The sequence below is a fragment of the Nannobrachium achirus genome, assembly GCF_963921795.1.
Source record: "Nannobrachium achirus genome assembly, chromosome: 14".
Lineage (NCBI taxonomy): Eukaryota > Metazoa > Chordata > Actinopteri > Myctophiformes > Myctophidae > Nannobrachium > Nannobrachium achirus.
In genome coordinates, this window is record NC_137821.1 from 42,026,830 (window position 1) to 42,087,777 (window position 60,948).

The 60,948-nt window shown below is 41.7% G+C and overlaps 4 protein-coding genes across 4 annotated transcripts; all 4 read right to left on the bottom strand.

Annotated features, from left to right (window-relative positions):
* Positions 1-9,929: 9,929 nt before the first annotated feature.
* On the bottom strand, positions 9,930-11,721 carry LOC308298351 (protein S100-P-like; the record flags this gene model as incomplete). Its single annotated transcript, XM_080741935.1, has 2 exons — positions 9,930-10,070; positions 11,584-11,721. 2 exons carry the CDS (start codon positions 11,719-11,721, stop codon positions 9,930-9,932), a joined length of 279 nt encoding a protein of 92 aa, XP_080598061.1.
* A 5,770-nt stretch (positions 11,722-17,491) lies between these two features.
* Positions 17,492-22,333, bottom strand: LOC308298199 (uncharacterized protein). Its single transcript, XM_080741755.1, has 4 exons — positions 22,034-22,333; positions 21,541-21,666; positions 20,586-20,713; positions 17,492-18,774 (listed from the first exon to the last, which is right to left on the bottom strand). The coding sequence occupies exons 1-4, from the start codon at positions 22,293-22,295 to the stop codon at positions 18,649-18,651; spliced, it is 642 nt and encodes a 213-aa protein (XP_080597881.1). The 5' UTR covers positions 22,296-22,333; the 3' UTR covers positions 17,492-18,648.
* Positions 22,334-44,195: 21,862 nt separating this feature from the next.
* Positions 44,196-45,350, bottom strand: LOC308298062 (general transcription factor IIE subunit 1-like; the record flags this gene model as incomplete). Its single annotated transcript, XM_080741625.1, has 1 exon — positions 44,196-45,350. The coding sequence occupies one exon, from the start codon at positions 45,348-45,350 to the stop codon at positions 44,196-44,198; it is 1,155 nt and encodes a 384-aa protein (XP_080597751.1).
* A 9,677-nt stretch (positions 45,351-55,027) lies between these two features.
* LOC308298063 (protein NLRC3-like) lies at positions 55,028-60,169 on the bottom strand (the record flags this gene model as incomplete). Its single annotated transcript, XM_080741626.1, has 3 exons — positions 55,028-55,085; positions 56,365-56,541; positions 58,467-60,169. 3 exons carry the CDS (start codon positions 60,167-60,169, stop codon positions 55,028-55,030), a joined length of 1,938 nt encoding a protein of 645 aa, XP_080597752.1.
* Between the last annotated feature and the right edge of the window lie 779 nt (positions 60,170-60,948).

Below are 60,948 nucleotides of genomic sequence, written 5' to 3' on the forward strand. Positions count from 1 at the left end.
TGCCAACACTAAAACTAACCCTAACCCTAAACCTAACCTCAGTAACCGTGACGAGTAAGTAACTAACCTGTCGACGCTACTCGGAAGTCGGAACAACGGACCGGCGGAACAATGAGCGGACCCCTAAGCAGAGAACAGATTTTCACAGCGTTAGATAAAAAAATCTGAATCTAATCTCCTCCCTTTATTGTCAAACAACACAAGAGTGAGGGTGAGCTGGAAAAGTGGCATTTGGCATATGGCATTCCCAAAACGGCATAGGCCTATGCAGTTCTGAAAAGTGGCATTTGGCAAAATAAATTGAAATTAAAATTAAATTGTCTAGAAAGGTGTTATATAAATAAAGTTATTATTATTATTATCTAATTGGGTTCAATATTTTACAATCAAAACGTTCAGAACAAATCATAACATAGTCATAATGTAAATTTTTTAAATAAAGTTATTCTAAAAGCAAAATGTATGCATGTAAACAAAAGTGGAGAGTCTGGTGAGCCAAGCACTATGTGCCCGTCGTCCCACCAGATTCCCATAAACTACCAAAACAAATCAAAGAAGCTAAACTAACCAGAAAAGAAAAACACCAAAACAATACTCATCATATCCATCATATCTGAACTGGAAACAAAAACTAAGGCATGGGGTCTTCAACAAATCTTTGCGTGATAGGATTTCTTTTTTTTCCCTCAATGGAAGAGAGAGATCATTATCAGCACCAAAAATAGAATAATTATTTGAAACTACTGAGATTCGTGGATAATTAGGAGACCTCTGAATGTCATTGTGCGCCCAGCGCATCTCACTCCAGAGTCCATGTATTCCTTTCATTGTCAGCGTCACTCGCTCTCTACAAAACGAAGTGGCATAGCAGGTGGCATAGCGGGAGGTTTTATCATCCGAAATCCGCTTTCCTAAATCTGTTATAGGGAAATAGCAACAACACGCCCACAGACACACCTTCATGCGCAAATAAAGGAGTCGGCATAATGGGTCGCGGGTATAGCGTCTTAACCTTTTTCCCTGCTTTCTTTTGCTTTTCCCCAATTGGCCACTTTATTGCTGCTTGCAGCTATATTTAAAGAATTGTTATTTTGATCAACGTTGCCTGTGATCTCCTATGGTACCACATCAATACAGCATGGAATTGTGGACAAAACAAAATCTTGGCTCTGAGAGGCTAAATCTCATCAAATGGTGGTCCGTGGCTCAAATGGTGGTCCGTGGCTCAAATGCAGAATAATTAATTGACCTCATTGTGTGAGGGGGAGATAGATAGAGATGCCTTGCCTGATGTGTATGTGGGTCAGGCTGGGTACACATTTTAGTGTATGGGAGGGGCTTACAGTACATGTACAGTATGTATCAACATATTTGTTTTTGTAGGCTAATTTCTGATTTGGGCCTAACTATAGGTTAGGCCTAAATGGGTTAATAAAACGTGAGAATGACACAACTGTCCTTTTTTATGATCCCATTTATTTTTATTACAGTTTTTATAGGTGTTTCTGCAGGCTTTGTATAACATAGTGGTTCTAAGTATGTACATCAGTGCAGGAGGTTTAAAATTTAAAATAAGGAATGTGCTCTTAGGGTGCCCTCACACCAAAATACCTAGAGTGGAATCCGCCGATGCATTTCAATGAGAATGGAGCGTTTTTTTTTTGTTTTTTTTGTTTTTTGCAGAAATCCTCTACTGGCAAAAAGCACTCCATTCTCATTGAAATGCATTGGCGGATTCCACTCTAGGTATTTTGGTGTGAGGGCACCCTCACTCTTACTTTTACTTTAAGTACATTTAAAAGCATGTACTCTTGAATACTTACATTTAAAAGCAAGTACTTTTTTTTACTATTACTCAAGTAACATTTTGACTGAGCTACTTTTACTTGTATAGTGTAAAGTATCTGTACTCTTACTCAAGTACTGGGGTTGAGTACTCTGTCCATCCCTGGTGTCCTGTAACTGTTAGGCCTATAGCCAATCAACTGTGTCCTATTAGACTTATAGCCAATCACGTGTTAATTGTCCACGGTGTTCACCTGTGTCCTGTTAGAGGGTCTATTTATACTCCAGTGTGTTTGCTCACCCCTGGCACAGTCTGAGCCAAATGGTTGCAGTGTGAAGATGTGTGTTATTATAAGGGAAGGTCGCCGACCGATGGCCTGTATAGGTCCGGAACAGCAGCCTTTTATCAATTCATTTTCTAGGTATTAGGGCAAGGATGACAGACAGAGACCAGATGAAGTTAGGCTTGGTCCAATCTGCCTAATAAAGGTGGTTGAGCAACCCAGCCCATGTGAACAAACAAGACAGATTCCCCAGTTTTGGTCCAATTCACGTTTCTATGTTTCTCTTTATTTTCCTGTGTAGCCTACTGAGGTGATTTCTGTGTTTGACTACCCCAGGTCACACTGAGTTCTTGACAGCTGATTCAGATCTGTTGAGCAAAAGGACCTCCGCAGAGCTGAAGTAGAGGCAGTTTATTCTGAACAGAGTACTCGGGGGCAACCAAGCCCCCAGAACCCAGGGCTAGACTTGAAGCAACGGCTACGTGCTAGCATGTAGCTAATCCAGGTGCATTCTGGGGGTTTGGCCCCACTACTCCTGTGAGCGGAGAGCAGTGTGACGTCATTTGTGGTCTCGAATAGTGGCCAATTTCCCCCAGAATGCACCTGGATTAGCTACATGCTAGCACGTAGCCGTTGCTTCAAAACGCCACTGAGCACTTGCATTGAAATGATAGTGGGGGCGGGGCTCGTCCGCTCTCTATTTTATATATACTCTATGGGGGCAACACACAGATCGAGAGCACTGCTGATGAGAGTCAAGAGATATATGATGATTAAGAGTCAAATAAAGATTAAAGAAGATTTCAAGATTTATTTCCCCAGAGTTGATGTGGCCAATGAGTTCTCACAGCATTTGACATAGCATGGTGCTAATGTCTGTACAACATAAAGAACACCTTGTGTGTGTCAGAAGATTTAAAGATGTATTTCCCCAGAGTTGATGTGGCCAATGAGTTCTCATGGCATTTGGCATTCAATAAATGCCTGCATGTACAACCTAAAGAACACCTTGTTTGCGTATAGGCCTATATCAACTGGAGGAAAGACCTCAAAGTTGAAACACAAACAAGCATCAAAAACGTTTCTAACAAGCACTGAATATTAGGATCTGACAGTGTTATACACAAAGGTTAAATTAAATATCTAAAGAACAAAAACTGTACTTAAGTACAGTACTGGTAATAATGGTATTAAGTTGACTAAAATTAGTGACTATCTAAAAGCTCACAACATGTTGTGATGTGTTGTGAGCTCGTACAGTAGATTTGATGTTTTCCAAACAGTCCCAAATGTGGAGTAGTTTTGAAACATTTTTAACAACATAAGTTAACCAATCAATGTCATACGAAGTGATTGCAGTGTTTTAGGCTTTGTAAACAATGAGTCAGCTTGTGGTTGGGCTGTGTCCTTTATTTTTTCAAACATTTAAAATGTTTAAATTCTAAATACCATAAATAGGCATACAAGATGGTAAAAAGAGCATGGACAATGCTGGGTAATGATGATGGAAATATGACATTTCTGTTCCTCTACATGACATGACAAATAAATCAATGCAAAAACAAGGCATTGTGTCAAATGCGGGAACATGTCTCCATTCAGACATATCTCCATTCCGACAGTGACTTCTTATTGTCGGAGTGGCGACACTCCCATGGGCCTAAGGTTTAGGGTTAGGGTTAGAGATAGGGTTAGTGTCTGAATGGAGACATGTCGGAAAGGAGACATGTCTGAATGGAGACATAACCGTCAAATGCAAACACCCTACATTCTATGCCTTCTCCACTCCAAAGTCAAACATATACGGTTTTGAGGGCAGATGCTTTATCCAGGTCTGAATATCTGAATGACTACCTTCTGTGAATGAGTCACATCCACAAGAGTGTTTGTTTGTCTGCAGCCAAACTGAGCTGCGTTTCATAAGTAAGCAAGCTGAAGCCAATACTGACAATTGGCACTAATTGCAACTCTGTGTCTAGTGCTAAACATAAAAAGTCCAGCAGGTGGTGCAGTGCAAGAAAATAAATGGGTATTTAAGTCTTACATATATGAAAAGAGAGAAGGAAACAAACCACATCACTTACTTCGATGGACGCACACTGGAAGCTGTTGCAGCAACTCAAGCTGATGTTCTCTGCTCAAAGAATGGAAAGAATGACATCCTGACAAACATTGTCCTAGTACAGGTGCAAGAAATCACTAATCAAATTAATAACAGCCGGTGTAACAAACACAGGTCTGGCCTCGGATCGCTTCCAATTTCTGGCTTTTGATCCAGTCGGGAGCGTCAGTGCATTCCAAAACCAGTTTCCACTGTGCTGATGGATGCTTCAAGAACATTTTCAAAAGCTTCGTACTTCTTGGAATGGCCAGGGATACGGAGGGTCTGGAAACACGCCCTGGACGTCGGGGACTGCCCACACTTGACCTCCAATATGAGCTCCCCAGAGAGGACCTCCCATCCAGTCCAAAACTTCAGAAGGTCAACAAGAGAGTCTGCTGGAGCTGTTTCAATGAACTGCCTAAGGTAAGTTCCAAACCTTGCTCTGGTTTCTATTGTATAGTCCTCGTCATCCTCCAATGCTGTTGGCCAGATGATGTGATCAATCATGACCTGGGGACTGCACTTCACGTCTCTGGGGAAGACGGCTTCAGCACACATCCCTTCGCCCCGACAATATTGGCCACACATCCGTTTCTTTGAGGCCCTTTCTCAGCTGTCTTATTTGAGGCGTTGTTCTGCCCAGAACCTTCTAGCATACAGATGAGGTGGGCAGCCCATTTAGTTCGCTTTTGCTTATAGAAGGAGAAGACCGAAGATTCTATGGCTGTTAAATCAGAGTGGAGATCCATTGACACGATCTGGCTCCTCCCGTCATTTTCCAGTCTACGTCATTTTGTAGTCCTAGAGTCCTAGACGGACTACACTTTAGTCGGAACTACCAAACCGGAAACAGTTTTAACCCAAAACAATTCCCCCCTGCTCAAGGACATAATTTCAGGACCTACCCAATAAAACCCTTGATGCAGCTTAGTTTTGCTTCTTTTTTAAGTTTGTTTGATATCCATCTATTAGTCCAGCTCGTAGCGACTGGCAAGACTGCACTTCTCTAGCATTTAAATAGGGATTAGGGAAACAAACAGGGGGGCCCGAAAAAAAACGATGCAGCTTCATCAGCATGTTTCATGGCCTAAACTGGACCGGATCAAACGGCCCGTTGTCTGGGTGTTGTTAGCTTGTTGTTAGTCTACTGCCTCTGTCTGTCTGTCTGTCTGTCTCTCTCTCTCTCTCTCTCTCTCTCTCTCTCTCTCTCTCTCTCTCTCTCTCTCTCTCTCTCTCTCTCTCTCTCTCTCTGTGATGTGAACAGCACAGGTGCTAGATTAATGAACCACTAGCTATCCTAGTAGTAGTTTATTTATTCAACTCAACTGTTTTATTTTCAAGGACCCCCTCTACTCTAAGGGTGTACAAATGGACCTGTATTTGTAGACTCTCATTTGTACACCTCTTATGGTAATTCAGGGCAAGCTCTTTACGCGTTTCTGCTAATATTATTGTCCAATCATTCTTTATTGTGGCAAAACATTTATTTTGACAAAGATGTGCCAGCATGGCGATGACCTCTGAATCCTACAATTATTTCTGGGTTATTTAAGAACCCCATATAAAATGTACCTGAGTTGCATCATGTACTCGGTGCAATTCTATTTTCTCGATCTCCACCAAATCTCTAGTCCCACATATTGGATCATTGGAACAATTTTTTTTCCCAAAAGGTCTCAATTTTGGACACACAAGGTTTCCACCTGACAGATTGGGGATGTGTGTGAACACCACAGCTGTTAATGCACGATGACCAATCAAATGATGCCTGCTGTGAAGACGCCCTCCTCATGTAGGGCAGATAAAAGCACACACACACATCCTCCATAGACCCCGAGCCAACATCCAGTGACACAGGGACCACCTCAGGCTGACATGATGCTGCTTGCTCAACTCCTATGCTTGCTGGGCCTGGCACTACTAGGTAATGGAAAATAATGCTTCTTAAGCTATTCTTCTTAGTTTAAAACATCAAATGATTCAATATGGCAGTGATTTTCAAAAAAACTATTTTATTTCAAGGACCACCGCTTTGATATACATTGATTATATCTGGAAACACTGTAAAATCCTCAGTGTTAATTTAACTCTGAGGGTGTACAAATGTTACCGAATGGAGTACAGTTGGTTCCATTTGTACGCTCTCAGAGTTTCAGAACTGTAAAGGGTCCATTTGGTTCCTAACGATAAAGATTGGTTAGGGAGAATTTGGTGCGACACCCCTGCCCTAAACAGTGGATTGTCTGATTCAGCACACTGACTTGTACTCTATGTGGTTCTCCATAATAAAAGTACATTAAATATATCCTTGTGTGTTCAATCATTTTCTCCATTTTATTCATGTACAACTCTGTTAGCAGCGCTGGACAAAGTACTCAACTGCATACTTGAGTCAAAGTAATATCTATACTCAAATATTACTCAATTAAAAGGTGAAGTCGAATCTGCACTTGAGCTTGTCTTAAATAATACCTAAAGAAATGTAATTCTGATATATAAAATAAATAAATGTAATACTGATATAAATAAATGTGTAATAGGCAAAAAAAACTAATAATACTGATGTATAAAATAGATCACATTATCAGAATACAAAGGGAGGATTCCCCACATCATGAATATGAACAGCAAACTAGAAAATATTGTTCCTTTCACAACAGCTTACAAAACACCCAGGAGAGAGGGGGGGAGAGAGAGAGAGAGAGAGAGCACACACTGACAGTTGAACATCGCTGTAATACAACTTTGAGAGCTGTTTTCATGGGAAGTCCTCAAAATGCACACAGTCAACACTAAAGTGATTTCCATTCATTTGGATGGTTCACATAGGCCATGCACCTTTGGTCTAGTGTGGAGGGAAAGGGGAGATGACGTCTGCCAGATGACCACTAGAGGGCAGCATACACACTGAGTATAGATTGAGTGTGTCCTAAGCTCAGGAAAGTGTGCCACTTGAACAGTGCTCCCTGGTGGGTGGACGTGGTGGTGCAGCTGATTTAGCAGGCAAAGGCCCAAGGGTAATCCCTATCTGAGTGGATTAGATCCAGACAGACTGTGTGTAGTTCAAAAGCAAAGAAAAAGATTTGGGCCCACTTTGATATCCTATCTGTGCTCATAGGGGGGTTATCAGTGAGAACCAGTCACAAAACAGGGCTAGCATACAGGAGCATATTGATAATGCTTTGAAATGGCTGGGAAGGTTCAGATGCCCCTGCCCTATGGCTACACACAACTCTTGAGCCTGATTGTGACATTTGGTATAGGGTGGTTTGAAGACACCACGTTTGGTGTAACATCCTACCATAGGTGGCTCCACAGGGGGGCATTGGGGGGGCAATGCCCACCCAGATTAGACTTTGTGCCTCCCAGTCCAGATTGGCCAGTAGTACCCTACCCCACCACTAGTTTAATGTTTTACAGGTGTTGTTGTTATTGTTTTGTTCTTTGTGACTATTATATACAAACAATGCAATAATGAAAGGTATCCTACACTGGCGCTGCACTGAGTTGAAGTCTATTCCTGTGTTGTTGTGCATGCAGCACAGGAAATTCTAATCTTTTCAGTGAGAACACGTGTAATGGACATTACTAGTTTGTCTCAAAACGCCGCAAAAATCGACTTGCTATATATAGGGGTGTGTTGAAAAGGCCCCCCCCTGCAGATTATTCCCTGGAGCCGCCACTGCATCTTACAATGGTCAGTCACAGCTGTTAGTACATGGTACATGTTTTGTCATCCAAACAGCAAAGGAAGCCAGGCAGACACTCTGAAATATTGTTTTCTATGGCAGAGCTCTGGGGTTGGTCACAATTGGTTATCTCTATGCTTTGCATAAAGCAAATAAGCCATAATGTTTTGTCCCTTGTTTCTTTTTCTTGTTGAGATTTCAAACTCCGACCCAAGTTAGCTTTAGATGTGACACATGCACCTCTGGCTCTTGCTGATTTGTACTTATTTGCACTCTGATGTTGCATTCTGTAAATAGCAGATAAGCTTGTTACGACCGAAGGTCGCAGTTTACCATGAGAAATGTCACAGCTTGTACGCGTCCGTGTAGACGCGTATGTACACATTTTTACAGTCTATGGGTTTGTTTCCTTGACACATCACTGTGACATCACAGGTGATATCACCTATGTAAAAGGCCATACATGGGTATTCCCCAGATTACCTTTTATGCCCATATATGAAGATCCCTGATGTCATCGATATATATCACTGGCCAGATGGCCAAGATATGGCCCATATCTGTGTGGCTGGTTCAGATAGGGATCTCCATGTATAGGCTTAAAAGATATTGTATGTTGTGATGTCATGGGAACCACTCTAACAGAATCCCTTTTATGCCCATATATGGATATCCCTGATATCATCAATATTAAGCCCATATCTAACCAGACTTCATAAGGGAATGCCATATGGAGAAAGACAACCCATATATGTGTGGCTGGTTCAGGGATCTCCATGTATGGGCATAAAAGGGATGTACTATATACAGTACACAGATCTCCATATATGGGTAACTGGTCCGATATACATCACGATATACATCATTGGCCAGATGGCCTTTAGGGCGAGGTCGCATGTTGCCCTGAGGCATCTTACTACAGTATATATCTGCTATTTACTGAGCATGACAAAGGCACGCAACTAAGTATAAATCAGGCTTTACGGAGCCACGGTATTTGCTGTGGCTGAAAATGTTCCATCTGATGCATTGACACAGGCTCTGCTCTGACCACATGCACACCACATGCACATACAGGTGGGTGGCTTTGAGTAGTTGCAACACCACCAGAGGAGTGAGATTTTCAGTCAGTACAGAACATGCACGTTTTCAACATTATAACCACTTAAACCCTGTAGCATCTCTGTTCTGAGGCGAAAATAGCAGATCTACAAGGCTCACAATGTGTTGCAATGTGACACATGAACATTTTCATACACTTTGAAAACTTGTGATATGGGACATTTTGCATTACCTTCTACTGTTGGTACTGTGTACATTGTGACACCTATACTTTTGTACTTTTACTCAATGAACATTTTCAATTCCTGACTTGCACTTGTAACAGATCGGGTATTGATACTTTTACTTAAGTAAAACATTTGAGTATTGATAGTGAAGAAACAGATCTAGACCTATCAAGTTGCTCTTTGTGTGCACCTTCACCTTGATTTACCGGTATGTGCGAACAATGCAAAGTGCACTGTGCATCATTCCTTTGTTAGGAAATACAGCATGTGCCATACATGTTTCCAAATGCCCCCAAATATGCATTTTAGATATACTCAAAGTTTGTGAAAGTAAATGCTATGGTCCAAATCATATAGCCTCGTAAACCAGTCTCTTCCCGAACAGAAGATGGGAGGAGTCAGTTTACTAGGCTACAAATCATACATTATAGATTACAAAAAAAATGTATAGGTAGACAGACAGAGAGACAGATAGATAGACAGACTGACTGACAGACAGACAGACAAGCAGGCAGGTATGGCAGGCAGTTAGATAAATAGTTCTGATGTACTGTAATCTGTATGATCCATAATTTAGTGAATATACCCTCTGTACAAATATATGTAGATATTTTTCAACCAAACTTCCCACAGACAATTAGAATCACAGTACACAACACAGTAGGAGATTTTCAGATTTTACTTCTAAGGTCTTTTATTTTTTTAATTTTGTATTCACTAACATCAAACTATAGACAAAATTGTGAACAAGCTAGTAGGTAGGGTGACAGGGGACGAATCACTTCTTGGAGCAGCGGCCATGGCACGCACAGCACAGAACAGACACCAGGACCACAAACTCCTGGAAGTCCACGGTGGCATCCCCGTTGTGGTCGAGTGACTTCATGAGTTTGTCCATATCCCCTGCGTTCTTACATGCCTGCATAAGGGAAACAAAAAACATATCCACTCATAAGGGCAGTGTTGCGCTATTTGTAAAAAACCCTTCAGTCCAACAGCAGAGAATGACTGATGAATGGTTATATTGCATAATAATAAAGACAATTTCCTGTGTGTGTGTGTGTGTGTGTGTGTGTGTGTGTGTGTGTGTGTGTGTGTGTGTGTGTGTGTGTGTGTGTGTGTGTGTGTGTGTGTGTGTGTGTGTGTGTGTGTGTGTGTGTGTGTGTGTGTGTGTGTGTCAGTTATAATTCAAGCTTCACAACTCTGGAAATGTGCAGAGAAAGGTGCAGTGGGATTTGCCGTGCACTTACTAGCAGTTATAATTATAGTGTACATTACACTGTCAAACAGGCCTCTAAAGAGTTTAGCTTTGCACCTAACTGCCACGTCCCGGGTTCGAGTGTGGCTCACCTCTTTCCATACTGTCTGTATACTATATTACAGACAGTACAGGGATATTGCTATCTCATTTCAGATAGTGCTTTCTTGTGTTTCAATCCTATTAGTATCCTAATCCTATTGTATCTGAACTGTACTGGTGTGTGCTTTTCTTATGCAAACTGCTAATAATGTATTCAATCAATCAATCAATGCTATTTGTATTCACATTTTATCACTATTATATACTATTATTATTATTATTACACCTTTACCATGACTATGAAAAATATTAATACATAATATTTGAATTGGGTTTTTATTTCATGAAAGAAAATGGGAATGTTTTTTGATAAAATATAGAATTGTAATAATTAAAAAAGGAAATGGTAAATGGTGCATTTATATTGCGCCTTTATCCAAGGCGCTTTACAATGTGCATTACATTGACCCATTCACACACATTCATACACCGGTGGCGGTGGAAATTATGCAAGGCACCAACCAGCTCACCAGGAGCAACTAGGGGCTCAGTGTCTTGCCCAAGGACACTTCAACATGTAGACAGGAGGAGCCGGGATTTGGCCAACCTGCTCTACCTCCTGAGCTACAGCCACCCCAAAATGTAGGAAAGAAAAAACAAAGGGACCCACAAAGGGACCCAGTGTTTGGGAACCAGTGATGAATATTTGGAATTTATTTGGACACTTGAAAAAATATTTAGTATCATTTTAAACTTGAAGTACAAAGTTATTTTCAGTCAGTTCTAGCCAAAATGTCTATTATCTCAACGTTTTCCTCGCAACATAATCACTAAAATATCGTCACTGGGCAGAAACTTTCCAAGTTCCAAGTTGTATTTCCAAGTTACAAGGCTGCCGCACAAAACTAGTGAAAACAGCCGATCTACAAGGCGTTGTGCTTGTAGATCTGCTGTTTTCACTAGTTTAGTACCCATATGGGTAGATGATAAATACAAAACGAACAACGACGATATGCTATAAATTTAAGGCGCTGGGAGTGAGAATTATAATGTAGGGGTGCCTCGGATTTAAAAAAGATATTTATGGGGTGCCCTGAGACAAAAAAGTCTGGGAACCAGTGGTGTACAGTACCTTCATGAGGCCGGGCAGTTCCTTCTCCATCAGTGTCTTCACCTCAGCCTTGCTCAGGGTGTCTTTGCCGCCCTCTGCAGAAGCATACTGATCAAAGGTCTTGATGAGGATGGCCATGGCGGTCTCTAGGCTGGTCATGATGGCTGGTTGCTTGGAGATGTCAGTCAAAACGACACAGAAAAGCCTCTGGTTAAACCTCTGAGAAGAAGTGAATGCGAGTCAGACGGAGCTGAGTCTCCTTTTTATACATGCCCAACAATGGGAAAAAGGCCTGTCTGTGATGAAGCAAAAAAAAAAAAAAAAAAAAAGCCCGCCATTAGAGCTATTACAGCATAAGTGTGTGGCTAAGGGCGCGGTAATAACAGAGTGTTTGTTTTGGGGAGGCGGCTACGATTATGCCAACAAAGCCTCAATCCCACAACGCCCAATGTACACTCCACATCACACACATCGCTTTATCGAGTATCAGTCATGTGCTTATTAATGCTCTCTCTCTGATCTCTTTCTTTAGAAAATGTATTTATCTAAGAGGAGGTCCAGGTCCACTGTCTAACCCAACCAGACATACTGGTTTAGATTCTGTTATTTGTTTAGTTTTGCCCTTAAAAAGGGTTAGGGTTAGGGTTAGGGTGACAAAGACTGACAAAGATGCAATATGTGGAAGACAGCGTTGGTTAGGTTCAAGATCAAGAGGTGTGCACAAAGCACTTGTGGACGTCAGTGCTCTGCACATAACAGAGATGGGGTCTTATAATACTACGGTACGCTACATCTTTGAGCATGGTTCTCGTTAGCAAGAATGTACGTAATATCTGAAAAACCGTAAGCATGTGCACCGTTGTCTGCTATGACCTCTCGACTACCCATACTGGGTCTCCTGAACTCGCCATGCACTTCTCCAGTTGCAATCTCCCTCTGTGTGTGCAGCTGCAACCTATTCCAGAATGAATGGCCCTATGAATACACTAAGCCCTGCTACTTCCACTTATATATCGTCACTGTTGGGTAGAAACCTTGTATCTCCAAGTTTCAAATGTTTACATTTTTTCGCAAAGTAAAGCCCTGCTTCATCAGACAAGGCCGTCGCACAAAAGTAGTGAAAACAGCTGATTCTTTTTTTAAGATTTTCTTTTGGGCTTTTTCTGCCTTTATTGATAGTTTACAGTAGACTGCAGGGAGGGGGATTGACACGTTGTCGGGAACGGGAGTAGAACCCGCAACACGCCTGGACTGCTAAGCCAGCAGTCCACGGGTCCAGGTCTGCTACTTCCACTTCTGCCAGTTCTAAGGGCCTCTCACCATCTGCTCTGACCCAGGTTTCTTGCCTCCAGTCCTTTGCCTCATCAGCCGGGCTTCGCTGTCCTGGAAACCTGCTCAATTCCACTTCCTGTGACCTGGCTCTGGACTCCTGCATGGCCACCCTGCCCTAACAGCTCCAGCCCCAGACCCAGCCTCCACCCTGGGCTCCTCGTCTGAGTCTGCGCTTGGGTTCACCTGCTATATGACCCATGTAACAGCACAGCGTAGTTTCTCAATCCTGGAATCTTAGTGGGTGACTTTTGTGTAATTTGTAGCTCACTGGGAGGTTAGGTATGGACGCATTGGGTATGCATGAACATGTGTGTGCATGCAAACGTCAGTCTGTGCGTGATTAGTCCCCAGTGAGTTGCGCTTTCGTTTTTAATCTGGTTGCATAATCATTTCCAGTGCTGGGTGGAAGACACCCAACTATGGTAGTACAGTAGTTTATTGCGACCTGACTGAAAACCTCCACCGGCTGTCCCTCCATCAGTCAATCCCTCTGTCTGTCCGTCACGTCACGTCACGTCACGTCACGTCACGTCACGTCACGTCACGTCACGTCACATCACACTTTGCACACACACTCCTTGGCTAGCAAAACCACAACCTCCACCCCTGATTTCTCACATGCTCCTGTTCTAGCGCCACCATGAGGCTGCATACATACATTCTTTCCCTAAGCAGTTCATCATGGGGAAGCAGCAAAAGATGATGGCTTCACTTGACAAATGTCTCCGTGTTCATGGTTGAAGCCCCACAATGAACACTCTAGCATCCCTATTCTGGGCATGGGTGAACGTTTGGCAAAAACAGTCAAACAATAAGTGAAAATAGGCGAACATTAGGTGAACAATATGTGAAAATAGATTATCTACAAGCCCACGATGCATTGTGAGCTTGTAGATCAGCTACTATGTTTTCTATTACAAACACTAGCCCTTACCCGTTCAAAGATATGAGCTCCGAAAAGATGTGCAGTGTGTGGGTTATGGGATGTGCACTGTGCACACACTATATGAGGGATGGAAAGTAACTTTAACTGGTGCTTGCATGATGTAGGAGCATCAATGTAAGAAATACCTGTTTCGTTTAATGGCTACAGAGATACTGTGTAACCCCCCACCCGCCTGCACGCACGCACGCACGCACGCACGCACGCACACACACACACACACACACACACACACACAGAGCTGGTTAAACATGTTGCCTCATGCTAGATGCAGAATAGATATGCCTCATGCTAGATGCAGAATATATAGTAGATACACCATAAAAATGCTAATATACAGCATATGATTTGTGAAAGTGACAAACGGGCTTCACAGTTATGTCAGGTGTGTTCATACGCTAATGGTGATGCGATTTCAGATCAATTGCTCCAGCCACTGAGGAGAAACGCTGTGACTGACAGACAGACACTCACTCAGACAGACAGACATTCGGAAAATTATATGTTTGAGAGTACAAACATGTGTACAGGTGTGTTGTAAGTTTGTTGCATACATATTTTTCAACCCACAGTGTGTAGATTAGGGGTAGGCAACCTTAGGCACGGGTGCCAACATTGGCACAGGGGAGGGTGATCACTGGCACACAGGTGTGTGAGAGAGGATTTTTATGTTAAATCAAATATTGTTTTAAACGTGGTCAATTAAATTAAGTCACCTAATTTGCAGCAAATGATATTCTGCACATAATTCTACATTCATTAAAATTCTTAACTTTTACATGGGGAGAGAATCGGGGAGATAGGTGGGTTATTGCTAGTCTAATGATTATTATAACAATGTCCTGACAATCAAAATATGTCTGAATTTGTATTGAGGTGCCATTCAAATGTATGTTGACAATGACATGGCACACTTAATGTCTATCTAGAAAATAAAAACATGTCACTTCATTTCAAAAAGGTTGCTGACCCCGCCCTTGTGTAGAATATCTCAACGGATTTTATATGCAGAAAAAGAGAGAGAGTTATGAGAAAGTTTGACAGAGTGTGAGAAAACAACAGCAGGATGCATGGTGGTTAACACTTCTTTTTTTTCTTTTGTTGTTGTAGCCAGAGGACATAACACAGTGAAATCGTGAGTTTGAACAAATCAACTCTGAGAGAACTTTTCATTGAACTGGGGACCCCCCCCACTGGCCCACACACACACACACACACACACACACACACACACACACACACACACACACACACACACACACACACACACACACACACACACACACACACACACACACACACACACACACCCTGACAAGCTCTTGGAATGTACAGTAGGCATTCAATTTAGTTCGACTCGGTTCCACATGATAAATATTGTGAAAATAGCAGATTGTAGATCGGCTATTTTCACAATAATAATTTTGCCTCTTTCTTATTTGACAATTTGACCATTGCTTTTAAATATTGTTTGTTGATTACTTTTTATTTTATTTCTCCCCATGGGGGGGGGGGGGGGGGGGTCCTTAAATTGTCACTTCACTGTCATCTGGGGACCCCCCAAGAATCATGTGGGGACACCTATGGTGTATGAGAACAGTGAAGAAAGAGCGAACGTTTAGCGGTGACTTTGCATAACCTACTGTAAGCCAACATACTGTGGGTGTGTCTTTCAGCTTTGTACAGTCTTACAAGTGTCTGACTCACCTGGTCCAGAGATTATGAGTTTGGAATTTCTTGCGACAACCATTTATATCAGAGAGTACAACTGTTATCAAAGGGTCCATTTCGATAGTTACGAATGGATAAATGAACACTGGGGATTCTTACGGTGTGTGTGTTTGGCCGTTAAGCGGCAGAGTATGTGTGCTTTTTTAATGTTCAAGTTTGGACACAGCTGCTGCAGGATACGTGAGGTTTATTTCATCACCGCTATGTGGAAACCTAATCTCTGCATGACAGATGCGAATGTCAAAGTTCTCCATATGAAATGTCAGCAGTCACTTATATTTTCATTGGCAGGAATTGTGCGAGTAACTGCCAATCCATATATCGGTACCTGAATTGTGGGCAATTGGGAATGGGTTTATTTGAATATCGGTCCGGTAGTCATATTCTGTGTGTGTGTGTGTGTGTGTGTGTGTGTGTGTGTGTGTGTGTGTGTGTGTGTGTGTGTGTGTGTGTGTGTGTGTGTGTGTGTGTGTGTGTGTGTGTGTGTGTGTGTGTGTGTGTGTGTGTGTGTGTGTGTGTGTGTGTGTGTGTGTGTGTGTGTGTGTGTGTGTGTGTGAGTGCGTGCGTGCATGTTTGCTTGTGTGCATAGGTTTGTGTGTAAACGCACGTACACGCAAGTGAGTGGATACAGTGCATTTGCATGTATGTGCATCGTTCATGTTAATGTGGGTATGTGCATGCACATCTAAGTGTGCATATACAGCATGCGTTTGTACCGTATGTGCACTGTATCCATGAGGTGGGGTGTGTGTGTGTTCATGTGCGTTGTGTTGGAGTTTACATGTCAGATTCACACGTTATAGGGGGCCAAATGCAGAGGATGTGCAAACAATCGGAGACGTTGTTTCCATTTCCGGCTGTCACTGACCTCAGGCCTGCTGTAGGTCAATGACAGGAAATGGAAACGACGTCTCTCTAGGTCTCGGCTTGTCGCGTAGAGCCCCCCGCTGCCGCGCTTTCCACCCAGCCACAGTTCCATCCTCGTTACAGTCATACCAGTCATTGTGAAACCTCGGCTTTGCTGTTGCACAATCTAGATCAGGGGTCAGCAACCTTTTTGAAATTAAGTGCCATGTTTTTATTTTCTAGATAGTCAGTGTGCCATGACAAAAAAGAAATATCTAAATTTATTTTGATTTTAACTACACCAAATGTATCAAAATGAACTGCGAAAATACTGCTGCCACAAATGTACAGTATCAATGTGTTTTGTATTATGAAAATGCAATAAAATACACAAGCACCCCTATAGTCACCAAGAAATCAGTCCTTTTTTATCACTATATATGCTGGTGCATATAGTGTGTAGCATGCAGCTGGGGTCCCAATGACAGGTCAGGTACAGTATGAGATATATTATATATAAGGCATGGTATAAATAGGACCCGTGAAGGAACATATACTAGCACATCTAAAACACATCACTGTACCAAATAATATTACCCAATTAATTTTGTTTTTAATGAAATGTAAAGTCTCTCAACTTTGTAGTGCAGTATTTTGATACATACATGGATATGTGTGACCCTACAACACCATCAAATATGAAGTATAAAGTCATATGTTGTATGTAAAAATATGGAAATTACTGCCATGTGTGCAACATTGTCATTGGTGCTAGAACCTAACCCAATCCATTGATCCATTGAAATTGTCTTTATTTATATTTTGAAAACTGGGCAGGATTTTCTCAAAATGTCACCAAATGCATCATTCCATTTCATGAAAATTGTACTTCTACTTGTATTGCTTGGTTTTCTCATCTCTCTCTCTGTCTCATGGGCACAGACTCTACAGTAGTGCACGTGTCTGGCTCATACACATGCACATACAGTATACTTCTTGAAGAAATAAGTACACGCCATAACACTGGATAATACTGAGACTTTATAGAAAGATATGTACATTGCTTTTCAGTCATTTACAAATGCATACATGTAGAAAAATAAAAATAAATACCATATACTGTCCACTCAGGCTTGAGTTTGGTTCAATACCTGGGTCATGTGTGAACTGTGAAGTGCTCTATCGGATGCAACTCGCACAGTGTTGATTCAACAGTACGGAACCAGAGTAACTGGAGGAGCCGGATCCAACATTGAGCCGGAATCGGTTCCATGACATATGAAACCGGTTTCATCACACTGTCAGAGCTGTTATGTGGACTTCACGCCCGCTATAAACAATTACAATACTGGTGGCTCTCAAACTTTTGGATTTCCACCATAAGAGTGTGAGGTTCCATTTGTACTCTCTCAGGGTTACTGACCTGTAAGGGTCCATTTGGAGCAAGCAACCCAGAGGGTCCCTGGACCTAACTGCTATAATAATGTGTACACTGTATAATTGAATTTGTGATTTGATTATCAAAAAAATGAATGAGAGCCAACATTCTATATTATATTATGATAATTGTTTATTTTTATTTTTATATAGGAATTGTTAAAGGGAACCATTAAGGAATCAGACTTAAGAGGCAATCGTTAAGGAACTGGAATCGTTAGAATCTTAACGGAGTGGTTCTCAAAGTGGATTCCAGGGATTCTCTAGGGGTAAGATGTCATTAGGTCGATCACCCTTTGGATCGACCACCAAACTCTAACCCAAACCCTAATCTTAACCTCAGTAAAACTAAGCCTAACTCTAACCCTAAACCTAACCTCAGTAACCGTGACGCGGGTGATTATCTAACCTGCCGACGCTCGCGGGTGATTATCTAACCTGCTGACGCTGTTCGACCCAACGGGAGTTCGACCTATGGGGCCGTCCCCTTCTCTACTCTAGGTCTCAAATGGACCCTAAACTTGACACTTGCATTTGTATACTGTCAGAGTTAAAGAGAAGACCTTGCAATGTAAAAGTTTAAGAAACACTGTCCTAACAGATTCCAACCCTACGCACCGCTCGGTGCAGGCACCTGATTGCCTGGCAGCTCGCTCACCTATAGGGCTCAAGCTGAACACCTTGCAAATTGACTTTTTTTCCTCTATTGTGTGAAAGAGATGCACAGACAATAATGTGGGGAAATGTATGTACAGTTGCCTACATGCAGTTGAATTGCTAACAGCAAATACTGTGAGTTAAGAAGAGTCCACTGTGCTGGAGGTAGGGCGAGTGCCTGTGCTGGGCTGCTCCTCATCCATTCCACTGTCTTTGTCCTCCACACGTTCAAAGTAGTCAATGGACTCGTACACCGTCACCTGACACTGTGGGAGCAAACGAGAGAGAGAGAGAGAGAGAGAGAGAGAGAGAGAGAGAGAGAGAGAGAGAGAGAGAGAGAGAGAGAGAGAGAGAGAGAGAGAGAGAGAGAGAGAGAGAGAGAGAGAGAGAGAGAGAGAGAGAGAAAACCCATCATATGAGTGAATATCTTAACTATGAATTTACCGAATGTCTGTTCGTCTGCCGTCTGACCGTCTGTCTGCATGCTGACATCATTGATACTACACAGTGTTGCCATCATGGTAATAGCTGCATGCTGAAACAATGTCCAAATGTGGAGATGAGCAGGGTGACATCCACCATGGTAACAGCCGCAAGCTGAAACGATGCCCAAATTTGGAGATGATGTCCGCAATCTGTCTGCATGCTGATAACAAACGGTGTTGCCACCATGGTAACAGTGGCATGCTGAAACAATGCCTACATCACAGACAGGTATTGCACAACTGGACGTCAATGGACCATATTCACATGGTGGCCATGTTTGAAATTTGCATTGAAAACTGTACTATAGGGTGGCAACTAGGGTGGCATTTCATTGACTTATATGGCAAGATGGCTGCCGTGTGAATATTGTCAATGGTGACTGTTCTGCCCAACAGGCACCGGTCTGGGTTCTCCAACATTACTTCTGAGACTCCTACATTCAATCGCTCATATACTGTGCACACCCCCTGGGCACAGGTCTATTTATTAATGACTTATCCACCGCACCACAACGTTGTGAGCTTGTATATCTGCTATTTAAAAATAAAAGTCTAATTCCCTCCTGTCTGTAATGAGATATCCAAAATTGAGATACCAAATAGAGACACATTGGCATGCAGATCTGAATAGGTGGGCATTTATGGGGGTGCTGAAAGTATCACTGTCCTTGCTTGACCTTTGTGAGTGCTTGCAGTGCGGGGCTAAGTGGGTGTGAGCGTTGGGCACAATTAGTCAGAGATGTACTGTATGGGTGGTTGGTTGCATCAGACTGGGTTTCACAATGCTCTGTCAACACTGGATTTGTTCTGGGCGTCATCAAACATGGATGGATGGATGGATGGATATGTTACAGCAGACTTCAAAGATGTATTTATTTATTGTTTTAAACTTTATTGCATAGAGTGTAATGATCTGTTGTTTCAGATAATTTGGATCGCCTTGTGCACAATTTCACATAGTGATGCACAGTGCTTATACTGTACATCCCTGACACACCAAACATTCTGAAAAAGTCACTTGCATGTCCCCACATGGTGACTGGCAGTAGCTGTCATTAATTGCGGACAATATTCTTGTTATAAATGGCTCAAAATAGCAACATTAGGCAGGAACCGTTTTCCATTTGTCTTTATTTCCTTCCCCTTTTCACAATCTTAACAAATCTTATCTAAAAAAAACAGTAAGAGGGATATTTATCAGCCCTGAATATATTCACTATCTGAGCCAAAATAGAAAACGGTCCAATCCCAACTTTGTCGTACCCTGACGTGCCCAGTTCGATATTTATTTATTTATCTTTTATGTATGTATATGTATTTATTTATTAATTTAATTTGCTGCTTCAATAGGTCAGTGTAGGGAGACAAGGTCAGTGTAGAGAGACATAGATACTAGGTGGGAGAGAGAGCAGGGGAGTAACTGGTCCGGCTGGCGGGGGAATTAAACCTGCGATTCACTGTCAAACATTGGTGCCTTGCTTACAGTATGTGGTATAAGCTACCGGTGGTCACCCAGGTCTACCTTTAACATCTACCTTTATTGTGCCCAGCTATTGTGAGAGGTGACCTTGTTGTCTGAATACTGTACTCACCCAATGCGAGGAGCCACGGGAGGAGGTGGTGCTGTTTCCATCCACCTGTTCCCCCAAATCTGCCATCTCCACCTCTGTAGAGTCACGGTGGTCATGGGGCACCTCGTAGATCACCCTGGCTGCTTTACCTGACACACAGACACGCACGGACACACACACACACGCGCAAGCACGCACACACACACACACACACACGCACGCACGCACGCGCACGCACGCACACACGCACACACACACACACACGTGTCTGCTATTAAAATGACAATAAAGTGACAATAAAGTTGAAGTTGACAAAAGTTAACCCAGGATTTGATTTTTTGTTTTTAAATTTACTTTTATCATCCCACAGGGGAAATTCAGTGTTGAGCTTCACCAAGCTGAGTGCTGCCCACAGAAGAGCATGGAGGGGGGAGCAGTTAAGGGTTAAGTGTCTTGCTCATGGACATTTCGACACATTGATAGGGCTGGAATTGAACCTGGACCTCCGGACCTCCGAAGTGAACCCAGGGCCATTAGAGCCCAGCAATAAAGTTAACATATTCAAGTGTGAAAAAACTTTTGCACAAACATTTGTGAATTATTGACCAAGTAATGACTGACTAAATTATTAGTTATTAGTTAGTATTTTCTTTTAGTATTTTTCAACCATAACTGCGGTGTCAAGCGGCACCTATGCGTGTGTGCGGGCCATGTGCTCCAAAATCGCAGCTACACAGCAGCGCTCTGGAAAAGGTGTGAAATCAGTGTGTGAAATCTAAATCTAAATTACTGGCACGTATTGACAATGATATGGTCCATTAACCAAATGAACCCTATAACATCCCTATCCTGGGCATATAGGTGAACATTCACAGAAAAATTGCAGATCTACAAGCTGCACAATGAGATTTGGGGAAAAGGATAGGTCACCGACGTATGCAGGTTTGAGTGGATAATAGAATGTTTTGTTCTGTACCTTGTCTATTCCACAGACAACAGAAGCAGATGAAGGTGATGAAGAGCAGTGGAGACACGATAGCCAAGGAAATGATGACAGGCAGCGGCAGAGACCATTCAGCATTGTTAAAACCAGAGGGAGAATCTTTAAATTAAACACAGAAAGAAAGACTTAATCATCAGAAAACTGCCAATTAGATATTAAGCATCAGAAAACTATTAGATACACAACTGTTAACATTGCTGGTGGTCATACAGTTTCAATCTGGTCCAGAAACATAATGTACATATTTGCTCTTTTGTGTATTTTCAGTCAACCTTGCTGGTTGCGTTCCGCACAATAAACATATAATATGGACTGCACTGGAAAGAAGCCCTTTTTCAATCTTGAGGAGGGGCCATTCGCAAAATAAAAGCGAATGTAACGATTGTGATATTTAGTTTTTGTTTATGTTTCCTTCAATGTAACACTGTTTTATAAACCACTGGTGAACCCGTGGTGCATTACTCACCATTGCTTGTGTTGTGTCTGGCTGTGACAGTGATCATAGTTCCATTCCCTTTATCCTGATAGAAGACTGGTAATATTATAGTGACTTTACAGATATATGTGGCTGAATCATTTATTGATATATTTGACAAAGTCAACGTTGAACAGTTACAGGCAACTGTAACTGTTCTAAACTCTGTTTGATTTTTCAGCCAGTCAACTGCGACTCTCTTGAAGTCTCTGTTCGACCAGCAGCAGTGGATGTGGACAGTCTCTCCCTCCATGACTGTGACATCAGGAGTCTGGGTCACAGAAAACTCATTTCCAGATGAAACACCTTAAAAAAAGAAAAATAATCATCATAATCTATCACTGTTTATACGTAACATATTATTACAGTTCCATACATTATAGATTAACACTTAAATCGTGCATGATACAGTTCATCAGATCATCATAAAATAATGTACTTTTTGCCATTGTAGAAATGGAGTCAAAAGTAGGTCTACAATATTTGTCTTAAAAGTGATGCCGTGAGATAGCGTTTAAGTGATAAGTATCCAAAATAAATACTAAAGTAAAGTACAGATTCTAAAACATTTACTTAAGTACAGTGCTACAGTCAAGTATTAGTTTGTTATTGTCGTGTCCACCACTGCATTATTTATGTTGGAAATGAAATAACTGCTGCATTTTATATGCTGTATGTATGTATTGTTTTTACCTACCCCAAGAGGATATAGAGCAGAGAGAGGAGAGGAGCAGACTTCTCAGGAGAAGCTTCATCATTCTAAACACTTCAAACTTTACTTTACCTCTGATTTCTTTCCAGCTAACCCCCTCCCACAATACAGTCACACACACGTAAAACAAATCACACACACACACACACACACACACACACACACACACACACACACACACACACACACACACACACACACACACACACACACACACACACACACACACACACACACACACACACACACACACACACACACACACACACACACACACACACACACACACACACAAGTGTACTGTCACAATGCTTTTGAACACTGTCACTTTGCAAACGGAAGTAGTGTTAGCAACATGTTAACCACAACCTCTGCTGGGAGGTCACATCTCAAAGCGCAGCGCTCAAACCGCATGAGCAGAGATGTACGGACATCTTGAGGAAAGTACATCTTCGCATTGCTCTGACTCACTTTCTGTGAGAAACTTCACTTGACATCAGGACAAATAGTACAGTAGCTATTATGACAAGGACCCCCTGCTGCATGACTGCAAGGTGACAGCAAATAACTGAGAAGAATGGTGGTGTAAAAGGTTATTCTTCAGTTCTTGTGCGCAGGGCCAGGGTCAAGTCATACTACAGTAAATGCCTTAAATCTGAAATATAAATAACATAAACATGCACTTTAAAAGGTAGATTATTCATTTGATCCAAGCTGCGACCATGCAACACTGAACTTCTTCAGAAAAACGTTCAATGGTGATGCAATACCCCTCAAAACAAACAAACAAACAAAGAGAAGAAATATAAACTTTTATTGTGAAATGTTTATCATTATTTTTCCTCAAAATGTCTGCAGAATTCCTAATCAGTTAGGCCTACAGGTGCATCTACATTGAATATCTTACAACACCTGGCCTAACTGGCCTTGATGTAGCCTACCAAGGTAATGGAGGGCTATTATGACTGGTGTTAGCATAATTCTGTGTTGTGGTTGTTGATGTTGTTTGTATGGAGTAAAGAGCGTTGGGGTTAGGTGATGTTTGTCACACAGGACAAGGGCTGCACTCAAAACCAGAGTAGTGTGAGTGGGTTTGTTTGTGCTGCATGCAACAACAGGCTGAGCCAGTGCACCCGGGGACATGAGTTGTCTTCAGTTCTTGTGCGCAGGGCCAGGGTCAAGTCATACTACAGTAAATGCCTTAAATCTGAAATATAAATAACATAAACATGCACTTTAAAAGGTAGATTATTCATTTGATCCAAGCTGCGACCATGCAACACTGAACTTCTTCAGAAAAACGTTCAATGGTGATGCAATACCCCTCAAAACAAACAAACAAACAAAGAGAAGAAATATAAACTTTTATTGTGAAATGTTTATCATTATTTTTCCTCAAAATGTCTGCAGAATTCCTAATCAGTTAGGCCTACAGGTGCATCTACATTGAATATCTTACAACACCTGGCCTAACTGGCCTTGATGTAGCCTACCAAGGTAATGGAGGGCTATTATGACTGGTGTTAGCATAATTCTGTGTTGTGGTTGTTGATGTTGTTTGTATGGAGTAAAGAGCGTTGGGGTTAGGTGATGTTTGTCACACAGGACAAGGGCTGCACTCAAAACCAGAGTAGTGTGAGTGGGTTTGTTTGTGCTGCATGCAACAACAGGCTGAGCCAGTGCACCCGGGGACATGAGTTTAAAAATGTACACGTATGTAGTAAATCAATTGTTATAGGGACAGGACATTCATAATTGTATCTCAATGGTTTTCAAAGTGGGGTCTGGGGACCCCCAGGGGTCATTGAGGGGGTGCCAGGTGGTCCCTACCTTCATAGTTAGGATCCAAATGACCCCTTACAGATTTATGGGGGCCTGTGGCCTGACTAATGCATACCAAACTAGGGATCCTTGACATTAAAAAAAAGTATATGCTGCCATATAGTAATGGTGTTCTACTCTTGTTTCTGTACAATGTTTTTCCTGAGTTCTCCTGCTAGAGTAAATGAACAGGAAGTCACACACTGGTCTCAGGCTGTCCTGGGTGGGATGTCTCCTCTTTGGACTGCACTTTAAGGTATAGAACAGAATGGTTTGACAAAATGAGTAGAGAAACAGTCAATGGTGAGTCAGCTCACTGTGATGTTTGAATGCATTCAACAACGTGAAGAATCAGGAGTTTCACCTCTGAGTCTGTTTATCTTCCGTTTGTAGTAACAGCCCACGGCCCCCAGGATCACAGCTGAGATCAGGCATCTCACAGGGAAGGCCACCAGCATAGAGTTATCTGAGTTCTCTGTGGGGCATACACCATCTAACCAACAGAAAGTGTTCAGAGTTAAATTAACATTCCAGATTTTACTGTATACTGTAGAAAATACACAAACGAGTATGAACACCGATAGATATGGATACTGCGTACAGTAGGCTATGTGCAGTAGGCTACAATATTCACATCCTCATGAAGCTAAGCCGATGGTATCTGAGAGGCAGACTGATTCATTTACTATGTAGTGCCGTCATTGTCAACTCTTGTTACTCACCAGTGCATGTGACCTGTCTGGCTGTGACTGTGATTACCGTTCCATTCCCTTTAGTCTGATAGAATACTGGTATGTCTATATAGACTTTACAGATATATGTGGCTGAATAATTTCTTGTTATATTTGTAAAATTCAACGTTGAACAATTACAGGAAATCTTATCCTGATCAATACATTGTTTTTTGCCAACAATAAAAGTCTTAATCTTCGTTTCATTTTTCAGCCAGTTAACTGTTACTCTCTTGAAATCTCCACTCCAGCAGCAGTGGATGTGGACAGTCTCTCCCTCCATGACTGTGACATCAGGGGTCTGGGTCACAGTAAACTCATTTACTGTTGAAACACCTTAGAAAAAAAAAAGAAAAAAAAAAAACTAAGAAAAGAAAAACATATCAGTATCATTGTTTATAAATAATTTCAGTATTTCTTGCAATGGATGATGGAGCTATTTGAATAAATGCTGTATTCAAAGGATACATAACTTGCGGTTGGAAACAAAAAAAAATCATTTTCATTATTATTTAAAGAATAGTGAAAATAGCTAAAACTACGATGCGAGGTTGTAGATCTGTTATTTTCACAACTTTTGTCCAACACTCTTGTATTCTGGTATTCAACTGTAGACTCAGAAAAGAGAGGAAATGTTTTCCACACATAAATCTGTATACAAAACAGAATATTTAACAAACCTGACATAATACATAGAGTCAATTTACTGTACATTTTACTTAAAATGTACAATTAACACAATTTACAATTCGTTGTGGACGGCTTACTTTATACTGTAGCCCACTTTTCCAGATATATAGTTTAACTGCAGGGGCCAACACCTTTCTCCATAGTTATTTGTCTTAACTTAATTTAAAAGGAAATGCACTGACTGAACCAGAAAAGAAAGATTTGGATATGGATTAATTTGAGGTGCCAACTGAGTTTAGGACAATATAGGGTTACGATTATATTAAGTGTTGATTTAACTATTAAGACGGTATACGACTATGTCATCTGCAGCAGTTTAGACTGTCTTATGAGTCTCCTCCAGTCATGGATGCAAGTGGTTCTAAGGCCAGTGTAAATACAACCGATCAGTAGATCTGGACGTGCTGTACTCAAACATGGCGTGTTCAGCCTCGATTAGTCAGTGGATACACTTGCAAGTTGCAACCCATTTCATATAATGTTTACCAAAACAATTTGGTAAAGGACAGTAGCCATCTCATTGTTATCGTGATTCAAGGATCAAGAGTTTATTTGCAACTCACTGGTATGTACGAGCAGCTAACACATTTATTGAGTACCCGGTATCAATAAGCTTTGGGCTTGTCGAGCCTGTTGTTATCGAGCATAACAAATTGCCATCTTCATTTAATTTCAGATGGTGGTCAGCCACAAACTCACAGTCACACACAACACAACTGGGCTGGCCAGTAAAAAAGATACCAGTACTGTTCAGAATTTGTCAATTAATTCATGTGCTGGTTCAAATGAGATCCAATCACGATAATGATCTTCAGAGCTGTCAGAACTTACCCTTGGATGAGAAGTAAGAGGAGAAGAGAATAAAACCAAATAATAGAGAGATTATGCATGTTTCAGTGTAATGCCGCTCGGCTGTAATGATAAAACAAAATGAAACTTAATTGTGTGGTACCCGCTGAAAAAGAAGGAATTCACACATATCTGTGTGCAGTCACACAGAGGAGGAAGTGGGCCTCTGCACGGATGTCCGTAGCACCACAATATGTAGCAGGGGGGATTTTCCAAGGGAGAATAATAATACAATATAAAATGCCTACTAGACAACGCCACCTTTTTCTAGAGGGAAGGTCCTCTTTAACAATACAATATACAATGCACAGGTTCGTGTAACCAAGTATGAGCATGGAAATAAGACAAAGAATAGGTACAAAAAGGCTTTTTATTCTTTTGCCTTCAGCATTCATTTAGCATTTTAAAAGCAATACACATTTAAATACATTCTAGTCTAAAACCCATCAATAATATCCAACATACCATTTCTAGCCCATATACAGGCTGTCGTGACAGAGGAGGAGAAGGAGCACCAGCATGGAATAAGGACATAACTCTTACCATTAGTCACCAGGCGGCCAATATGCCGACACATTTGATAAGCTATGCATTGCAGCTCTTGTCCTCCTCAGATACCCCAACTAACAGCAGCTAGGGGATTCCCTGAATGAAAGTCGCACAGTCCTTTTAAACCCTCTGCCAATAAACCCCACCCTTAATTGAAACAAGGAGCACCTGGCTGGTGCTGCCATAGTAACAGGTCTACCTGGTTACATGTAGTTATGGATGACGACCATGCAGATTGCAGAGAAACCAGTCATTTGTTCTAGTGCTATTGTTTCTTAGGCTTGTTCTTTCTTGACCCCAAGATCGACCTAGATAGCATGTTATTTAGACAGATGCTACAGTAGGTTCATTGTTAACTTTCCTATAGTTCAATGTACAGATAGTTATTGTTTTGATATTGTTTAGACTGATGCTTGGATCTTTGGTTTACCTGTGATCCTAGTTTACAGAGGCACTACACACTGTCTGTGCTGTATATGCAAATTATGTCTAAATTGTAATTGTATGGCTGCACAGGGTCCTCTTTGAGTCTGCATGGACATACTGTATAGTGGGACCTAGGATTCTCCAAAAGACCTCAACATTGATGGAGATGCAAATCATGGAATTCCTTAAGTCGATGATGAACTCCTTGGCCCTTTTAGTGAGGTTGTGTTGTTCTCATTACACCACCCTCCTCCAACGTGTGCTCTAAGCAGATTTCAAACGTTGTTGTTAATCCATGGTCTCAGGTTTAGGTTACACACACTGATTTACACACCGGTTTATTCATAGTGAATTTATTCAATCAGTGCACTCATAGCAGGCCTTGAGCTGTAATGCATAGTATAGGATGTTCATACTAGTCATTAATACTACCTTGAGTTCAAGTTTCACACAGAAGACAGATCTACAATATGTGCATTTGCACAGACCTCTCTATAACCTTGATATTATCAATGTAACAAACATACTTAGACATTGTGGGATCGCTGAAAGCAGACACATATGTTCTCCTCAATCTTTATCTATCAGAGTAAGTTTATTCTCCTCAAAACTTTGGCACATAGCCCTAGAATGGCTGGGAATGTATGTATGTATGTGTCCCCCTACAGCCAATGAGGGACCAGCATTCCTTGTAATGACACTGGTGATGTCAGCAGAGTTTGGTATATAAGAACGTTCTAGGTAATGTATCATTAACAGCCAATGAGGCCAGCAGGGCACACCTCGTGGCGCGCTCTGCTTGCGCACAAGTAGGCCATGTGTGGCCTGCTTGAGTGTGAGGTGCAAGTTGGCACCTGCTTGTCTGCATTGTAGTTCCATTACCATTTTACGTCAGTAAAATGAAAGAGAGCATTGCCTGGGACCATGACACTTTTATACTATTATTTTTTGGCTTTTAACGAGCTCACACTGTTTCGTAGGAACAGTGTTTCTAGTTATATACAGAATGTAATCAGAATGCACACTAAAGAAGAATTCAGGGTACAAGAAAGAGGAACGGACACTTTGCCCTTGACAGGATGTTTTGTCATCCTGTGATGACACATCCTGAAGAGGGGAAGTGTAAGGGTGTCATTTTTGTACGCTCTACATAATGTACTCATCAAAGTCTGCTTGTTGCCTCAAAGGCACATGTATAGGATCTAGAATAAATAAAGTACTAAGTAGTGGTAAATTGTAAATACAGTCCAACAGTAAATAAATGTCTTTGATCCAATAATAATAAAGTAAACTAGAAGCAGTGCTCTTCCGAGCACAGGTCTCCACCAGGCCACACAAATCGGCCTGTTATAGCGCCACCATGAGGCTGATTTAAAAATGGGGGGCAGAGGTTCTGAATTAGCATCCAGGGAGTGTGTGTGCTCAGTTTGGCAGCGATCGGGCCAACGGCGCCGGAGATTAGCTGGTAACAACCAGGCCACACAAATCGGCCTGTTATAGCGCCACCATGAGGCTGATTTGAAAAATGTAGGGCAGAGGTTCTAGATTGGCATCCAGGGAGTGTGTTTGCTCAGTTTGGCAGCGATCGGGCCAACGGTGACTGAGATTAGCTGCACACAAACTGCGAGGACGCACGGACGCACGGACGGACACACGGACACACGGACGGACACACGGACGGACGGAGGGGAAAACATACTCTCCCTCAGCCTTCGGCTGGTGGAGACAATAAAGACAGTTATGTGCAAAACTGATTTCACCATACATGGATTCGTGGATAGGCCCTTGAGTGTCAAATTATGGGGCACTGAATAATCCCTTGTAAGCAGTATTTATGAAATAGTCGTGAGTTGGGGGGTCTCTAAAATGTAAGATTAACATTAGCTTTGCACCCTAACCTAAAACTGAAACCCAACTAGTTTTATTTAACACTGCTGCACAAATAACAATTTTAACTCAAGGCTAACTGATCATTACACCTGGCTCATTTATGTTCTCTCTCTCTCTCTCTCTCTCTCTCTCTCTCTCTCTCTCTCTCTCTCTCTCTCTCTCTCTCTCTCTCTCTCTCTCTCTCTCTCTCTCTGCTGCATGACTGCAAGGTGACAGCAAATAACTAAGAATGGAGGTGTAAAAGGTTATACTTCATTTATTCTGAGCAGGGCCAGGGTCAAGTCATACTACAGTAAATGCCTTAAATCTGAAATATAAATAACATAAACATGCACATTAAAAGATAGATTATTCATTTGATCCAAGCTGTGACCATGCAACACTGAACTTCTTCAGAAAAATGTTCAATGGTGATGCGATACCCCTCAAAACAAACAAACAAACAAACAAACAAACAAACAAAGAGAAGAAATATAAACTTTTATTGTGAAATGTTTATCATTATTTTTCTCAAAATGTCTAGAGAATTCCTAATCAGTTAGGCCTACAGGTGCATTTACATTGAATATCTTACAACACCTGGCCTTGATGTAGCCTACCATGGTAATGAGGGCTATTAATATTATGACTGGTGTTAGCATAATTCTGTGTTGTGGTTGTTGTTGTTGTTTGTATGGAGTAAAGAGCGTTGGCGGGGGTGTTCGTCACACAGGACATGAGCTGCACTCAAAACCAGAGCAGTGTGAGTGGGTTTTGTTTGTGGTGCATGCAACAACAGGCTGAGCCAGTGCACGCTAGGACTGATTGATTGATTGATTGATTGATTTAAGTATTTATTAGAAGTTTGCATAGGAAAAGGTACAGTTTCATGACAGTACAGTTCAACTAAAAGGATAAGCTCAGGAAAGCCGCCGCTTATTTACATTGAGATCCTTTTTTTTAACTCATATAACATTGAATGATAGACAGATAGAACACAGTACTATGCGTCGTAAAAATACAATGCAAAATAAATGGTATTTACAATAGAAGGGTCAGGGGAGCTAAGGTTAAGGACATGATGAGTTTGAAATCTACATGTACTGTAGTAAATCAATTGTTATGGACACAATATTCATAATGTTGTTTCAGTGGTTTTCAAAGGGGGTCCTTGAGTGGGTTCCAGGTGGTCCTGAGCTAAATGATTGATAAGTTAGGATCCAAATGGACCCTTAGGGAGCCCGTGGCCTGACCAATGCATACCAAACTGGGGAAGCTAGAAATTTAAAAGTATATGCCCTATGTAATGGCGTTCTACTCTTGTTTCTGTACAATGTTTTTTCCTGAGTCCTCCTGCGAGAGGCGATGAACAGGAAGTCACACACTGGTCTCAGGCTGTCCTGGGCGGGGTGCCTCCTCTTTGGACTGCACTTTAAGGTATAGAAAAACAGAATGGTTTGACGAAATGAGTAAAGAAACAGTCAATGGTGAGTCAGCTTACTGTGATGTTTGAATGTGTTCAACAACGTGAAGAATCAGGAGTTTCACCTCTGAGTCTGTTTATCTTCTGTTTGTAGTAACAGCCCACGGCTCCCAGGATCACAGCTGAGATCAGGCATCTCACAGGGAAGGCCACCAGCATAGAGTTATCTGGGATCGCCGTGGGGTTTAAATCTAAGCAACAGAAAGTGTGACTGGCAGTGTAACGTTTTTTTCAGAGTTAAATGTAACATTCCAGATTTTACTGTATAGGCTATGCACATTCGAGTATGAACACCGATTATTACCCATGGATAATGTTTACAGTATGTAATAATAATACATTTTATTTATAAGGCGCCTTTCAGGGCACTCAAGGTCGCCGAACAACAGTTTAAAAAACAACAGTTAATACAGGAAACAATTTAGAAACAACAGATAATACAAGAAACAACTTAACTTATGTAGGCTACAATATTCACATCCACATGAAGCTAGGCCGATGGTAACACATCACAACACATCAAATAACAATCTTATTATTCATTTTGTTAAATAATTTTTGTATAAATTGTTTAGACTGAGACAAAACTTTGATATCCTCAGTCTTACTTCAGTATCTGGCTTTGTCCGTTTGTCCCAAGAAAAGGGTCGCCCAGGGTCACATTGGCCAAGCGGGACACTTAATGAAATTAACTCATAAATAGCACTGCTCACTTCAGTCACACTAGGTGTGATTTCTTTTAAGTATAAAAGGTTTTAAGTGGTTAAAGAACACTTTAGGATGTTAATGTATATGGACCACTGACTGAACACAGACTAGGGACCATAAAAGCAGAAGAACATACGGGATGCTTTACAGGTGGTATCTGAGAGGCAGACTGATTAATTTACTAGTGCCATCATCATCAACTCTTGTATACTCACCAGTGTTTGTGTCCTGTCTGGCTGTGACTGTGATCATCGTTCCAGTCCCTTTAGTCAGATAGAATACTGGTATGTCTATGGAGACTTTACAGATGTATCTGGCTGAATCATTTCTTGCTATATTTGACAAAGTCAACATTGAACAGTTACAGGCAACCTGATCAGTCTTACATATGTTTTTGCTAACAATTAATCTCTTAATCCGTGTTTGATTTTTCAGCCAGTTAACTGTCAGTCTCCCGAAGTCTCCATCCCAGCAGCAGTGGATGTGGACAGTCTCTCCCTCCATGACTGTGACATCAGGAGTTTGGGACACAGAAAACTCATTTCCAGATGAAACACCTTTAAAAAGGGGGTAAAAAACAAACAAACAAACAAACAAACAAACAAACAAAAAAGAAATCACTGTTTATAAGAAACTATAGCATTTTATGCAATGGAGGATGGAGCAATTTGAATTAATGCTTTCAAAGTAAACATTGCTGCCCAAAAAGTCCTCTTTTTTATTATTATTATTTTAAGAATAGTGAAAATAGACTATCTAAATTATAAGCTCACAATTAGGATGCATTGAGAGCTTGTACCGTAGATCTGTTATTTTCCATTTGTCCAACACTCTTGTACTGTATGATGAAGTAGGCAGTAGGGCATTAATTTATGAAAAGACTAAAACTGTGTAGACTCTCAGAAATTAGAGAAAATGTTTTCCACACAAACTGTAGAAAACAATATTTAACAAAGCTGACACAATAAATAGAGTCAATCTACAAATTATTTATAATTTACACAATTTACATTTTAATGTGGACGGCTTACAGGTACTATTCCAGATATATAGTTTAACTGCAGGGGCCGACACCTCTCCTCATAGTTATTTGTCTAGCTTCAATTAAAATGAAATTCACCGACTGAACCAGAAAAGCTAGATTTGGATGTGGAAATAGTGTCTGATTAATTTAGTACCAACTGCAACTCCGGACAATATAGAGTTTATTACATATAATTGAAAAGAAGACCTCCCAGAGGGAAATAAAGAATAAATCGTCTGATGACCTGTTCTTTATGAAGATGATGATCTTATGAAAATAAGATGAGGCTGTACAAGGCAAATAACCTTATCAACACTTTTAAGCACTTTTTGTTAGCATCTTTAAGTCCCCTTAAAGCCACTTTTAAGTATGGAGCTTAAGTAGGGATGGAGCTCGAAACCCAAACCTGTTACAAAGTCGATAATTTTATTGTGTACCCGGTATCAATTTGTTTTGGGCTTGTCAAGCATGTTATCGAGGATAAAAAATATGTTTAACTTTTGCCATTTTCATTTAATTTCAGATTGTGGTCAGCCTCAAACTCACAGTTGCGTTTCCATACTTATTCAAAAATACGAAGCAAATGATCAGAAATGCGCATTAAGACAAATCGAATTTAGCCTGTTTCCATTTGCGGGTGTCATTCGAATTAGCGACGGTTGCATGGGTCGACTCAGCGACAAAGGTAAAGCCTCAAAATCCACCTCCTCCAAGCGCATAAATGTTTTTGAAAGTTTATTCGAATTTTGAAGTGTTTCCATAAAAGAGGCTTTATGGAAACGCAACTGGCCAGTAAAAAAAGATACAAGTACTGTTCAGAGTCTTCTCACCTCTTTCCACAAAATATTAGAAAACGCTCAATAGTGGCCTCGATAAAAGCCTGGCTCAATAAGCAGGATCGATAAGGTGCTCATTATTAATAAAAAAAGTATGTGCTGGTTCAAATGAGATCCAATCACGATAATGATCTTCAGAACTGTCGAAACTTACCCTTGGATGAGATGTAAGAGAAGAGAATAAAGCCAAATAATACAGAGAGATGTTGCATGTTTCAGTGTAATGCCGCTCGGCTGTAATGATAAAACAAAATGAAACTTAATTGGGTGGTACCCACTGAAAAAGAAGGAATTCACACCTCTGAATGCAGTCACAAAGAGGAGGAAGTGGCCTCTTGTACGGATGTCCGTAGCACCTCACCTATGTAGTTTTGGATGACAACCATGCAGATTGCAGACAAACCAGTCATTTGTTCTTGTGCTTCTTAGGCTTTTTCTTTCTTGACCACAAGATCAACCTAGATAGCATGTTATTTAGACAGATGCTACGGTATGTTCATTGTAAACTTTCCTAACGTTTCCTATAGTTCAATGTACAGATTATTATTGTTTTGATAGTATATTAATTGTTTAGACTGATGCTTGGTTCTTTGGTTTACCTGTGATCCTAGTTTACTGAGGCACTACACTGTCTCTCTGTGCTGCATTTGCAAATGCCCAAATTGTAATTGTATGGCTGCACAGGGTCCGCTTTGAGTCTGCATGGACATATAGGCCTAGTGGAACGTCAGCAGACTAGGATTCTCCAAAAGACCTCAACATTGATGGAGATGCAAATCATGGTATTCCTTAAATTGATGATGAGCTCCTTGGCCCTTTTAGTGAGGTTGTGTTGTTCTCATTGCACAATGCACCACCCTCCTCCAATGTGTGCTCTAAGCAGATTTCAAACATTAATCACAGTTGGTATCAGGTTTAGGTTACACACTGATGGTTTATTCATAGTGACAATCTGTGCACTCGTAGCAGGCTTTAAGATGTAAAATGCATAGTATAGAGAATGTTTCATACTAGCCATTAATACTACCTCGAGTTCACGTAAAGTTTCCCACAGAAGACAGAACTACAATATGTACATTTGCACAGACCTCTCTATAACCTTGATATTACAATTGTAACAACATACTTAGTCCTTATAGGTAATCAGAATGCACACAAGAAGGTGTTGGTTGGAAGAAAAATGTGGGGTACAAGAAAGAGGAACAAACAATTTGCCCTTGACAGAATGTTTTGTCATCCTGTGATGACACATCCTGAAGAGGGGAAGTGTAAGGGCGTCATTTTTGTACTCTCTATGTAATGTACTCATCAAAGTCTGCTTGTTCTCTCAAAGGCACATGTATAGGATCTAGAATAAATAAAGTACTAAGTAGTGGTAAATTGTAAATGCAGTCCACCAGTAAATACATTTCTTTGATCCAGTAATAATAAAGTAAATAAAAGCAGTTATGTGCAACACTGATTTCAGAGGGCTTAGCAGTGCAAATTATGGGGCCCTGAGTAACCCCATGTAAGCAGTATTTATGAAATAGTCGTGAGTTGGGGGGTCTCTAAAATGTAAGATTAACATTACCTTTTTGCACCATAACCTAAAACTGAAACCCAACTAGTTTTATTTAACACTGCGGCACAAATAATAATTTTAACTCAACGCTAACTGATCATTACAACTGGCTCATTTATGTTCTCTCTCTCTCTCTCTCTCTCTCCTCTCTCTCTCTCTCTCTCTCTCTCCTTTTGTCTCACAGGTAAATGTGCTTGATTGCAAGGTGGGGCAGGCGCCTGCCTTTCTCTTTCTTCCATGCACACAAACATAAATTGCTCACTCTTCGTGCATTTCTTTGACACAAGGACAATCCGTCAAGATTCCTTCATTTCACAATCATACTGTCAAAACCACTGGTGTGTCAGGCAGAAGAGGCAAACATATCACTCTGAACATCTTGTACCTGCCGTGGACAGTAACAAAGTACAATTACTTGAGTACTGTACTTAAAGTTATACTATGCAACTTTTTTAATTAAACAAATCTTAAATTTCATCTAACTATTAAATCGCTAAATTTTAGAACACCCACTCCGTGAATTTCAGCCCATAAAGCCTTCTGTAAATATGTTTTCTATGATTCTGGCCGGGGACCGGATTTCGCGGCAAAATTACGTCATCATACACTACCGGCCAATCACAGCGAGGGTTATACACTGCCGGCCAATCACAGCGCATCTTGCTGACTTCTCAGGAAGTAGCTTGCCTCAACATAACAACAGCATATACTCGGGTGAAGGAGTCCGTTTCTCCGGAATGCCTGAACGCACAGGAACCAGGGACCCCTTTAAAGATAGATCTCGGCGAGGTGCAGGCGGACGCTGTGGTGTGAGGCCCGGTCCGCGGCGAAAAATGGCCGAAAGACGCGGACGCGACCACGGTTTGCTATACAGCTACTGACCACTAGTTGAGCAACTTACACAGTATAGCTTTAAGTACATGTTTGGAGTATCTGCACTTTACTTTGTTTGTATTTTTGGATACTTAACTTTCACTTAACTACATTTCAAAGACAAAAATCGTACTCCACTACATGTCGAAGTACATTTTTAATTAACCACCTGAGCTCTATGTCAAATATAGAGAAAATAGCAGATCTGCAAGCTCACAATGCATATTGATGTGACACGTTATGAGCTTGTAGAAGTGGAGGTATTTCCAGTATTATAATATTGTTATTTTTTATAGGATAAGATTAGATATTTTGGGGGACTTTTTAGCCTTTATTTATAGTTTTCAGTAGAGACGAACAGGAAACAGGGAGAGACATGCAGCAAAGATCGTCGGGAACGGGACTCAAACCCGCGATGCGCTAGGCTACATTGGAGCCCAGGTATTATTGATGTTTTTAAAAAAATCTACGATTTTCTTGAAAATTAGGAACACGTTAGGAACACGTATGAATGAGCCCCTTATCAGTCTGTAAAAATTGCCCTCTCCAGACCATAAATGCGTTTTTTTTTTACTATGGTGAAAGAAATACAAATACCCTCTTCCCATGCCATACCTGAAGGCAGCATTCAACAGAATTGCCTTGTCCAAACTCTCCTGAACTTGAATTCAGCATCTTATGTTGAAATAATTTACCTCTCTGCATAGAAATCCATGCCTTTCGTCATATCTCCAGTATTATCTTGATTACGCTTAATTCAGAGTGTAGCACCGAAGCCGACCTCCGACCTTCAAGCTCACAACGCGTTGCAGCGCGACGCGTTGTGAGCTTGGAGGTCTGCTATTTTCGATATTTTCACCAAAAGGCCCTTTTAGAAATTTCAGCCCCTGCCTCTCTAACATTCTCTGCACGTCCCTGTTAAAAGCGAGTACTACAGCACAAATCAAGTACAAATTTGACAGATGAGTAATATTTGACTGGGGGGAGGAGGAGAAGCATGACTCAAGTACTGGTTGAGTACTTTGTCCACCTCTGCTTGTGACCCACTTGAGAGTCCAGAAGTCACTGTTTGCTCACGCTAATTTATATCATGGGGGTGTTTTGTTAATGATTATGATTAGTCACAACTTGTGACTCACAAGTGTATTTTATAAGTGGTTTATATCACCCTAGCTCCCACGTACCATAGTCGTATGTGAAGGCTGTAAACTGAGGGCGTGTGGTGATTTTCCGATGGCCTTAAAGTCCGAGAGACTTAAAGTCCGAAAGGCTGTTCAACTTGGAGGAGAGGCGGCTGTAGACTGAGGATGCCGATGCACACACACACACACACACACACACACACACACACACACACACACACACACACACACACACACACACACACACACACACACACACACACACACACACACATACACACACACGGCGCTAGGGGGGTGCTTGCAGGTGCTTTAGCACCTCCAAAGAAGCCTGTAGCACCCCAGTAGCACCCCCAAGAAATGTTCAGCCAAAACATTTTTTTTTTCCCACTGTCAAATAAAATTATTTGAACTTTGTTGTTCAAATCTGTGACATTGGTGAACAAAAAAGGTTCCTGCCCACCACTGTAGAGTAGAGACAAAGTCCTTCGTGATAAATGTGCCAGAAATTGTCAGTATCTGCATTGTTAGCAGCCTTCAGCCTATACATCACTCCTTTTGTTGATGGTATTACCATTTATTTAATGTGACTTAACACTTGTGATGCAATACTTGAAAGGTACTGAATGAACAGTGATTCGCTTTGTCAATAATAGTACACTAGGCTGTTTTTTTTTTTTTTTTTTTTTTTTTGTTTAACAGAATAGCGGATTTTGCACTGTAGCACAAGATATTTGGCTGTACACGCTTATGGAGCCCAGCAAAACCATAGATAAATTAAATAAAGACTTGTTTAAAGATGCCGTTGTTGGTCCCTCTAACTAACTACATAATGTGCAGTTTTCAGTACTTTTACTTCTACCCCACTAGTAGAAGTAAAAGTAACTGGAAGTACCTCAAAATTGCACTAAAAAGTACAGTATAAATGCACTTAACACCACTGGCTTTTAGTGCTGCATTTCACCAGCACTAAAAGACCAGCTGCCTCATCAGACGCATCTGCAAGGACATGTCACCATCACGCCATGGTAGAGACCACCAGCACAGAGGAAGTGGCTGTGTGGCCTATTTTCTTCTAAGGGCTGATCAGTGTAACAGAAACAGGAAGACCACCACTCAGTGTTGCAGTGTCAGCGTATTAAAAAAACTTTATGGCTTGTTTTTCTGCTTGTAAATTATTGACAATTTGCGGGTTGTTGGTTTTTGGGTTTGTTTCTAAAGTGCGTTGCATAATTGGAAGGAGAAATGTCCAAAGACCCTTCTATCTAAAAATATTTAGTGCCAGGGACCCCTGTACCCCGTTTTCAGAGATTTGTACTCCTCCCACAGATTTGGTGGCAAGCACTTGGGCCATATGTCAAATTGACAGGCTTCTTCAGGACACGCGTCTGCTTGCATTTTTCTAAGAGATACGTTATCTTACTATAAATGCGAGAAATCTCTGTGAGTATGTATGTGCCCCGCGTATCTCGAGAACCGTTCGTCCCACCGTCTTCAGATTCGGCACGGCAATTCCCCACCAAACAGATACAGAGATCTCCATATATGGGCATAAAATGGATGCAGACAGACAGATACAGATATCTCCATATATGAGCATAAATGACATAGGCAAACAGATGGTCAATACGGGTCCTACAGAGATCTCCATATATGGGCATAAAATGGATGCAGACAGACAGATAACTCCATATATGGGCATAAATGGACACAGGCAAACAGATGGTCAAAACGGGTCCTGCAGAGATCTCCATATATGGGCATAAAATGGACGAAGATAGACAGATATCTCCATATATGGGCATAAATGGACACACGCAAACAGATGGTCAAAACAGATCCTATGACAACAGGTATAATGGGGTTTGCATCAAAGGGCGGGGCATTCATTCCCTATTTACATTGTTCCCGAGTTGGCCAGGTTGCCGACTAGACGCTCGGCCGCCCGATCTAAATTACTAAGTGTAATTTAGATCGGGCGGCCGAGCGATAAATTTAGATAAATGTATTAGTGAATTAATTTTCTCCATTGACTAGAATGGGAAAACGCTAACTTTTCCCAAATATGGAGATGACTGACATCATAGATGACTGACATCATAGATGTCTGACATCATAGATGTCTAACATCATAGACAACATGAGACCGACACAGTATGTCCATATCGGGCATCCCAAGATATGTGCTTAGGCCAAATATTGATGACACCAGAGATCTCCATATATGGGCATATGCAAGGATTGACACAGAGATCTCCATATATGGTCATTCATTTATTAGTGAATTCATTTGCAAGTGCGACGTCGCATCACGGCAACCACACTTGCAATGTCTAATTGCATCTTTCCAGTTTCTTTTGTGCTCATTTTCATAGACCTGGGTTGCTTATTTATCTCGCAAAATCTGGCTGCTCAGCCACCACCGCATCCTCCATCAGTTAAAAGTGGCACACGTTGTAAAGTGGCACATTGTAGTTATGCCATTTTCGATTATTTATTCCTTTACATGCCCAAACTAGGGATTAATTTTTCCTTTACATCAGTGGTTCTCAACCTGTGGGTCAGGACCCCCAGGGGGGTCCCCAAATTATTTTGGGGGGTCCCCAGATGATTAACCTAATGTGCATCAATGCTTTCTCACTCAACAGTAAACAAACCAACATAACGTTTAAGTAGAGGGTATATGCACATTTCTAAAGTGACAATTTAAGGACTTTTTAATACCTCTAAAATGACAAATTAAACATTGGCCAAATTGTCAAATATTAGAGGCAAATATTGTGAAAATAGCAGTTTTCCCCCCAGTTAAAATATGATTATTTTGGGGGTCGCTGCCTGAAAAGGTTGAGAACCACTGCTTTACATGACCAAACTACTAGGGATGCCAGTTTGAAAGGTGCTTAACAAGCACACTACTTCCTTTCGAAGACAACAGATTCAGGCTGGTTTGAATTGAGCACTGATCAACTACATTAAAAACGATTGTATCTATTTTTAATGAAGACTAACTTGGACTAAATAAAATAATAATAATAAAAATCCCGAGCCTTAGTTTATCTCTGAGAATGTAAAAGGGTTTCACCTTTTAGGTGATACAATTCAACATGAGAACCCTGTAAAACATTATTGACAAACCAAAGCCAGGGTGTTTCCAGGCCTATTCTGCCCTCTGGTGGAGGCTCTTTAAATGACACTACCTAAAAGCTACAGCAACATTTTCAGCTACAAATGAAAATGTTTTCACAAAACCTATTTCACTGATTTTAGCGCCCTTGCACTGGTTACATAACTTTTAAAGCTCTGTTGGACTTACCTCCCATGGTATAGCTTAATATTGCAGGCATAATTCTAAATCCCCATTCACACTATTTCCATTGCTGTTTTCTGCTAGTGTTTTCTAGAGTGTGTACACAGTATCTTAAGGGTACAAGTACTCCTCAACAGAACTGCTACAGCTCAATTAATTGAGCTGTATCAGATTCCATATACAATAATACTCATGTACATTTTTGCTATTGGTTTAGTACAGTGGTTCTCAAATGCCTTCAGCATCCTCATTCCTCATTCTGTGATTTTGGAATCCAGTTACTCCCTTTAACCCCAGGTTGTGGCAGCAGGATTGACTTGAATCTTTTGTATACATTTTTTATTGAAATTCCAATAAAATAATCGTACCAGTGAACATGACACACGTGCATATCTCCTTGTATGGGCCGTTCTGTCCGTGATGTTATTATTGTATGAGTACGGATCTCAGATCTCCTTGCTAATACACACAAAGTGAAATGTAAGAGCGGTTTGCACCGCTCAAATATAGGCTATACTGTATAGTGAAATACAATTTTATCAGAGTACTTGTACTCCAGTCTATGACGTCAGTCATATATGATGCCAGTACTATAACGTCATTACTGGTGCTTCAGGCATCTCCATAAATGGGACAAGAGACTGACACAGCACAATATTATTGTCTTCACCTTCTTGACGTCTTCCAAATTGTCATTTCTGTCATCATCCACCAAACAATCTTTCTTGAATGACAACTATAATAACTAGAAAGAGGCAATTGGGAATTGCAAGTGTGGTTGCATATTTATTGTCTGGGTAGCCAAAATTGTCATGTGACGCGTAACCAATCCTGCAGCACCACTCCCCATTGAACTCAATGGACTTAATATATAATGGTGACGTCACCAAGAATGCTGCTTCCTGATTGGCTAAAAGTTGACCATAATAAAATAAAGGCCGGACTAGAACAATAGTCTGGATGCCCTACTGGCAACTAGCCTTGTACCCGCCCTCTTCCGGAAACCATTTCATTTGTTTCTCGCAAGAGAGAACGGAAGTTGGTCGTTTACTAGGCTAACTGGCAACCACACTAAATAATGTGGAAAAAAACATTTCATCCTGTACTGTAACTGAGGCACCACATGAGAGGTTCTGGGCAAATACTCTATGTGTCTAAGGTCAATGTCAAATGTTGCCAAGCACACACATATTTCTTCTTGGCCCTTGGGCTTTTATAACCTTTTGAGGTTACTCTCTTCCTTTTCTGCTTAATCTGCCCTCCTGTCTCCCTCCTCTTTTCTGTTTCTTCTGCTTCTTCCATGCCTGCAGAGGGTCGAGGAGCCCCACTACCAGTTTCCTGCTTGTGTGCTTTCTCCAAGAGCTACACTCATCCTAACTAATTACATCTGGATCTGGGACGTTCTCATGCCACTGCCAACATGTATGGCAGGTTCAGGCATGTATTGTTCTCACATTACAGAACACCCTCAATGGAGTTATGAGCTGTCCCACGGTTTCCCTTTTTATATAGATATTTTATTCCACAATCCCCTCACAACAAAGTGTAAGGCAAAATCTCTAGAATTCATCAGCTTGTATACCTAGTGTGAAGTAAGTGGTGCTATTTATGAGCTAATTTCATTAAGCTCAGATGTAGGCCAGATGTATAGGCCAAATTATGTGATCCTGGGTGTACAACAAACTTTGAGCACTTTGTGCCAAGATGTAGATCAGATGTAGGCCACGCTTCGCGTCCCAGACTTCCAGGAACACCGCTCCAAAAAATATAAAATATATCCGTTTACATAATATACAGACAAAAGCTGTGTGAGATACATACAGTACAGCATATTATCCATCTTTCAAAATCCCATGTTTCCAGATGGATTTTGAGAGTGCCGCACAGCACACCAGCGTAACTACAAGGGTTCCGGCACATACGCATGTCATCAAAGACCCGTCTCCGACCGGAATCTGGAAGCTTGCATGATGGGAGTGCTCCTGATGATGTTGGATCTTAACCCACTGACACATGCTGGAGTTGTCAGCAGTGCACGGGGCTTCCACCACGGCATGAGGTGACGATAAATAATCGCCAAGCTGCGCACACGCGTCCGTCGTACGCAGCAGCAGCTCTGGGAGTTCTAAATGGACTGGAACAAACTGTTCGCCGTCGTAAGAGGGTTCATGGTAGCGGCCATGGATTGGAACGACCGCTTTAACACGTCTGGGATTGTGTTCATCCAGAGGCGGATACACAAGGGCAACGAATCCCACAGATTTGTGAGCGGGGGCCTCCGGGTCAACGGTCGAATCGAGGAGTACATCCAAGTCTCTGTGATCCCTCAGAGATGATGACAGTTCATATGGATCAACATAAACGCCTCTCGGCCATCGATGGATCAGCAGAACCTTGAGGCCAGTGGGTATGTCGCGAGCAAACTCGACAGTGGTTATCAGCTCCCTGTGAAAGCCCTTTTTATTGATCTCCATTGAAACTGATGCCATCAAAAGCCACGGCTTAAGAACACCACAAACGTCTTCCTTTCCAGCTGAACATGTGGCTAAATACGCCAATGCAGTTAGGAGTACAAAATAGTTCACGGTTGCCATTGCTTCCTATAAATGTAAATGTACTATTAGGCTTAAGTGTAAATGAACGTCCTCTCGAAGAATACTGTTTTTACATTGAAGGCATGTATGCATATCAGTTTGAAAGTTTTGCCCCAAATATGGATTTCCCCACTGATGTCATTGATATTGACCTCGGTCTTGCCCAAATAGGAAGGTCCACCTGGCAGAGCTGGCAGAGATATGCCCTCCACTGACCGCACCTTTCTAGGTGTGAGTCCAGAGCCGAATGGAACTAACACAAGCCACGTCTACCATCCAGTGTTGGATAACATTCCCGAGGAGTTGATCCAAAATAAAAGGAGGAGGAAACGAGGACGAGGGAGTATTCGGAAATCAAAAATAAAATGTGTCTAAATGATGTGCATTTTATGTTTCCCTCAAAAGGTTAAGATATTGTGTCACTTAAATATTCTTGTCGCTTGTCTTGACACTTGTCTTACATATAAAACAATGATTGTGCTCCATGCCAACCTACATCCACTTAAATTCAGAATTTGTTTGTAGATCTTGATGACTCTGATCCAGATGTGCGACACCCCAGACAAATAGATGAACTCCACTGGAGTTATATTTCAATTTACCTTTAGATCACCAGCTACTACACCAGCTTCTGCAAGATGTGATGGGACAAATAGTTGAAACAATGAGGCTAAAACAAATTGATGCAGACAGCATATTGCAAAAAAAGGAACTACATCCATCCAGATGTGCTGACTTGAAAAAATACTTGAAACTTCATAGAACGTGAATCACTTCTTGAATATAATATGCCTTAAAATATGGTGGCATACAGATGACTGTGTACAGTTTAATGTTCCTATTGGAAGGTCATGTCCAGGAGCTCCTGCTTAGGTAGAAACAAGACAGCGAAGAGAGGGATAATTAAGATTGCGAATTTGGCTTCCCGCTGACTATTAGAGCAGTGACCGTGTGTGTGTGTGTTTATGTGTTCATTTAGCCGTACATGGCCTCGTAGATAGCCTGCCCCATTTTGATGTAGGCCTCTTTCTCCTGCGCGCTCATTTGCCCCACCAGCTCTGGTTTCTGGCTGACCTCCTGGTAGGAGATTTCCCTGCCCCCAACCCTCACCATGCACTCCTCCCCAACCTCCTCAAGCTCATCATCATCATCGTCCTCTTCCTCCTCCCATCCACCGCAGTTGTCTGCGTCGACACTCCCCTTCTCGTGGAAGAGGACCTCGCGCATTACCTCGTTCTCGAGCGACTTGCCGTGAGCAGCAGCCCCACTGTCGGGGGCTCTGGGCATGGCCATGTCTGCCACATTGTTGAGAGCTTCGGGCTCACAATAGGCTCCCTGCACAGTGCTCTGAGTGAGCCAGATGGGCTGCTCCTTGGGAGCCTCGGCCTTGCTAGCCTGCCTGTGTTGGTCCTGCTCTCCCATGCTTATCACCACATTCTGGGTGTAGAGGTTACCATAGGACGAGCCCTTGGTGGACCACGCATCGCGGTACGTGCCGCCCGAAGACCCCGATGCAGCCGCAGTGCATTTGCGGCTCTCGTTTTCGGCCTCGCGGAGCTGTGAGTAGATGGGATCCATCTGCTCGTTGAAACGAGTAACCAGGCTCCTGGGGTCTTCCTTGGTTTCTTCCGAGGACACATTGTCCTCCACCTCCGCCTGACAGCACGTACAGTTGAAGGTCTGTTTTGCAGGGTCAAACAACTGTCCGGCGTCGAGGTCCGTGAAGGTGGAGAAGCAGTCGGGACAGCGGAAGGAGGCGCGGTCGGTGGATTCCCGTGCCTCCGTCTCTAGTCGCTTCCGCATGTTGTCCAGCTTGTACCTGATCACCTTGACCAGCATCCTGGAGTTGATGGAATAGTGGTTGTGGCGAGTCTTTTTGCCGTCCGGCGCGGTCTCCACTTGCATTTGACACTTCACAAACTTGTCGCCTTTCAGCGTGTTGAGCACGGAGTGCAGCTGCTTGGGACCAAACATGAGAAGCTCCAGCATGTCCTCCTCGCGCAAGTTGGGCCTGCGGATGATCACGTCTATGGCCAGGGCATGCTCGACCCCATAGAAGCCCCGTACCACCAGCTTGGCAAGCTGTTTGAGCGCTGCGGAGACCTCAGTCTGCTGCTCTGGTTCCATCATGTTCTAAGGTTGGAGCCAGCCAGTCACACAAAGAGGTTTGCCACTGCTTGGTTGGGAGGTGGGAATAAGGTGGATGAATCATATAAGGGTAAAGAAGTAAAGGATTGCCGTTTTGGTGTTCAAGGATGAAGCTCAGAGTGCAAGCCTCAAAGAGGAGTCAAACTAAAGAATAGGCAAGTCTATAAAGAGTCAGAAGAACATTTGTTCAGGTGCAATAAGTTATTCTATCTTTCTATTGTGGACGTTTGAAACTTGCAGATTGCAAATAGTTTAGGAGAATTACAGATTTAATTGGGAGACGGTATAAAGACATTCCTCCTGTTTGCTTGCGACTGAGGTTGTGAGGCTGTGGGGTGCCTTTTTATGGACCAGATTCATCAACGCCACGACATCACAGCAACATCATGGATCGAACCCATAGTCAAAACTCATGCTCAGAGTTTGCAGAGATTCGTGGGGCTTGTTATCTGGCCTCTTAGAAAGAAAGAAGAAATTGATTCTTTATATACTGTCTGGAGGGGATGCACGTCACCCCAGTGATGTCAAGATGTGATGTCAGATGTGTCCAACTATGAGTCTAGAGGAGTAGAGATGGTTGGAGATTCTCCAATGCGTTGGTTGAATCTGTCATAGTAGGGGAGGGCTGTCCCTTTTATACCATTCCGTTGAGCTGGTCGAGCCATCCTGGTGATGTCAGAATGAGTCAGCTATAACCATATATGGAGTACAGTACGTGATGTCAGAGGTAGATGACATCACGGTCAGCTCCATGTATGGAGCTCCGGGCGATGTAAAGTCGATGATGTCAGTGTTGATCAGCTCCATATATGGAGATCCAGGTGATGTCAGTCGTTGTACCAACTTGGAATGTAACTATGGTAACCTGACAAACAAGCAAGATGATGTGGAAAGCCTTCGTAACAGTCGCCCCCTGAATTTGACATGTTTGTTTCCATTTCCAAAATGAACCCTCAAATCCGACAGATCATCATTTATGAATTTTTGTCCAATACAGTGGAGAATGCAGATCAGGTCTGTTTCTATGAATGAACATGGCGACGGTAGCGTCCTCCATTGTCCAATACAGCGAGGTTCAACGTGAGTTCCAAACAAAGTTCTTTCACGGTCCAAAAAGGCGTCCCAATGCGATCCTAGGAATCCACGCTGTATAAGGTCCATTTCCCTCGGATCTACAAGACCACAGTTTGTTGCAGTGCACCAAGTTGAGATCTAGTAGATCTGCTCCTGTAATGGTGTGTTAATCCACATGTGTTATGACTGACATCAACATAACAACAATCTCCTTTACAGTAATTTCTTAACACTGCTGACTTACAATCTATTGTCAATGTATTATGATAATCATGTCTATAATCTAATTTGGCGTTATATAGGTAGGCCTACAGTTTTAAATAATTTAAGTATTATCTGATTGTAGTTATGTTGTATCCTGCCTATGTGTTTAAAAAGAAAAACTTTGCGGCACAACTTTGGATCAAAAAGTTCCAACCCCTAATCAAAGTTAGACACCCCTGGGTTACTTAATCTTCTTCATCCCCTTTGGCTGTGGTTCTCAGCCAGCTCTTGTGTCACAGTTCTGTGTTTCAGGTTTTCTTTTGCCTGGTGGTGTCCATCTCAAACTGACCTTTGCTCCATCCTCAGCTCATGTCCCAGTCATCTTCTTTTTTTTTTTTTTTTGGGACAGTTCATTGTTGGAGAGTTTATCAGGCCAAAATCTGACCCATATCTGGAACAATCCGGTCCAAAGGCACTACTATACTGTAAAGACGGTGTCGGTTTCATATCTCTTCATTTTGTTCAACAGTGACGGTAAGTACAAGAAGATTAAATAAACGCTTCTTGATACTGTATGTGATAAATTATATATGAATGCTGTTATTGTCTGGACCTTGTGGATAGTCCAAAACCCAGTTCACATGAATATCATGTATCATGTAAGTTCGCCGGTATGTGTGTGTGTGTGTGTGTGTGTGTGTGTGTGTGTGTGTGTGTGTGTGTGTGTGTGTGTGTGTGTGCGTGCGTGCGTGCGTGCGTGCGTGCGTGCATGTGTATTCTATATAACTACATCTCCAGCAAACCTTAATCCAAACCCATTGAGAGCGCACAGACGCGCGCGCTTCGCGCTTTCCAGGCGCGAAGCCTGGAAACTTTCCAGGGTGATTTAATTGTGTTCAAAACAGAACAAGAAAGAAGGAGGACAAAAGGGGGGGGGACACATATATTGTATGTAGATCTCTTTGATTTGTGCCTTTTCTTGATATGTTTTTCCTTACGATTCGATTTTTCCCTGCCTGCCCCTTTTTTTCTTGTCTCTTTCCTGAGAACAACAAAAAATATGGAGATTGCACAAAAACACATTTCACACAATAATTTAACCGTGAGTGTTTCTCAAACATTTTCGTGTCAAGGACCACACCAAATTACTACTGTATATTAGGCCCCCACCTGAAAATATTGTGTACCAGGAATCTCCATACATGCACACGATTTGTGTTTCCAGAATATTCAGACTTTTTTTTCTCAAGATTGTTTTTTGAAAATAGCAGATCAACCTCACGACAGTGTGAGCCTGTTGACTGGCTGTTTTCAATTAGCCAATGTATAAGCAGTAGGTTAGGCACATTCTTGTAAAGGAAAGCCATTTATGCATTTCCTTTTATTTATTTCTGTCCTGTCATGGCCGCGTACAGTTCCAACAAAGGCTCCAGTGTCCGAGGAGCCGCTAACGCTGAATGCTAACGTGACGGTGGGTCCTTCTGTGGAGAAGGTGCACCCCGTCATTTTCGACACGGTGCTCTTTGACACCGCCAGCGGATACGATAAGGACACAGGTAGGTACACAGTTTAGTCTTCCTCAGGAAGACTAAACGTCGAAACGTCAGTCACCCTGTCGCTCTACAATAAATGAACGTGCAGACCAGTTGAGTGCTCAGTGATCATTTTTATTTGGGTAGTAATTTTTGAAATGCCCAGGTAATATGTCTTTTTGATATAATTTGTCCTTGTTGAGCACCAACGAGTCCTTCTACCAATAACTGCTGGCTGAAGCGCGCAGACATCTCCTACTTGTATACCAGAAGTACCAGCTTGCTGGTCATATTGGCTGTCCTTAACCCAGTCTGAAAAATACCTATAAATGTCTTCTAAATTGGTTTTCTGAAAAACGTATGTTTCTATGATCAGTGGAGCTCAAACTATTTAAAGTCAAGAGAGCTTGTAGGGCTGGTATGTTATCTATCTATAAATGCGAGAAGTCTCTGCGTGCGTGCGTGCGTGTCTGTCAACACAAATTGCCATGGTTACGTATTGAATGTCATCAGTATGACGTGTTCTGATGTTCATATATGGGCTTAAATGGACACAGGCAAACATATGGCCTGTGTCCATATACTGTATGACAACAGGTATAATGGGGTTTGCATTAAAGGGGGAAACCGGCACTGTGTCTGCAACACAGTTGGAGGCACAGACAGATACAGAGATCTCCATAATGGGAATAAAGGGACACAGACAAACAGATACAGAGATCTCCATATATGGGCATAAAATGGATGCAGACAGACAGATACAGATATCTCCATATATTAGCATAAATGGACACAGGCAAACAGATGATCAATACGGGTCCTACAGAGATCTCCATATATGGGCATAAAATGGATGCTTAGAGACAGATAACTCCATATATGGGCATAAATGGACACAGGCAAACAGATGGTCAAAACGGGTCCTACAGAGATCTCCATATATGGGCATAAAATGGACGTAGACAGACAGATATCTCCATATATGGGCATAAATGGACACACGCAAACAGATGGTCAAAACGGATCCTATGACAACAGGTATAATGGGGTTTGCATTAAAGGGCGGGGCATTCATTCCCTATTTACATTGTTCCCGAGTTGGCCAGGTCGCCGACTAGACGCTCAGCCGCCCGAAAGGCGGCCGAGCTTCTAGTTAAAACAATTAATCGAATTAATTACAGGCTTTGTAATTAATTAATCGCAATTAATCGCATTTTAATCGCATATTAATATTTGACCCGAGAAGCATTTTTTTAAATTTTTTTTTCCAAGTAAAACACATTTCGCATCCACTGGGTCAAGCAAAACGCTCTGATCGACTACTTCTCCCTTTGCGTTTGTTGTCTCTTCTTGGTTGGTGCATCGCTATGATCCGTATGCCCGAAACTGAAGGTTCTGTGGTGCAAAAACTAAGTGCGATTAAAATGCGTACATTTTTTAATCGCGTTAATTTTCTGTAATTAATTAATTGCAATTAATCAGTTAAAGTCCCAGCCCTAATATTATATACCATATTATAATAATCGTTAGTGAGGATAAAGATAGATTGAAAATGGCTGAAGTTGTCCGTTAATGAATAATTAAGAACTATAATAACCTTGTTGTGATTCTATGATTGTGCAGGCCTCTACATGGTTCCAGTCACTGGCAAGTACAGCATCTCAGTGACGGGGGTGTTGAGTGCGGGATCTGACAGCGCTGCCTGGACCATCAGGGTGAATGGTCAGGCAGGGAAGACCTGCACCCTCCTGCCCGGGCTGGTGACCCCATGCACCCATGACTACTGGCTGCACAAGGGCCAGACACTGTGGGTGGAGACAGGGCCGTCGATAGGTGGGGATAGCGGGCAAACTCTTCTCCCCTCCCAAGAGGAGGGGGCCCACGCCAGGGGGGGACCCCGCTGGCAGACTGGCACAGAGACTTCTCAAACTCATCATGAAAATCGCCGTTGGTGTGCGTGTTACTGTTTGAGAGAGAGAGCGATAGAGAGATGCTGTTTTTGTGTGTGTGGGTGAGAGAGAGAGAGAGATCATACAGCTAATCGTAGGCTAGGTGGGGGGGAGCAGGGGTGTCAATTGGGTATGGCAGGGGTATGCAGCTGCCATACCCTGGGTCCAGGGGGGGAAATAAAAGTTACTTTTAAATATAAATCCATGAATGTCTCTTTGTCTATCTGTGCTGGTTATTATGTTGTTAAATTACAGTAAAATAACTACAAATGCAACATTTTACAAAATGGACATTTTAACAAGGTATTATACTTAGATTCTCCACACTTGTATTCTCCCCATCTTGACAAGATGATATATTCCCAGGTTCCGCAGGTCAGCTGCACAGGTGCAATGCATTATTGTTAATTGTGGCACGTTTACTAACATGCCAAGTTTAGCTGCACTTGAACAACCGTTCCAGGCTGCCATATCCAGCCCAAGAAACCGTAGAAAGGGGGGGGAGGGAAATAGAATATACTTCTTAAAATAAATGCATCATGCCTGTTGCTACGGTATGGCAACATGACTGGTGTCTTGCATGCGCGCCTTCGCGCACGTGCAAGACAGAACTTTTGCTGAACTGACGCCACGGGGGGATCACACAGCTGATCATAGGCAGGCAGGACAGTGGCAGACATGCTGCAACAAGACACACACCAGCCCATCCTCCACCTTCCACCAATTTGCAGAGATGCCGGCTCGAGTTCAGGGGTCCAAAATAGAAAAGCACGAAAACAAAGGCAGGAAGATGACAGAAAGAGTAGACATGTAATGGCCACATTTCTGGCTCAAAAGAAAGTTTGAGATGCACAAGCACAAGATGTCAAGTACAAAGGACCACAACAAAAGCCATACTGCTTTCTTGGGTTTGAATATTATTTTTGCCAGACCCATGAAATGGGTAGGCCTACATAAGCAAATGTCGGTCTGTCTGTCTGTCCTGGTTTTCTATATAAAGGGTATATATGATGATGACATGATGATGACATGCCTACAAAAGGCATGATGTCATAAATGATGATGACAGACAGGGGGTCTGGCACAACCAGGTTGACCTGGTCTAGTTTTAGTAGACCTTGTATCTGAACTGTACTATGCTGTGCTTTTCCTAAGTGAACTGCTAATAAAAGTAGTCAATCAATCAATCAATCAATCAATCAATCAATCAATCAATGTGCAGCATTTCTTCCTCAGCTTAGTGGGAATGTGCACGAAAGGTTTCATGGTAATCGCACTCTGCTTTCATGATTTGAGGCATTTTGTTCAAAGTGTACACTCATCTCATCAACATGGATCTGTCCCATATAGCGCCACCAGGCCTACAAATGTTGCCCTAAAATCACGCAAATCGGTACACACTTGCTCTACACTCAAGTCATCAACATGGATCTGTTCCATTTAGCGCCACCTTCAGGCCGATTTTTTAAAACACATTTTTGGACACTACTCCTACAGATTTTGCCCTAAAATCACACGAATCGCTACACAGTATGTCTACGCTCATGTCTTCAACATGGATCTGTCCCATATAGCGCCACCATCAGGCCGATTTTTTCAAACACATTTTTGGACTGCTCCTACACATTTTGGCCTAAAAAAATAGACAACTGTAGACAACTGGAATAATAATAATCCAATGCAGCCATTATGCATTACCAATGAGCTGTGGCCATGTTGTCATGACAACACTATGAATATATTAATACACAGGAACAACAACTGTCAAGAATCAATTTATTAAACAATTATTACTTCTACACATGATGATACAAATACAATAACGTGAAGAATGAGAATAATATCACATTAATATTCAATGAAAGCAAAATAATGGAACGAGTGAGGAAATTATGATCTAATAATGAATAAATGAATAAATACTGAATGATTTGATTGAATTAACAACACATTTAGTAGATGTTGAATCCAGAGTGATTGACAAAGTCCAAGAAGAGAGTCAATGCCATGAAGTCTAGTCAACCAACAACATGCTCACAGCAGTAGAGTAGACAGGAAGCCTACTCTAGGAGAGCAGAGAGAGTAAACACATCAAATAGCAGATGTACAAGCTCACAATCACTGTACATTTTGTCTACTAAAACTATGACAGAAAAGTGTCCGTTAACTATCTTTTTTCACTGACAAAACCCCAGTCAAGTATATGGGGTAAGTGGTTCAGTATAAAAGTTTAAACAGTATACAAGAAATAGTATTGATACTGTGAAGGTCGAATTACATGATCAAATAGTCTTTTGTGTAAAAATATAAAAAATAAAATATGAGTTTGATGAGAGAGACACAAGTATAACAATTTACATCGTCGTCGTCATCATCATCATCATCATCATCATCATCATCAGTGTTTTGATGGACAGTATTTATGATACATATTCATAAATGTGTGGAGTGGAGGTTTGTGCAGTTCTATCTAATCCAATCTAAAGCTCCCTTAGGTGATGACTCATTTATAACATAGTTATACATAGTTAGACATTAATAAATGTAAATGTATAAATGTAAATGTATTTGACCACAGACCCAATTTGAACATATTTGTGCCAGGGACCCCCCGCACATTTTGTTGTAACAATTTTCAAAAATATCCAGGGATCCTAAGCTAAAATATTAAATATACATTAATAGCACTGTATCCATGTATTACAGTACTTTGCTATTTGAAAATAGCAGATCTACAAGCTCACACTGTTTCGTAATGTGATGTTTGGAGCTTGTTGATCTTCTATTTTAGGATTGTTTTCCCTTTATGTGACACAATTTCTAAAAATTTTAACTAGACAATTCTTGTCTTATGGGGGTCCGGGGTCAAAGGTCAAACATATGGGGGTGTTGACATGACGTTAGAGAAACTCTGAGTCTGAATCTACAGGAGCTATAATGTGTGACTGTCACAGTACTGCTTATTACAACCTGGACTCACTCAAACATGTTGATTAACCATTTGGTCAAATCGGATTTACCCCCTGTTGAACCCCCGCCCGCAATTATAAATGGGACTGCAATGGGGATGCAATAGCACTCATAAATGTAAAAGTTTAAACAACCTCGTTCTAGTAAAAGAATATCCAATCAGAGGTGTAATCACCTGCAAATTTAGGATTCAGGAAATGCTAAATCCTAATCAGGAAAATAGGGTCCTCTATCTCTCACACAGACACACAGAAGAGTTAGAGCAGAGTTCCCCGAACCCAGCATAGAGAGGTTCAGTGAATGTGTTCTGGAAGGTGTACAGGTGTGACAGTGAGTCAGAGGACACTGTGTAGAAGGACATAGTCCCAGTAGGACAGTCCAGATACACTGCTACTCTGTTGGAGCCCCTAGAGGTACTGACAGGGAGGTCAGTCTGCTTACTATTGTGTCTGACAGTGTAACTATTACCATGACCATCATCACAGAACAGACTCCAGGATTTGTCATTGTATCCAAGCCTACAGTCATCACCATCTCCTTTCCTGCTGATTCCATTGTAAGTTACTGCTATACCAACCCTTCCACTCCACTCTACCTCCCAGTAACAGCATCCAGTAAGACCCTCTGTACACAGAACCTGACGACATGCATCAAACCTGTCAAGGTGTTCAGGATATGATTGATCCTGTACTAGTAGTGTCACCTTTCTGTTGTTTTCAGACAGAGAAAGGTTTCTGTATGCTGTGTTTGTGTCCAGTGTGAGACGGTGGAAATCTAATGAGAAAACAACACAGTAAACATTGAAAACATTGTTCACTGACTGACATAGGCTTTCACAGGGATGACAGGACATAAGCGTTTCACACTCCCGCACATAGCTCTGTGTATACAACAGTGTCTAAAATGTTAGTGTGTGATATTGAGATTATTGACACAGACAGACAGATACTCACATCTGGTAATAAGTTGAGAATTAAGCCATTCTTCTCCTCCATGTTTCACACTGTAGGAAGTAGAATAACAATACATCAACGTCTAATTGTCTAACTCAACGTCTCTACTACCTGACTACAGTGTTTCTCCTGTCATTATCTTGGCCCTGCAGCCCATCCAGACATACAGTACACACTGCTGCCCAGTTTGGATCTCATCACCTCCTCAGACTCCACCTTAACCTCTATAGAACTCCACTCTCCTTTTATCCCTTCTTGAAGCAACTTTACAATGCAGATATATTGGATATGTCTTGTTATTTCTCAACCACAAATGTATAGAATATTATTTAGATAGCATGTTGTTTAGTCAGATGCTAGGTTACCGTAGTTGTTTAGCTGGTATCCTAGTTTAAACCGTTCTCTCTGCAATCTACTTAAGTGACTATTTACACTATGAAAAACACTGTGCAAATCAAACTGTGACAGTGGCTACTCAAATTGGTAAAAGCTGTACAGAATGCCACATAACTGTGAACTGAGCTTCGACATATTCATGCTGAGCTAATAATTAAGCTGTATATAATTTCCACTACCATAGAATGTTCAAGATCACATCTAGAAACTCTTCCCATATCGAGGTTGATTTTCCATTCATTGCAGCACTGATATGAAGAGGGTTTAATTATAGTAACTAATATTTATTATAACTGTAAAAAATATAGTAGAACAGTTGTGTTCCTATTGCTGTAAAAATATAGTAGAACAGTTGTGTTCCTATTGCTATGGCAACACACACACAGACACACGCACGCACGCACGCACGCGCGCGCGCGCACGCACACACACACACACACACACACACACACACACACACACACACACACACACACACACACACACACACACACACACACACACACACACACACACAACACACAAACATAAGGGAAACAATGCACATTCAGTTCACTGACAAGGACATAGCCCAAGTCTACTCACTTGCAGTTCTCCAGTACTGAATCATTCACCATGTTGAGGCACAGGTCCAGCTCTCTTAGGGAGGGATTAGAGCTTACAGCTGAGGCCAGAAATTCACAGCATCTCCCGGACAAGTAGCAGTGAGCCAGTCTGAATGAAAAATGAAACACCAGATTGATTGATAGATTAACAGATATATAGATTAACAGATAGATAGATTGATTGATTGATTGATTGATTGTTTGATTGATCGATTGATTGATTGATTGATCGATCGATTGAATGGAGAATCTGTTTATAGCCATCTATATAAGGACCAGGCTGTGATGGACTGTCAGGTGAAAATCCACACCTGGATGCTTTAGTTTGATTAAAATCAACCCTGAGCGTCCTGGGTCCCCAGTTCACATGATTATAAACTCAGCACAAAAAGAAAGGAAACTTGACTTCGGTCCATTATATCTCCACTTTAATAATACCAATTTTTATTGTGTTTTATATAATTTTCATTGTTGATTTGTCACCTTTACAACGAGGTACAGCTTGTAAGCATCGGGCATTCGAGGCATGAGCTACTCAGCCAAATGTGTAACTGACCAAAATGTTGCCAAAATGGCTTGCAATACTGTTCTGCTGGCATATACTCTCGTTTTGGGCTTCCGTGACACTGAGCTTAAAATTAACAAGTGTAAAAATGTCCAATAGCCTATGTGTTGTTTTGTTCTTTTCCTATACTGTGGGAGAGTGCATTCAATCATTCAGTGCAACAAAGGTGAACACCAAAAGAACAGTATTGCAGGCCTGCCAGGTGACAAATCAACGATAACAATGATATAAAACACAATACAAATTGGTATTATTAAAGGGGAGATATAATAGACCGAAGTCAAGTTTCCTTTCTTTTTGTGCTGAGTTTTATTTGAACTGGGGACTGACAAGCACTTGGAACAATGCCTTGCAGTGAGCTTAAGTCTATTTTCACAATGCTTGCCTTTTTCTTCTGTAATATTTGGTCAAATTGGTTTTAAAAAGTCTTAAGTCATTAAGTTTTACCTTTAGAAATGTGCAGATACCCTGTATACACTTAAACTGTATGTTGGTTTGTTTACTGTTGAGTGAGAAAACAATTTGCATGTACCGGTAAACTAACATTTCAAAAACATGTGAGTCCTTGTCGTGTTGAGTCCTCGACGCGTTGTGAGCTTGTAGATCTATATTACTCATACATGTAGGCTTGGGTTACCATGATATCAAGCTTATTAATACATTCACCACATGCATTCATATTATATTCACATAATACAGTACATAAAAAAACAGAATTGTTCAAAAATAAATCAGGTATGTATCTTACCTTAAAATCTCCAGTTTACAGTGCAGATTCTTCAGTCCTTCACAGAGCAGCTCCAGTAGTCCTGAGTTCTGTAGGTTGTTTTTACTGAGGTCCAATTCTCTCAAATGGGAAGGAGTAGAGCTGAGAGCTGAAGCCACAACTTCTAAGTCTATCTGTCTGAGGTTACAGCCAACAAGTCTGTAAATGCAGATGAAATAAGAGATTATAAAAACAAATTACACCTTGTTCACTGTCCAGGAAGTTAAGAAATCACCTATCTAGTTATCCAGACATAAACATTATTTAGCGTAGCAGATTGACACGGACAGCACAGAATGACTGTACTGTATTTCACATTTCACACCCTCAACCAGCAGTAGATATAAGAAGTGTCTTATACTATTGTTCTGTAACTGTATATCTGTTAACCTTAAAAATGTTTAAGGTTTTATGCCGCTTTAACGGATTAAATAAGCCTTTATTGGCTCACTGAGTCAATACTCACTATTTGAGACACAGACAGTATTATTGAAACTTTTATATCAACCTTAATTTCTAACTAGAAGCAGTGCTCTTCCGAGCACAGGTCTCCACCAGGCCACGCGTCCTGGTGGTGCTATAATAGGCCAATGTAAAAAGGGTGGCATGTGTTCTTCACCAATCTTAGACCTTTCATGGCGCCACCATGAGGCTGATTTGAACATTTTCTAGTGTAATTTCTTCCTTGGCCCTTTGCGAATGTGCGTGCACAATTTCATTACAATTGCACGCTGTGTTTGATTTGAGGCATTTTGTTCGAAGCGGAGCAATCCTGCAAAGTTTGGAGGCCAATCTTAGCCAATCAGGATGGAATATTTAATATGGGACAGATCCGTCTTGATCATATAACTGTAGAGATACTGTGTACTGATTTGTGATAATTTTGGGTAAAATCTGAAGGAGTAATATCCAAAAATGTGTCTTACATAAGTCGGCCTCATGGTGGCGCTATAAAAGGCTGATGTGAGAAATGCAAGGAAAGGGTTTTTCCTTGGCCTATAGGGAGTGCGCTTACAAAGTTTGAAACTGATCGGTGGAGTTATAGGTAAAACCACGAATTGGCCTGTTATAACGCCACCATGAGGCTGATTTCAAAAGTTTGAAGTGGCATTTCTTCCTCGGCCTAGTGGGAACGTGTGTGCGCGATTTCATGTTAATTGCACTCTGCGTTTGTGATTTGAGGCATTTTGTCCAAAACGGACCAATCTTACAAACTTTGAAAGCCAATCTCAGCCAATCAGGATGGAATATGGACAATCAGACAGATCCATGTCGATCACATGACTGTACAGATACTGTCTATCGATTTGCGTGATTTTTGGACAAAATCTGTAGGAGTACTGGCCAAAAGGTAGTTTTGCACAAATTGGCCTCCTGGTGGTGCTAGAAAAGGCCCATGTGAAAAATGTGGGGCAGAGGTTCTGAATTGGCATCCAGGGAGTGCGCTTACAAAGTTTGAAACTGATCGGTGGAGTTATAGCTAAAGCCACAAATCAGCCTGTTATAGCGCCACCATGAGGCTGATTTCAAAAATTTGAATTGGCATTTCTTCCTCGGCCTAGTGGGAACGTGTGTGCGAGATTTCATGTTAATTGCACTCTGCGTTTGTGATTTGAGGCATTTTGTCCAAAATGGACCAATCTTACAAAATTTGAAAGCCAATCTCAGCCAATCAGGATGGAATATGGACAATCAGACAGATCTGTGTAGATCACATGACTGTAGAGATACTGTGTACCGATTTGCGTGATTTTTGGACAAAATCTCTAAGAGTAGTGTACAGAAATGTGTTTTGCAAACATCTGCCTCATGGTGGCGCTAGAACAGGGCCATTTGAAAAATGTGGGGCAGAGGTTCTGAATTGGCATCCAGGGAGTGTGTGTGCTCATTTTGGCAGCGACTGGGCCAACGGCGCCGGAGATTAGCTGTTAACAAACTCAGAGGACGGACGCACGGACGGACGGACGGACGGACGGACGGACGGACAGGGGCGAAAACATACTCTCCCCTGCCTTCGGCTGGCGGAGACAATTATAGTAATGGCAGATTGACTGTACAATGTTTCTATTCACTTGATTACTAACCGAGCCTTTCTGCAGTTCCTCACAGCTGGGATCAGCCTCCTTCGCCCCCCCTTTGATGTGTTGTATTTGTCCAGGTCCAACTCTTCCAGAACCTCCTCTGACGTCTGCAGCATGATGGCTAGAGCGGAACACTGGGTCTCAGACAGTTTCTCTGTTCTGTTCTCTGACTTCAGGTACTGTTGGATCTCCTGATGTACTGAGTGGTCGTTCATCTCCATCAAACAGTGGAAGATGTTGATACATCTGTCAGGAGAGGCGTCATTTCTCAACTCCTTCAGGTTGTTGATGGCTCTCTGGATCTCCTCTGGGCAGTTTTCTATCGGATCCAGCAGGCCTGCTAACAGACTCTGGTTAGACTCCAGTGAGAGGCCATGAAGGAACCGAACAACTAAGTCCAGGTGGCCATTTTTACTCTTCAGGGCTTTTTTCATAGCAGCGTTCAGGAAGTCGGAGAGGGATCTGTAATTAAATAATAAGTAAGTATTATCTTCCAGAAATGTCTCCAGTACCTTCATGTTCTTCTCTGTGAAACACTGGAGCAGGTAGACTGCAGCCAGAAACTCCTGGATGCTCAGATGAACAAAGCTGTAGACTGTTTTTTGGAACAGCACACTCTCTCTTTTGAAGATCTTTGTGCACACTCCTGAGTACAGTGAGGCATCTTTCACATCAAGACCACACTCTTCCAGGTCTTCTTGGTAGAACATGATGCTACCTCTGTTTAGGTGTTCAAATGCCAGCCTTCCCAGCTTCAGAAGAACATCCCTGTCAGTCTTCATGATGTGCTGTTGAGTCTCATACTTCTGCTTCCTTCTCTTTGTCTGAATCAATAGGAAGTGGCAGCACATCTCAGTCAGGGTCTTGGGCAGCTGTCCTATCATGTGTGTCATCATCATGTCCAGCAGAATGGTAGCAACAATCCAACAGAAAAGTGGGATGTGACACATGATGTGGAGGGTCCTTGATGTCTTCAAGTGTGAGAGGATTCTGTTGGCCAGCTTCTCTTCACTGAATCTGTTCCTAAAGTACTGCTCCTTCTGGGGATCTGTGAACCCTCGCACTTCTGTCACCATGTCAACACATGCAGGAGGGATCTGATTGGCTGCTGCAGGTCTGGTGGTTATCCAGAGGAGGGCTGAGGGGAGCAGATTCCCCTCAATGAGGTTTGTCAACAACACGTCCACTGATGAGGTCACTGTGACATCAGAAACAATGTTGTTTTTTTGGAAGTACAATGGAAACCTGCTTTCATCCAGACCATCAAAGATGAAGCCAACTTTCCAGACAGCGAGCTGCTCTGCTGTGACCTTCTTTAATGTTGGGTGGAAATCATGGATCAGTGTGAGAAGACTGTACTGCTCATCTCTGACCAGGTTCAGCTCCCGGAATGAAAGGGGAACCAGGAGATTTACATCTTGATTTTCCAAACCCCTTGCCCAGTCCAGAATGAACTTACGCACAGAGAATGTTTTTCCAATGCCAGCGATGCCCTTGGTCAGAACTCTTCTGATGGGTGTCTTTCTGTCAGGGAGGGGTTTAAAGATGTCACAGCATTTGATTGGTGTGTCATGTAAGGTCTTCATCTTGGAAGCTGTCTCAAGCTGCCACACCTCATGTTGCCTATTAACCCCTTCACTCTCTCCCTGTGAGATGTAGAGCTCTGTGTAGGTGCTGGTGAGGGAGGTTCCAGACTCTTCAGTCATGTGGTCTTTCACTTCATCAAGACTGTTCAAACTGACCTTATAATCGTTCAAATCATCCTGCACACTCACATCTGAAATGTAAAAAATAAATAACCTTACATCTTTACAGAACACATGCAAACATTACTAATTAAATGCCCTCCAAAGAATATGCAATTTGTTAAGAAAACCAGCCAAAAGTAATAACACAAGATCAGTTTTTTTTGTCCAGATGTGAGAGTTGTTTAGCTTCATTATTTGCACTTAGATATTGATACAGACAAGAATTTGAACATTTAGTCTGACAATGATTTCTGCATTTATTAATATGTTTTTGTAATTAGTGCAAAGTATATAAAGTGTTTGTCCACCTGTGGTTTGACTGACTGTCTTCAGTCCAGGTGTGGTTGTGAATGTCTGTCCACACTGGGGACAGTCATAGTGTCCTGTTGGAGCAGACTGGTCCCAGTATGAGGTGATACACTGTCTGCAGAACCAGTGTCCACAGCTGGTAGAGACCGGATCTGTCAGAACCTCCTCACACACTGAACACATGGACACCTTCTCTGTCACAACACAACCACTCCTCTTCCTCTCTCTGTGGAGATGAAAACAATTTATTAGTACATAGTTTTGAATATGTATTTTTATTGCTGATTAGTCTCCTTTACAACAAGGTACAGCTTAGCTTGTATGCATATACTCATACGGCATTTGTGGAATGAGCAGCACATTATATCAATATTTTTTGTAAATCTCTATGGGAAAAATGAATGGCAGATTGTTTAGTGGCACCAGTA

Bases quoted from the DNA above. Each gene is read 5' to 3' on its own strand.
- LOC308298199 (XM_080741755.1), bottom strand. From the start codon at position 22,295: ATGGAGGGAGAGACTGTCCACATCCACTGCTGCTGGTCGAACAGAGAC. The intron at 20,714-21,540 runs GTACAGAACAAA...TCTGTGTGTCAG, and splicing joins TTGTCTGTGGAATAGACAAG to GTAAAGCAGCCAGGGTGATC. The intron at 18,775-20,585 runs GTGAGTACAGTA...TTGCTCCCACAG, and splicing joins CCCGTGGCTCCTCGCATTGG to TGTCAGGTGACGGTGTACGA.